Source organism: Juglans regia, chromosome 15 (assembly GCF_001411555.2).
Source record: "Juglans regia cultivar Chandler chromosome 15, Walnut 2.0, whole genome shotgun sequence".
Classification (NCBI taxonomy): Eukaryota; Viridiplantae; Streptophyta; class Magnoliopsida; order Fagales; family Juglandaceae; genus Juglans; species Juglans regia.
In genome coordinates, this window is record NC_049915.1 from 5,615,932 (window position 1) to 5,679,220 (window position 63,289).

Consider the following 63,289-nt stretch of genomic DNA (forward strand, 5'->3'; position numbering starts at 1 on the left):
ACTTTTATCATTTTCCAGCAAAATCTCTCATTTCAATGATATGCATATTAATATATATATATATATATCTATGTGTGTGTATGTAGAATTAAAACAACAGTCAATGTGAAGGATTGCTGCACTATTTAGGTCGATTAATTATATCTTACAATTCTATTTACATATATTATATATAAGTGTAACTGTATATAATGCAGCAACCCCTCACATATATATAACACATATGTTATATATATGTGAGGGGTTGCTGCACTATTTAGGTGAACTATACCTAAATATGAAGTATAGCGTGGGTATATTTCATCTATGTTCTTGTGCATTTTTTTTTCATTTTTGAAAAACCATTTCCAGCGAGTAAAAGTCTCCGAAAATATTTTCGTTCGTCGATTTAACTTATTTCCGGCGAATTTTACTCACCAGAAATAATCTATTTCGGCGATAATAACCGTTGGGTACTTAATAGCGATGATAATTTATAATCGCTGGGAAAAATAACGAGTCATTTGCAGTGATTTCTTAAGCTTTTGCGACGATATTTATCACTGTAATTGACTTTTCTCAACGATTTTATGGTAAACAGAAATATCATTTTCGTCGATTTTTGGGACAGTTGCGACGGTCAAATATCGCTAAAAATAGAAGTCTTTTGCGACGATTTTTGCCTATCGCTAAAAATGCTCAAATGCAGCGATTAATATGGATATTTTGACGATTAATAGGGGCATCTTCGACTTTTTATGCATGCAAAAGTTTTGAAATTGTTAATAATAAAGACATGTATTTTTTTTATCATTTTTTTAAGTAATTTAAAATATTACATTATTCATAAAGAAATATTATAAATATCAAAATATATGATGTATAGAGAAATATTTGAAATATATGATGTGTAGAGAATATAATATTTGAAATAAATAAAAAAGATTAAAAATATAATATTTAAATAATATAAAGAAAAAATAGATAAACTGATATATAACATATTGTAAAAGTCAGTATGTAAAATAAAATAAAAAAATTTAATTATTTATTTTAAACGATAGAATAAATAAGCCATTAACGAGAGTACTCTTCTATCGTTGAGTAAAGGGTAATATAATTATTTTTATTGTCAAAGCTATATAATTTCCTGATCAGACTCATATATAAATCAAGTTTATAATTAATAACAAGTTTGATTAACCAGTGAGTTTTCATGAGTTTGGAGATTGATTTGAGATTAGATGGCAGTTTAAAGAGATTTGTTTTTCCAGATTAACCGGTTGTAAGTATATTACTTTCTTTTTTTTTTAATTTTATTAAAAAAATAGAATTTAAAATCGAAAAACTTTTTACACACGTACTGTACGTGTCTGGCCAGGCTGACGTGCCGGTGTCACTTGGCACTACTACGTCGGCTTGGTCAATGTCGTACTGTGCATGGTCAACAATGATCGTTCATCAGTCAAGGATGAACATATCGAACATGAGAACATGGGGAAGATAAGAAAGAACCTATACTAGAGTTGTTTTCAGTATCTGCCAACAGCAAATGCATCCAAAAGCTACATAAAAGTGAGGTTTATTTCGAAAGTGGTGATTCCGAATTCCTTTGTTAGTGTTTGGACCACTAAAATCGAAAACTTTATACCATCTGATATTTTGATGTGAAATATTCTTTTATCTTTCTATGCTTATCTAACCAGATTTTATTTAAAAAAAAAAAAGAAGAAGAAGAAGATCACAATATTTCTTAAGATATTTGATTTATACGAGAGAAATACTCTAACCACAAAGTGATTACACAAACGTAATTTTAGAAACAGACGTGGCATTATGTGGTTTATCAGATTATAAAGTTACTTTTATTGTAAAGTAGATCTGACGGATTACATGAAATCATGTCAATTTATGGGATTACTTTTGTATAATCCCTTTGTGGTTGTAGCATTTATTCAGTTTTAGTACGTGTGATACTCTCATGGGCAGCTCAACTTTCTGGCAAAAGCTATGTGTAATTTATTCTCATGCCAATGGGTTCTACTAATATATAATCAGAAAATATATTTACAACCGTGAATGGTGTAACCGATGCGTAATCGCCTTGAAAAAATTGAATAAAACATAGGATCCACATAAAAAATTAATATTTTAATAGTGGATCCCACTCATTTTTAAAGTGATTTTGCAGTGGTTGCACAATTCATAATTGTATGTAGAATTACTCTTCTTACATGCGTGCATGTAACAACTACTTTTGTATATTGTGGTTGTTGTGTATGATCTCTTTTATATCTAATTCAATACACGTATAGGAAAGTTACTTCCAAAATAGTTTATCTGTAACGTCCCGGTCTCGTAGGGGTCAGAAAGTTACTTTCTATCACTTAAACTCAAATTTGAACAATATAATTATGGACTCCAAATTCATAATATCATATAGAAATTTTAATTTAAACTAATTTCCTCAATATAACTAATTTTTCAAAATACCAAGTCATCAGAACACAATAAAATTTCTTAATAAAAATCGTCAATACTCATAGACACTTTATATTCTTAATCCAATATACTTAAATCATCTCACCTAGTGCCTCATATTCTTGATCCTTAGCTAAACCATCAAAATCATCTGAAAAATATTGTGGAGATAAGGGAGTTAGTTATCAACAACTCAGTAAGCAGAGAACGTATACTAGTGTGTAAACATGAGTATTTACATAATTCGGAATGCAGAACAAAACGTTTACTTTTTTCAGAATGCAAAATCAAAATATTTGTTTTTAGAATGCAGAAACAAAACTTGCTACAAAACATCAGAGCGAAACTTTTAGAAAACAAACTTTTTCCCAAAAGAAATCATTTGGCATATCCAAACTGGAACATTATATTCATATCAACTCATAGCATCACATCAGAACAATACTATGTTTAACCCCCATAGTAGGGTTATAAATCACATTATACCCGTGGCAAGGCCATATGCCAATATTATACCCATGGTTGGGCCGTATGCCACTATTATACCCATGACGGGATCGTATACCACTATTATATCCATGGTGGGGGCTGTATGCCACTATTATATCCATGCCGGGGTTGTGTGCCACTATTATGTCTATGGTGGGGCTGTATCAGAAATATAACAGAACATCAGAATCAGACTTTTATCAGAATACAACTTTAGAATCTCATGCCAAAGTTTTCAAATGTCACATCATATCAAAACCAAGTACTGAACAACTTCAGATCATTTCACATGTTCGAAATAAACATAATCAAAACATCTTTATTTAATCACAACAAAATTTTTAGATCTCATGAATCATAACACCTTTATTGAATCAAACCAACATTTTTCAAAAATCTCGTATTCGCTCTTTTCTCAGTTCAAAAAACAAAATGAATAAAATTAGCTCATGTCTACACCAGTCATGACAGTAAAATAATTTCTCTTATATAGAATTCATGCATATATAGAACAAACATCTCAGTTCATTTTCAGATTTCTTTTAAAAAACAAACATGCATATTTTCAAAGTCAACCTCATTTCATTTCTTTTGTATAAAGCTAATTATGAACCTCACTTACCTAAACTTTTTAACTTTTCATAAACTTCCTCGCAACAGTGCCAACGGTATACCGATCATAACCTATAAAATAGTCAAGCGCAATTTTCTTAAATTTCCAATCAAAATATATTTCGATACTTAAACCCGAAATGCCAATATTAACCTATTTTAATTCCTCAACACCTAAAACTCTCATAACCTTCTCATAACCTTAAAATGTCATCACTTCCCAAATCCTTCATTGTCCACTTAATTTCTCTGACTATCAAACTCTAAATTATTTCTAAAAATGCATACTGATATTTTTCCTAATTATAACTATGCCACATAAAATACATGTATTTCTGAGATTAAACTTCCTCGCAACAGTGCCAACAGGATACCGATCATAACCTATAAAATAGTCAAGCACAATTTTCTTAAATTTCCAGTCAAAATATATTTCGATACTTAAACCCGAAATGCCAACATTAACCTATTTTAATTCTTCAACACCTAAAACTCTCATAACCTTAAAATGTCATCGCTTCCCAAATCCATCATTATCCACTTAATTTCTCTTACTATCAAACTCTAAATTATTTCTAAAAATGCATACTAATATTTTTACTAATTACAACTATGCCACATAAAATACATATATTTCTGAGATTAAAATCTATGTATTTCTATGTATTAACATCTATGTATTAAATCGGAGATTAAAATCTATGTATTAACATAATTAAAACAAATCTATGTATTTCTAAAATTCATATTTTAAAAAATATATTATTACTAATAATATACTTCAAATCTTTATTTATTTTCTTTATAAGTTATAAATTTTAAAAAAACTAAGACGCTTGCGAATAACAAAATTTAGACATGATATATAAAAAGCCACCTAAAGCCTGGGCATTTTAAGAAATAAGCATAAAATGCATGGCCAAGTTGAACTTGCAAAAACTGTTTTTGAGATTAAAAACATAATACCGTGCGACGGAACCAAGCTTACCGTGAGGGAACCTTGCGACAGCGGATCAGAACGGCACTTGGTGGATGTAGACAGCAGCGCAGCTTAGAGTGGCGGCAGGGCACTATAAAAAGCGAGGGATATAGTGATGAGAGAGAGAGAGAGAGAGAGAGAGAACAGAGAGGAGACTAGGGGAGAGTCGGCGTGGGCTTACCGAATCGGCACTGGGTGGCTAGAGGTGGCACAAACGGCAGCTTCCGCGGCTCTCTTAGGATCTGTCGTGGATGGTTTAACTCCCGATGTGGATGAGGGATGGGCGTCCAAGATGGAGGTTTGTTGCTCTATTTTGGGTTGTCTAAAACAGAGGTTTGTGCATGAGTTGGGCTGTGCACCTAGACCGTTCCCATGGTGCTCAAAGGTGGAGAAGAGGCTGTTGGCATGGAGGAGCATGCAGTGGGGGTGAGAGTGAAATGTGCTAACAACGTGGTTGGTTGGGCAGTGGTGCACTTGCCGTAGCTGACGACGATGGTGGGTTGCCACGCGTGTACTACAGCCCTTACGTTTGACTTGCTATACACGGGACTAGGTATAATTGATTTGCTGTATTTTATGGCAGGGTAGGGGGAAAGAGGAGGCTGTGTCTGGAGGGCGGTCTGCCATATAGTGAACCGACCTTGAGAGAAAATCAAAGCTTGTAACGGCTTGTGGTGGCAAAACTGTAACGCCCCAAACCCGGTTGGCCTGGAGAATTACTACATGTCACTTAAGAACATGTTTTCCCACACAACTAAAATAAAACTCCAAAACTTTATTAGCAAAACTCAATCTCATGTATTCTCAATAACCACATTGAAAACTCCACAAAGTCATTACTGCAGCAGAATAAACTAAGGAGTCCACAATCTCCCGGTAGTCATAACAAACCAAACTAATAATTTCATAAGTCTTACTAAAACTAAAGGACATTAGAATTCCTTCTTCTAACATCCTCTCCTCAGCTTAATCATGCTCACCAATCTAATCTAGGTCCTCAGTTAGACTCTCCACTCCATCTGAAAAATATTATAAAGATAGGGGGTGAGTTATCAACAACTCAGTAAGCAAAGGACATATGCTAGCCTGTAAACATGAGCATTTACAAAGTATAGCATGCAGAACAAAATATTTTCCAGAGTTTTCAGGCAGAACAGAACATATTTTCAAAAGTAACAGAGCGATGGTTTTAAGACATGTAAAAACCCATAGTACTTTGGCATAACATAAACTGAGCATCATCATCAAATCCAAAACAGAGCATCTTACAGACCAGAGACCAAGTTTCACCCCCGTGGTAGGGTTGTGTTATCCCCGGTGGCTAAACTGGGCAGAGACAGAGGTGAAATCTTTCCCTTATTCTTCTTGAAGCCCCAAGTGTGCACACAGGAAAGACCACAATAAAACCACTTTGTTTCTAAAGTGGGTGCACTCAGAGACAGAGAAGTTGGTACCAACCCAAACAAAGCAGAGCAGAGTAGAGACAGAGTCAGACACAAAATCAGTACACCATGCCAAAGGTTTTCAGATGCCATATCAAAATAAAACAGAGTACCAAAACATAATCAGATCACTCTCACATACTGAAAATAAAAGTCGAAACATCTTTCTAAATAAACGCACAATTTTTCAGATTCTCCATATTGCTCTTTTTCAGATCTCAGAGACATCATGAGAAAATTTAGCTCACGTCTACACAATGCATGTCAGATCTCAGACGTCACTTCTTGCAGCTTCGTGATCTTTCAGAAATTACTATATTGCACTGTAAGTATTTCTCCAAAGAACTTTCATAATTTAAATGTATTTTTGCACTAACTCATTTTACTGTATTTGGTTGAACATGCCGAACTGAGTCCGAGGAGTACGGGGGTCGGATGGATTGGTGATTGGAGTGGTGTGTATGATTGATTGGGTTGGTAATTGTTTGTTTGGATATTGTGTTGTTCATGTACATTGCATTTTGCACGCATGATCATGTTTGTAAAGGAAACTGGGTTTTCGTGTATTGCATTCATGTTCATGTGTTTATGAAAACTGGGTTTTTATGTGAGAATGGATTTTGGGTGCGTGTGTATCACGACCCCAAGTCGAGATGGGGCATTATCTCGGTGGAGCTCCTCTGGCTACTCGGGAGCGGAATATACTGAGTAACGTCCCCTGGATTGTCGCTGGGCGACAATGGGATCGGACGAGATGGTCTCGTGCCGACTCCGTGGTCCTTTTACTGGAGGGGACTAGAGGATGTCTGGCCATGAACGCGCTGGGCGCGGAACTAGGCATCACTTGTTGCGTAGTGGGTGCTTGGCCATGAACGCACTGGGCGCGGAACTGGGCATCGCTACGAAGCCAGGACGTGCGGATGATCCCTAGGGGAGACCATGGTGCATATGGTAATAATGGATTAATAAACTATTTTCTAGAAAAATAGTGTGTTGGATTTTGTGTAAATCATTTTCTGGGAAAATGTTTTACGGATATTTTGGGCCAAATGAGATTTTGGCATGTGTTGGAAAATTATTATTTTTGGAAAAAATGATGTTTTGAGGAAAATGTATATTTCTTCATATGCATGCATGTTGGTTGCATTTGTAATGCCCCAAACCTGGTTGGCCTGGAGAATTATTACCTGTCACTTAAGAACATGTTTCTCAACGCAACTAAAATAAAACTCCAAAACTTTATTAGCAAAACTCAATCTCAAGTACTCTAAATAACCACATGGAAACTCTACAAAGTCATTACTGCAGCAAAATAAACTAAGGAGTCCAAAATCTCCCGGTAGCCATAACAAACCAAACTAATAACTTCAAAAGTCTTACTAAACCCAAGCCCAAGATAAAATTAAATCTAAAAGACATTAAAACTAAAGGACATAAGAATTCCTTCTTCTAACATCCTCTCACAGCTTAAACATGCTCACCAATCTAATCCAAGTCCTCAGTTGGACTCTGCACATCATCTGAAATATATTATGAAGATAAGGGGTGAGTTATCAACAACTCAGTAAGCAGAGGACATATGCTAGCATGCAAATATGAGCATTTACAAAGTATAGCATGCAGAACAAAATATTTTCCAGAGTTATTATGCAGAACGGAACATATTTTCAAAAGTAACAGAGCGATGATTTTAAGACAGTAAAAACCCATAGTACTTTGGCATAACATAACTTGAGTATCATCATCAAATCAAAACAGAGCATCAAACAAAGCAGAGACCATGTTTCACCCCCGTGGTAGGGTTGTGCTAACCCCGGTGGCCAAACCAGGCAGAAATAGATGTGAAATCTTTCCTTTATTCTTCTCAGAGCCCCGAGTGTGCACACAAGAAAGACCGCAATAAAACCACTTTGTTTCCAAAGTGGACGCACTCTGAGACAGAGAAGTTGGTACCAACCCAAACAGAGCAGAGCATAACAGAGTAGAGCAGAGCAAAGCAGAGACAGAGTCAGATACGAAAACCAATACACCATGCCAAAGGTTTTCAGATGTTATATCAAAATAATACAGAGTACCAAAATAGAATCAGACAGTTTACCCACACTGAACATAAAAGCCAGAACATCTTTATAAATAAATGCACAACTTTTCATATTCTCAATATCGCTCCTTTTTCAGATTTCAGAAACTGCATGACAGAATTTAGCTCATGTCTACATAATGCATGTCTGAACATATTTTTCTCTTTTTCGTACAGATTTCATGAGTATGCAAATAAACGATCGAGGTTGGTTTTGTTTTTTCCAAGTTCTCATTTCACCACAAAAATAAGCAAAGTTTTCAGAAAATCAACCTCAGTCTCAATAATTCGTGTAAGGCCTAGCATAGGAACCCCGCTTACCTGGACAACTTAGCTTTTCAGAATTTTCCTCAAAAAATGTCGAGTCGAATATAAATCGTCACCTATAAAAATAATCACATAATTTCCGTAAGTTTTCAATCAATCATGGACTTTGAAATTTAATCCTAAACTTCTAAAATAACCTATTTTAATATCTCAAACTTAAAACCTCATAATCCCAAAACATAACATCACTTCCTAAAAATCACCAATACTCACCATGACCAACGTCCAACTCAAAACACCAAATATTTAAACCCGAAACAGCCAACAAATTTCATAGCATAAACCAATCTCACACTAACAACTCCATCATCCAATCTAACCGACCCCCTTACTCCTCGGACTCAGTCCGGCACAACCAACCAATTGACAGTAAATATGACTTAGTGCAGAAATACATTTAAATCTCAAATGTTTTTTAGGAAAAATACTTACAATGCTATAATATAATTTTTAAAAGATCACGGAGGTGCTAGAAGCGGTAACGCAACAACAAAACAGTGCCAAATGCATTGTGGCCGTGGGTCTCAAAAACTCACTTTTAAACGGGTGTAAACGAAGACCCGAGATTGATAGGGTAGGCTTAGGGATGTCGGTGAAGCTAGTGGTGGTGGTGGTTGGCCGTGGGTGGCGGCGTAGAGGGCGGTTGAAGTGCAAAAACACCCAAAACGGAAATATTGATGGTGGGGCTTCACCGGTGACAGATCGGAGATGGGGTTGGGTCCATTGGGTTGCTAGGAGGTCGAGGATAATGTGGTGAGAAGATGGTGGCCGAAGGTGGCACGACGGCGGCGCAAGGAGTGCAGCGACTTGGTGTGGTGCGTGGGGGCTATCGTCGGCGAGTTAAGGGCTGAAATCACAGGGTGGTGGTCGCCGGTGGCTGTAGAGGACAGAGGGCCGGGCAGTGTCGATCACCACCGGCACACGGCAGCGGGCTAGGTGGATGAAGGAACGGACGGAGAGAGGAGAGGGAGAGACGTGCTGCGCGAGAAGAGGCCAGGAAAAAGAAAAGAAAAGAAAGAAAGGAAGGAAGAAAAAAAAGAAAAAGGAAGAAAAAGAAAAGAGGAAAGAGAAAATGTAGGAAAAGAAATGAGGTCCAATCTCCACATCTTGGGTCACAAAAATGATCCAACGGAAACGATTTTAAAACAGTAAGAAAAATAAAATAATTCAAACGTAATGATTAAAATGAAAAAAATAAATAATTAAACCCAACAATAAGTTAATCTAATATGAAAAACAATTTAAATGTATTACAATAATCAATTATAAGAAAGCACTTCAGAATTATTTTCACAAAATTAAAATCATAAAAATAAACCCATTAAAAATCCAACCAATTTTAAAATAAGAGACTAAAATTTTAAATTAATAACAAATAAACTTTCAATTAAAAATACACTAAGATACGGGGTGTTACAGCATTAATGCATTTTCATTATGTGGTTATTTGGGTTATACTTACCTGCTGTACCATTTTGTGGTAACACAGATTTTGATGCAGATGAGGAGGATGAGGGCAAGCCTGAGGAGACGGCTCCGCCCGAGGAGTGATCTGGGATCACTTGCTTGGTTATTTTATTTTACTGTAATGTAGTTTAATTTTGGATGACTGTATAACTACTTTTTAAACCTTTACTGATGTTTAGATTGTATTTAAATTCTGGTACTTAGTTGACTAATCCGCTGCGTTATTTTTTGTACACTGTTACATGTACACACACACTTAGCACTTTTGTTGGGATGCGTGACCGTATTGTTATCATCCCGGCATCTCGATTCCTGGGTATCCTTACATGGGGTCGGGGCGCCACATAATGTCTTTTAGATTTAATTATATCTTGGGCTTGGGTTTAGTAAGACTTATGAAATTATTAGTTTGGTTTGTTATGACTACCGGGAGATTGTGGACTCCTTAGTTTATTCTGCTGCAGTAATGACTTTGTGAAGTTTTCAATGTGGTTATTTAGATTACATGAGATTGAGTTTTGCTAATAAAGTTTTGGAGTTTTATTTTAGTTGTGTTGGGAAATAGGTTCTTAAGTAACAGGTAGTAATTCTCCAGGCCAACGGGATTTGGGGCGTTACAAAACTCACAAAAAACTAAAGAGACAAAATTTTTGCGAGAGTGGGGCACGACTGTGGTGGTTTGTTTGTTGCTTGGGGTTGCTGAAAGTGGAGAGAAGCAATTGTGGAGACTTGTTGGCAGTGGTGGATGCTACCGTAAAATGGGGAGATGATAGGTGAGATCCTTACCAGTGTGTATAGAGAATGGCATCAGACCGAATGTCGATGAGAGAAGAGGAAGTACCTATGGGGAGAAGATAACTCCACTTCCTCTACTATGTAATAGTTCCAAGATAGAGACTGAAGTGGTTTTCCTGACATGAATATGGGTTCTTTATTAAGACTACCTGAGATTAGAATTAGACTCTACGTACTTCACTAGTTGAACTAAATCATTTGTGGTTAACTTTCACTTCTTCATTTCATTTTTCTTGTGAATATGCACTTGCAATATATATATATATATAATTTTCCTTGCTAAGTAACATGCTTTTGTGATTTTAGGAGATTGAAAAAATTGCTAGTCTACCATTGATGCCTTACCACATGTCTGCAGATCTTCATCTACATCAATATCATGCAAATTAACCACAACAACAATACCGTAAAGATATTTGAAGTAGAGGGGACAGAGATCCATCAATCTTCATTAGATGATGTGTTTCCGCTCACACCTATCTAATAATCTACTTCCAAAGTTGTGTTTTGTAATTCATGTATTGTAATTTTGTGTTTTGTAATGTAATGTATAAATACCAAATAATGTAATATGTAGTGAATTGCATTGTGTTGCATGCATTTTACATGATGAATATTGTATATATTTTCTTTTACATGTCTTTAGTTATAAAGGTAATTAGTTTCTAACTTTACTTATTTTTTACATAAAATTTAATTTTCTGTTTTTACATATTTTTATTATTATGGACAATGTTCAATGCTATTCTGCTTTCCAACATGCTATCTGTCTGTGTATCGTTTCTGCAGCTACCATGAACCCATCTTAATAATTTTCCAGCGTTTGTAGTATCCATGGACTGTGCTTGGATATATATATATATATATGTATGAAGTTGCAGAATGTTTCCAACATGCATGCAAGCACAGATCAACGGCCTCAGTTTGTCTGATGAATGAAATTTCTTATATTTCTCTTCCGGGTTTTACAACTTTGGGGTAGTTCTTAGAGAAATACTTTTCAAAGCTGAATGAAAGATCAGACAGAGAAAGAAAAAGGAAAACCCGGAAGAGAAATATAAATACTTAATAAATGCCCTCTTGATCGATCGTACGTAGGAGCACCAGCATCCATTTCTTTTACTCAGCGCCAATACCATTTACTGCATGCAATAAAAAATCTTCATTTATGTAGAAAAAGAAACACGAAGAATGAGTCTCAAAGATCTTCGAGTTGTTATTGTTGCTCGTGGAGAGTAGTACTTGAATCTATGATCTCTCATTCATCAAATGTCAAAGCAACTAGCTTTATCATTAAACTATGTGACACCTCCTATAGCAAAGAAACAAATTTAGACATTCTATTTAGCATGTTAGGGAGGCATTTGCAAACTTATTCCTTTAGCACGCATGCAGGAAACTTTCAACATGCATGATTCATCTATAGTGTGATGTAAGACAGTGTCTACAGTAGCGCCAATAATAAAGATAGAGCGATACATATATGGAATAATTGCTTTTGGCCTAGATGAAAAGATTCCACCCAATTTTTTGTATAAAATAAATGAAACATCTTGAATGGAATCTCATTCAAGCCAATCTTCTTAGGCTGTGTTTGGTTGCAAGACTCAACTGAGTTCAGTCTAATTTTAAGCTAAGTCTAATATCTAAACACCTAACTCTCAAATTACTAAACATATATATCTCATTTCAAAACATCCTTACACGTGAGACCCACGACTTTTTTCAACTTAACGCATCTTTATACTTGGAACTCACAACCTTTTTCTATTTTCTATAAAAAGTATTAAACTCATCTTAACATCCAAATATACTTTAAACTCAATTTAGATAGGCTCCACATAACTCTCTCCACTACTCAACTCACTATTATTCATAAAGAACTGAGTTCAACTCAACATCCAAACGCAGCCTTAAACTTAACTTAGATTCTTTCCTTACACAAAATGCCATCACATTTTTAAGATAATATAAATAATTAAACTCAGTTTAATTATTTATATTATCTTAACACACATCAGGTCTGCCTAGTGTGTCTGAATTCATCCGGGGTCTAAACCGAATGTCAGTTCACTAATCGTGGGGTTGAGTCACCGTTTGGTTATCTCTATTCTTTTGTTTAAGGTTTGGGCTTGGCCGAAACCAAGGCCTATTGTGCTGGTCCGCTAAAATTTCCTTTTTCTTGTTTAATTGTTACCGGGCTAGGCCAAAATTTGGGCTCAATGTGCCTGTGGCAGCTGTGACACCTATCGTATGGAAAGTTTAAGCCAAGTTTGCTTCAGATCCAAGTATCAATACACATACTTCAAGCCAACCGCAATAAAGATTAGAGCCTAACTTTGGTACTATACTTATGTGACATGTGGATTTACAAGTTGTATAAGTTCTGATACCACCTGTGGTGCCCTTGACCCTTGCCTGTGGTTTAGTGGGAACCACGATACCTGGATGTTGGCTGCTTGGGTCATACACCCCTTGCACATTATGATAACAAGTGTGTGCTCACAAGCTCAACAAATAAGTGTACAAGTAATTCGTAAGAAAAATAAAGGGTCATAAATGATTCTAAATATCAGTACCAATAATTTAAAATACATTACCACAATATCCAAAAGTCATTTATATTGTGGTATAATTTATTTGTGGTGTACTCATAAATGACTTATGGATATTGTGGTGTAATGTATTTTACATTCTCTGGTGTTGATAATTAGAATAATTTATGACCCTTTTATTTTTCTACTGCGAATTAATTGTACACATATTTGTTGAGTTTGTGAGCACAAACTAACTATCACCATGTGAGAGGAGTGTATGACCCAAGTAGCCAACATCCCGGCGTCACAGTTCCCACCAAACCACAAGCAGGGGCTGTGGGTGGAACATTTCTTGTATTAGGCCTCATTCGCAACCTGTTGACTGTACTTCGTCAACCCAGAGAATTTCACACCTATCTAGACACTCCAGCGTGAACAAAGGAGTTCCACTAGGACATTACCCCATCCTAGCGCTTAGAGTCGTGATTGACATGAATAACTTAACATGCATACATGACAGCTTGTAACGTGACGTGACATAAACGACATAAATCCTGACGTAGCGTAACGTGACATGAATATAAGATGACAGACATGACATAAAACGTAACAGACAATATTTCATAACATTGCATAACATGTGACAGTGAATATTACGTATCATGACATACATATAACATATAGCATACGTAACGTGACATACTTGCAATAGATAGTAATATGAGACAAAATATATTGTGTAACAGATAAAATATTTCATGACTGAATAATTCGTATAATAGATAAATAAATGATGACATGGCATATATAACAACATAAGAACAAAAATTGTAGTTCCCTTACTCATCACACATACACAGTAAACTGATAGTAAGTTAAGAGCAAACTTACCTCGATCGTCGCGTCCTATGAGTGCAAAGCGCGAAATATGAAGAACTATAAGAGAGTATTCTAAAAGTTGGAAATTAATTACTAACAATTAGAAATGTGAAAAGAGACAACTTAGAGTAAAATTACCATTTTACCCCCTATATGTGAAAAAATGACTATTTTACCCCTAACTTAAGGATTTCACATCCTAACTCCAAAAATTACCAAAATGTAAATTTTGTCCTAGACTCAAATAACTACACAGAAAATTTAAAACCAATCACAACTATAGAAAACTCACAATGGCCGAAACATACATAGGCCATTTCTCTTGATTTTTTGTTGCAATTTCTTCCATCTTCAAAACCCATGATTAAACCAAAATTTTGTAACAAAGATCTTTATATCTTAAGTTTAAAAACACACCTAAAATATCCATTAAGAAAAATCTAATAATCAACACCAGACATTTTGTAACAAGACCCAAACTTTTTAACAAAACTAAACCCTTAAATCACAAGTTTTAACCTTAATAAAACATCTCCAAGAATTCCAAAAAATCAAATCTTATTTCTAACATATTCATAACATCATCCTAAGATTAACCATGCTTTAAATCATCAAACAAAAGCCACCAAAAATCACAAAACAACACTTGGAGTTTTTGGTTTAAAACTTAGTGCAAAACAGAAACTTTTCTCTCCATTAACTTTGATCAATCTCTTGATCCATGGCTTATACACATGTGATCTTCAAACTAAAACATCTCATAGTTTAAAAAAATGTGTCCTAAAGAAGATCCAGCCATCAAACTTAAAAATCACATGGCTAAAACTCAATAAAACATGGATCTAACCCAAAAACATCAAATCTTAGGCAAAACCAAAATCCTCTTGCATAGAAAAATCATACCTTCAAAACTAATACTAAATATCTTCAAAATAACATCCTAACATGTATATAAGAGGCTTAGGATCATCATATAAAAATATCAAAGCCTTGGAATAAGATCTAACCACGAAATATTCCAACTTTCACAAAATAAAAACTGTTTTTCCACTTCCAGTTTTCAAGTTTTAAAATCTAAAGAAATCTATCATCAAAACCTTTATCCATGCAACGAAACCCCAGTTAACATTCATAAACACATGCTAAAAACACTCCATTAAGGTTTCAGACTAGGATATGTCCATTAGCTTGGTTAGAAATTTCAAAACATATCATACTCTCCAGTTTCACGCCCATAATGACCTTTTTATGGTTAAAAATACTTTCGACCGAACAATTAAGCATGGAATGAGACTAATAAGATATCCATGGAAACTACACTCAAAGACGAACAATTTATGTGAAGGAATCATCATGCAAAAATACTTACAAAGGTTAAAAAATGGCCACACAAAAATATCCAGAAATCTGCCCAAGAGAGCTCTTTTGGGTTTTCTGTCTAAGAACGGGGTGAAGAAGTGATCAAATGGAATGAAATATGCCTTGCACGACTTTAGACTCCTGGAGGGGGAAGTTGAGGGCTTGAATGACCCTTGATTGGAGGTGGCTATGTGACATAAAGTGGAGAATAGTGAGAGGAATGGACTGGCTGCAGCAGCTGTGAGTGATGGAGGTGGATGGAGTGGATTTCTCCTTCACATCAAGGCACTATTGGCTGCAGCCAATGGCAGTGGATGGTCTGCCATGTGGGGGAGGAAGCTTCTTCAAAAAGTTTTGTCAAGGTGGCCAATTTCGTGGGCCTTGGTGGGCCCCAACCAAGTGGGCTTCAATTTGGGGTTTAAAGGGGGTTTGGTTAGGGTTTCAGATGCTATCAAGCCCAAAACCATTTTTTCTTGGCCCAATCAAATTTCCAAGGTTTAAAAGGTTGGATAATGATGTCATAACAAGGATTTTATTAATTAATAGCATGTGGAAGTGATTTAATCAAGTGATTAAACACAATGCTAGGAATCGGGTTAAAAAGGGTTTGGAGACCAACTTTAGGGTTTGGGGAAACCGTTTAGGATTTCGGTTTCAACCAAGATTTTGGGGTTTCAATTGGATTCCAACCATTTAGGGTTTTGCTAGGGTTGAAACCCTCTTTGGTTTGGCACAATTTGGTTGATCAAATGAAACAAAGCTTAGCTTAGGTGGCATGATCTCACACATTGACTTCCTTCACAAATCCATCTAATGGTTTCTCTTTGTGCCAAGTCTCTAATATTATCTACTATGTGTGGCTAAGAACTTGCCAAGCGTCCAAATAAAACTTCTCTAACCTAATTTGGACATTCCACACTATGATTTTGAAAACATTGCACTGGGTGTGCTTATCGAGGTTACTATTCACTCCAAAACAATGCATAATAAACTTAGCACTGAAAAATTCTAAATATTCATATTAACCTATAGTGAAAATCGTTTACTGAAATTCAACCTCGAAGTGCGCCTAAAAATAATTTCACAATTTCTAACAGACGTTTCGTCCGGAATTACGAAAATAGACTACTACACCATAAAATCCTAAATAATCAACTCAGTCTAATGGCGTAGGTCAAAATACATTCCAACACTTCTAACTACCTCAAATAATTAAACTCATAAATCTAGCACCATAGTGAGTGATAACACTGATTATGATGACAAACTAAAACCTAAGCGATTGGTCGATTCGTAAAAACTTATAGGGTTTTCACGAGATTCCTACAGTCAATAGAAATTCCACTAATGAATTTCTAGCGGGCTGTTACGCATGTACTATTTTAACACATAATTAGCACCCAAAGAAATTCCACTAGCACCCAATACGTGTATTAACCTTTACTAAGAACCTGTACATGTATTAGCACCCAGTACATGTATTAATACAATTTCATGTATCCAAATTTAGCAATTCCATATATAATAAAATACATCAAATTTATATATACCAAAACTCAGCTTCTACTACATAGCATAAAGAGGAAAGTAGAATTGTGGACACCTTATTGGATAGGGAGGCTAGGTGGTGGAATATAGAGAAGGTGAGAACTCTCTTCAATCCAAATGTGGCTGATAAGATTTTGAGGATCCCAGTTTGCCCAGGGGAACAACCTGATAAATTAATTTGGGGTGAGTATAGAAGTGGAGATTTTAGTATGAAATCTTCGTATAGATGGTTGAGAGCAAATAAGAGACACGCTGGAGGGGAGTCCTCTAGTGCGCAATTACAAGGGGATTTATGGAAGGCACTATGGTGGATGAAAACCCAACATAAAATAAGGATCTTCTCTTGGTGAGCCTGTCTAGACTGTCTACCAACAGAGACAAACCTGCAGAAAAAGAAGATGGAGGTCAGGGATAGTTGTTGTTTCTATGATGCTACTACAGAAAATCTGCCACATATATTGTTGAGTTGTTCAAGTATTGCTGGTTTATGGTCTTGTTACCTACCTATTATGGCTCAAGTGGGTAGAAATCAGAGTCTGCTTGATGCAATTATGCAGGTGAGGTTAATGGGAGGCCTGGATGACTTGGCAATTTTCTTTACTATAGCTTCGACCTTATGGTTTAGGAGGAACATAAAATGTAATGAGGATGACCTACTCAATGCAAGGGTTGTGATTGAACATGTAGTGACAACACAGAGAATGTTTGGAGAAGTGAAATTACAACCAACTTCATGTTTGAAGAACTTTTGTGGTTGGCAGCCACTTCCTGTGGGATTATTGAAGCTTAACATAGATGGAGCTGTGTTCCATCATATCCATAGTGCAGGGGTTGGAGTCATATTGAGAGATGCACAAGGGAAGGTTATCATGTCAGCTAGTAAGGGTGAATGGGAGGTGGAACATCTAGAGGTGATAGAGTTTATGCTTGTCTTACATGGTCTTCAACTTATTGCACACATGGGTATCATACACTTGATCTTGGAATCAGATTGCTTATTGGTGGTGAAGGGTTTGGTGGTAGCTTCTGCAGACCAGTCACCATGGGGGTCTATCATCCATGAGATTAGGCTTCTATTAGCTACTTTTATTGATGTAAAGATTTGTCATGTGAATAGACTAGGAAATGGGGCAGCCCATGGCCTAGCTAGACACGGTTGGGTTGTAGATTCTATCGAAATGTGGTGGGATGGGTTTCCGGACTTCATCTCTCAAGCCATTTGGCTTGATAGTCGTCTGTAACACTTGATTTGATTTGAATGAAATTGTTGTTTTCATAACCAAAAAAAAAAAAAAGAATCCCATGTGCTCATAAACAACACATATTAACATGTACTTAGAACGTGCATGTGACTAATATCAACTTCATAATTATGTGCTCAAAAATAGTTTGTAATGTCAACTTAATACAAACTCCATATATCAAAATTAACTTGATATAAGTTCCAAAAAGTTGATTTTGATACAAATTCATTACAATAAAAATTTCTCCAAGATCAATACAATACAAATTTTCAGCAACATTATAGAATGAAAACAGTCTAGAATACACCAAAGCAACAACTAGGGACCTCTAGCTTAAAGATGAGGCCACCAAGGAGTAAAGCAGCAACAATATCTAGCAACCACCAACAAGTCCTCCAGCAGCTCCACCACCAGCAAGCAGCAAGAAAAACCAGCAACCACCAACAACTACTCCAGCGGCTCCACCACCATCATGCAACAAGAAAAACCAAACGCCACCAACAACAAAATTCACCCAATCGATTGGTACCCCCACCACCAACCACCACCAACCACCACCAACCACCAACAAAATACAGTTCCATATAGGGGTACAAAAAATGATTTCCATTTCATAGCACCCAACAGTAACAATACCCAAAACATGTCTCCATAGTAAAACAAATTATCAAAAACTACACAAAACAAAGCATACAACTATGTATGAGATATGGCCTTATTTCTTTGTTCCTCAATTATTTCCATTTGAAAATTATGGAAATACTCTTGCTGCACAGAATTCATTGAACCAATATCCAATTTCATAATTTTCATATAAGTTTTCCTCTTCTTTTGAGCTAATATTATAGATCTTTCTTCTTGAGCCTTAATTTCGATTTCAACCTTTCTCTTCTTAACAACCAATAACTCATAATTGTGATTGTCTAACCTCATTATTGATTCTTTTCTCTCTAACATATGAATCTTCATATCATCTGCCATTTCACTTAAGTCGTCACCAACTTCATTATCGTCTATTTCCTTACCCTTTCTTTTTCTTTTTTACCTCTCTTTCTTTTTTAGCTTTTTTGCCCAGAGGTATCTCACACTCCATGGGCACATTTTCCATCTCTTTCCCTAATCCTATTAAGTTTGGACTACTACCTGAACATGAGACATTGTCTCTTGTTCTTATGCTCTCCATGTGTGTTTACCATTTCGATTGGTGTCTCAAAAGATTCCAACAATGATCGATAGTGAAGTTGGTCTTTTGGGTCTCTCAGTACAAAAGTTTTTCCTTGTCAGTCTATAAAATAGTGGAATGATCAGCGGGACAAATCATTAATAATTAGAACAATAACAATTTTTAAACGTAACAATTTTTTTAAACAATTATACCTTGTCTAGCGCGATTGCACTACTTAGATGCATTCCTTCAACTTGGGTCATGGAACAACAAAATTTAGTGACACATTTTTTAATGGTTGACCACCGATTGGTCAAAAAGAGGTCACAGATTATTCTTGACCGTTAGGATTTTTATAGGTGGAGTAATAATCATATATTCTACACCACAATTGTGTGGAGGTTTGGTCAGTCCCCCGTATGGAATCTATACTAACGTTAAGCCAAGCTAAAATGAGGAGAATATCTTCCCCAACAGTAGATGACAGACCTCGTTGGGATTTTTGTTTAGGTGTCCTTTTTTTCCATTGGGGTTGTGTTGCTTGGACATCAATGAAAGCAACATCCATAGTAGGGTTGTTAATACCACCCTCACCACTTTCCAACATTGTGGTGAAGAATGGATCCTCATCAATTAAAGTATTCATTCTTCAACAAAATATTGAAGGACAAAATGATACTAAAACATCACATATTAAGCAAAACAGGGCCAACATGTTTACAAAAATCATTAAACTCATATATATACATGTTTTGAGGTAAAGCAAGGCCAACATGTAATTAAAATCTTGGGACTCATATACATGTTTTGAATCAAAACAGGGCCATATACTCGATATTATGCAAAACATGGCCAATGCAAAAGAGGGCCATAAAATCTTGCTTACAAGATTTAGATTAAGCAAGGGAATTGCTCATGGATCAAGGACACTTACCCGCAAATTTCTTGCTACGCCAAGTTTTACAGAAACCATGGCAAGTACTCTAAAAAAATCAACTACATCACAAAAGAACTATCCAAAAAAACATTCAAAATAGTAATATTATGAGATCATACGACCAAAAATCAAACACATGCCTCCTTGATTCAAAACCCTAACTCTTAAGGAATTCAAAAGAGAACGACGATGAGACAACCCAGAAGTTTAGAAAAAACATGAAAGAGTACCAAATCAAAATGTAAATTGAAACGAAAACAAAAATTTCAAACAAAAAAATGAAACGTACCTCTCCTCTCTCGTTTCTTCTCTCAACTCAATGAGCAGTGTCTGCAAGAACCAAAGATTTGGATTTAAAAGACGTTGGGGGTTATATACTACCTGTGACTATAGGATCAAATAGATAGAATTTAGTATCCGTGTGTTTTCTCTGTACAAAATCAAATGGTGGATGGGGGCATAACTTGTGTTTTCTTGACTGGAAAGGATGGTAATGTGAGAAACAGAGGGAGAAAATCATACTTGAAATAGAGAGAGCTAACAGAAAACCAAGCAACCATGATGAGTCCAGAGCCCTTCATTTCGTTGTGAGAGACAGGTACACGAGTTTGATTCCGATGGGGTTGTTCGAGTCGAGAGAGGGATGGAGAAGAGGAATCCGTGTGGGGGAGAAGTGGATACGTTCAGGATGAAAATAATCCCATTGAGCGGTTGTCGAGAGAGAGAGACTGGGAGGAGAGAGAAAGAATTAGTAAAATATGTTTTGTGGAGTGAACAATAGATCTCCAAATTTTTATAGACATTGTTCATAGCTATGCAAATATTTGGAGATGCATAATCCAATGCAGAGAAATTTTGACTCATATTATGCAAATATAGCATTGCATATGGAGATGCATAAACCAATGTGAATGCTCTTAATAGAAAAGATGGGTTTTGTTGTTTTATTTGATGCATTTTCACATTGGTAGGAATACCTCATTTGTAATGGATTTGGGCATCGCATTCCCATGACAGCTAGGACACTAAAGATTAATCCCATTTGTGCATGCAGTCCGTTTAAAAGAAATGTGGAGCACACTTCGGATTCACATGAAAGAACTTATTTTTTTATGATGGCCCCACTCTTTTAGAAAAACTGCCGGGAGCTTGCATACCCTAATTTTACAAGTCAAATAAGTCTTAGAGATCCTCTAATTGTTTTTCTTGCTTGCCCGAGAGTTGAATCTATGATCTCTCATTCTTCAAATGTCAAAGCAACTAGCTATATTCTTCAGCTAATGCTATATATCTTAATAGAATCTTTGAAGCTTTATTGCAATTAACAGTTAAAGGAACAGAAAAATATTTGATTTCAAGGTTTTGATGATGGTCACATGTTGGCCCACTAATTTCAGTAAGGATCCTCTCTACTTCACTTGAGGTAAATAGTATTCATTTGATGCAAATTATTAACCATTTTGCTCATTTCGGTTACCTATATAATCCTTCTTAAAAATACTATAACAAATCATGCCTTATGTTTTGTACAAATTAACTTGATGTTATCTATTACATTTTTATGTGCAATGAAAATGATATTCTTTATATTCCAACCTGTGGGTTTTCTTGCCACTTGGTAGCTAGATTGCAGAAAACTTCATCCGGTCTGTTATTTTGGTGGTCAATTTTTTTTGTTCAATGTTCTTGACAAATATGTTTCCTGAATTAGATGTTTGATCATGCCGCTCATTAGATTATTAAAATTGATGGCCACATGACATAAAAACACTCGAAGTAATCTTGATGAGAATCCCAATTGTGGCAAATCATTTTCAAAGATGTAATTAGCATGTCTTGGAGTTTTTATAAGAACTCATGTATCAGGTCAACTAGGTAACATTACAACATTCAATGCTTTTTTCGAATCAAAATCATCTGGGAATTAAAATCACAATAGTCTTGTCTCAAATGCTATTTGCTAATGAAAATATAAAATTGTTGCAAAATAAGACATTATTTTCGAGGAAATTTTTTTCTGCAAATAATACAAATTTTAGCCAGAACTAAGGAATTTGCATGAGGTGAAAGTTGTCGTAAAGTCGTACGTACCCCTCTTCCGACCAATGTTTATCGCCGAAATTGCCTTTGATATTACCTGCGAGATTTTTATGCCAGAATTATGTTCTTGTGGAAAGTAGTCCAATAATCCATTTTACCGTATGCACCATGATCTCCCCTAGGGACCATCCGCACACCCTGGCTCACTTCACCACGTGAAGGAACGAGCGATGCCCAGTTTCGCACCCAGCGCGTACATGGCCAAGCATCCTCTAGCCCCCACCAGTAGAGAGGCCACAAAGTCAGCACCAAACCATCTCGTCCGATCCCATTGTCGCCCAGCGACAATTCAGGGGACGTCACTTAGTATGTTCCGCTCTCGACTAACCAGAGGAGCTCCACCGAGATAATGCCCCATCTCGGCTTGGGGTCGTGATACACACGCACCCAGAAATCCTTTCACATGAAAACCCAATTTTTAATAAAGATATGAACATGAATGCAATTACACGAAAACCTAGTTTCCTTTACAAACATGATCATGCGTGCAAATATGCCATGTACATGAAACATCTCAATAACCAACTTCCAACAACACTCAACACAGCCCAAACACACAAACAACTTCATCCACCAATCCATCCGGCCCCCTTACTCCTTAGACTCAGTCCGGCAAAACCAACCAGATCACAGTGAAATGTGTTAGTACAAAAATATATTTAAGTCACGAAAGTTCTTTGGAAAAATACTTACAGTGCTATTTTATAATTTCCAAAGGATCACGAAGCTGCAAGAAGTGGCAACACAGCAACAGAACAGTGCCAAATGCACTGTGGCCGTGGGTCTCAAAAACTCACTTTTGAACGGGTACAAACGAAGACCCGAGATTACAAAGGAAGGGTTTAGGGATGTCGGTGAAGCTAGTGGTGGTGGTGGTTGGCCGTGGGTGGCGGCGTAGAGGGCGGTCGAAGACCACAAAATCCCAAAACAGAAATGTTCATGGATGTACTTAACAGGTGACAGATCGGAGCTAAGAATGGGTGCATTGGATTGCTGAGAGGTCGAGAATGAAGTGGTGAAGAAATGGTGGTCGGAGGTGGCGCGACGGTGGCGCAACGGCATAAGGAATGCCGCGGCTTTAAGCTGTTTGATGGCGAGTGAGGAGCTGAAAACTGAAGGGGGAGGTCACCGGAGGGTGGGGAAGCTCGTGGGCTGGGCGGTGTTTGATGGTTATAGGTAAGAATAATGTTGACTACGAGAGGAAGACGTTACCTCAAGAAGAATTTCACCTACCCCATGAGCGTGATGAGGCATTCAGTGTTGGACAGTAGGTTGGTAAACAACCTATTCTTTTGAGCGAGTTTTCTGTTTCTACTTGCATCGATTTCGAGGACGAAATCTTTTTTTTAGGAAGGGAGGATGTAACACCCCTCTAGAAATTCATTGGTGGAATTTCTATTGATTTTAGGAATCTCGTGAAAACCCCATAAGTTTTTACGAATTGATCAATCGCACAGGTTTTAGTCTGTCAACATAGTCAGTGTTATCACTCACTATGGTGCTAGAAATATAAGTTTAATTATTTGAGGTAGTTAGAAGTGTCAAAATGAGTTATGGTCTACGCCATTAGACTCAGTGGATTATTTAGGATTTTATGGCGCAATAGCCTATTTTCATAATTCCAGACGAAACGTCTGTTAAAAATTGTGAAATTATTTTTTAGGGGCACTTCGGGGTTGAATTTCGTTAAACGATTTTCACTATAGGTTAATATGAATATTTAGAGTTTTTTTAGTACTAAGTTTATTATGCATTTTTTTTTAGTGAATAGTAACTTCGATAAGCGCACCCAGTGCAGTGTTTTCAAAATCACAGTGTGAAATGCCCAAATTAGGTTGGAGTAGTTTTATTTGGATACTTGGCAATATCTTAGCCACACATAGTGAATAATATTAGAGATTTGGTACAAAGAGGAACCATTAGATGGATTTGTGAAGTAAGTCAAGGTGTGAGATCATGTCACCTAAGTAAAGCTTTGTTTCATCTGATCAACCAAATTGTGCCAAACCAAAGAGGGTTTCAACCCTAGAAAAATCCTAAATGGTTGGAATCCAATTGAAACCCCAAAATCTTGGTTGGAACCGAAATCCTAAACGGTTTCCCCAAACCCTAAAGTTGGTCTCCAAACCCTTTTTAATCCGATTTCTAGCATTGTATTTAATCACTTGATTAAATTACTTCCACATGCTATTAATTAATCAAATCCTTCTTATGACATCATTATCCAACCTTTTAAATCTTGGAAATTTGATTGGGCCAAGAAAAATTGGTTTTGGGCTTAATAGCATCTCAAACCCTAACCAAACCCCCTTTAAACCTCAAATTGAAGCCCACTTGGTGGGGCCCCCCAAGGCCCACGAAATTGGCCACCTTGGCAAAGCTTCTTGGAGAAGTTTCCTCCCCCACATGGAAGACCATCCACTGCCATTGGCTTCACTCAATACTGCCTTGATGTGAAGGAGAAATCAACTCCATCAACCTCCATCTTTCACAGCTGCAGGCAGTTTTTGCCCCTCACTATTCTCCACTTTATGTCACATAGCCACTCCAATCAAGGGTCATTCCAGCCCACAACTTCCCCCTCCAGGAGTCTATAGTCGTGCAAGGCACTTTTGATTCCATTTTATCACTTCTTTTCCCCCATTCTTAGAGAGAAACCCAAAACAGCACTCTCGGGCAGATTTCTGGGTCTTTTTGCGTGGCCATTTTCGATTCTTTTTATGTATTTTTCCAAGATGATTCATTCACATGAGTTGTTCTTCTTTGAGTCTAGTTTCTGTGGATATCTTATTAGTCTCATTCCATGCACATATGATCGGTCAAAAGTATTTTTAACCAAGGAAAGTTCATTCTAGGAGTGAAACTGGAGAGTATGTTATGTTTTGGAAGTTTTGACCAAGCTAATGGATATATCTTGGTCCGAAAATTTTATGGAGTGTTGTTAACATGTGTTTATGAATGTTCATTGAGGTTTTGTTGCATGAATAAAGCTTTTAATGATAGATTTTCTTAGAGTTAGAAACTTGAAAACTGGAAGTGGAAAAACAGTTTATGTTTTGTGAAAATTTAAATATTTTGTAGTTTAATCTTATTCCAAAGGCTTTGATATTTTTATATGATGATCCTAAGCCTCTTATATACATGTTAGGATGTTATTTCGAAGATATTTAGTATTAGTTTTAATGATATGATTTTCTATGCAAGAGGATTTCGGTTAGGCCTAATATTTGATGTTTTTGAGTTACATCCATGTTTTATTAAATTTTAGCCATGTGATTTTAAGTTTGATGGTTGGATCTTCTTTAGGACACATTTTTAAACCATGTGATGTGTTAGTTTGAAGATCACATGTCTTTAAGCCATGGATCAAGAGATTGATCAGAGTTAGTTGGGAAAAACAGTTTCTGTTTTGTGAAAGTTTAAATATTTTGTAGTTTAATCTTATTCCAAAGGCTTTGATATTTTTATATTATCATCCTAAGCCCCTTATATACATGTTAGGATGTTATTTCGAAGATATTTTGTATTAGTTTTAAAGATATGATTTTCTATGCAAGAGGATTTCAGTTAGGCCTAAAATTTGATGTTTTTGAGTTAGATCCATGTTTTATTAAATTTTAGCCATGTGATTTTAAGTTTGATGGTTGGATCTTCTTTAGAACACATTTTTAAACCATGTGATGTGTTAGTTTGAAGATCACATGTCTATAAGCCATGGATCAAGAGATTGATCAAAGTTAGTTGGGAAAAACAGTTTCTGTTTTGGACTAAGTTTAAAAGCAAAAACTCCAAGTGTTGTTTTGTGATTTTTGGTGAGTGTTGTTTAATGATTTAAAGCATGTATGATCTTAGAATGATGTTATGAATATGTTAGAAGTAAGATTTGATATTTTTGGAATTCCTGGAGATGTTTTTATTAAGGTCAAAACTTGTGATTTAAGATTTAATTTTTGTTAAAAAGTTTGGGTCTTTTTACAAAAAGTTTGGTGTTGATAATTAGCTTTTTCTTAATGGATATTTTTTAAGTGTGCTTTTAAACTTAGGATAGGAAGATCTTTGTTACAAGATTTTGGTTTAATCATGTGTTTTGAAACTTGGAAGAAATTGCAACCAAAATCAAGAGAAATGGCCTATGAATGTTTCAGCCATTGTGTTTCCATAGTTGTGATTGGTTTTAAATTTCTTTGAGTTGTTATTTGAGTCTAGGACAAAATTTACATGATGAATGTAAATTTTGGTAATTTTTGGAGTTAGGATGTGAAATCCTTAAGTTAGGGGTGAAATGGTCATTTGCCCACATATAGAGGGTAAAATGGTAATTTTACTCTAAGTTGTCTCTTTTCACATTTTTAATTGTTAATAATTAATTTCTAACTTTTAGAATACCCTCTTACAGTTCCTCGTGTTTCGCACTTTATTTTAGTAGAACGCGGCGATCGAGGTAAGTTAGCTTTTAACTTACTATCAGTTTAATGTGTATGAGTGATAAGTAAGGGAACTAAATTATATGTACGCATGTTATCATATGTGTCATGCCAGGTCATTACATATTTATTTGTTACACAGAATTTATTCTGTTATGAATTATTCATCTGTTACAAAAGATATTATGTCACGTATTCCTATACATTACAAGTATGTCATGTTAAGTTAAGTATGCCATCTGTTACATGTATTTCATGTCATGTAATATTCAGTGTCACATGTTATACCATGTTAAGAAATGCTGTCTGTTATATGGTATGCCATGTTACGAAATGTTGCATGTTACATGTATGCTATGTTATGAAATGTACTCTGTTACATTTATGTCTTGAAGTATGTCATGTCTGTCATCTTACGTTCATGTCACGTTACACTACGTCAGGACTTTTGTCTTTTATGTCACGTTCATGTTACGCCACGTTACGAAATGTCGTGTATGCCAGTTAAGTTATTCATGTCAATCACGACCCTAAGCGCTAGGATGGGGTAATATCCTAGTGGAACTCATTTGTTCACGCTGGAGTGTCTAAATAGGTGTGAAATTCCCTAGGTTGACGAAGTACAGTCAACAGGTTGCGAATGAGACCTAATTAGCTGGTCACCGGAGCGCGCCAGGCACTAACGCTGATGGTGCCACATATTATGTTACGTGTGTCCACAGCAAGTGTGGCATAAACAAGTAAGTCATGGGGCCACAACAACTGTGGAGCATACACTACATGAGACACAGCAATTGTGACACGTAGAATACGTGGAGCCACAACAACTGTGGACTACGTATTAAAGCACTCACAGCTGGTATAGAAACCTGTGATGTGATGCGGTAATCGGCAGGGACACACAGCTTAAGGGGACCTGTGTAGCACCAATATGGTCACTTTAATGATTAAGTCTATTGAATAAGATTTTAAGTTCATGTATTTCACGTTCAAGTCATGTTTCAAGTTCACATTATGTTATGTTCAAGTTTACGTTTACGCAATCATGGTAATCCCATTAGACAAGAATATGTTTCAAGTTCATGTTATGTTATATTCACGTTTATATTATGTTCCAAATTCACATTTATGTTAAGTCATGCTCAAGTTCATGTTCAAATTATGCATGTTCACGTTCATGTTATGTTTCAAGTCCATGTTATGTTTCAAGTTCACGTTCATGCTATGTTTCAAGTCCATGTTATGTTTCAACTCACGTTCATGCTAAGCTTCAGTTTTAGTGTAAGTTATGCCTGTTATGTTATGTTGTATGTCAAGATATGCTATGATTACTTATGATTTGATTATGCATTCATGCTTTTACTGCCATGCATGCATCATTAACCTGTGTGGAAGATTTCTATTAACTTGCTGAGATTTGTAATCAAATCTCACTGTAGTAGTCCCAACTACTATTCCCCCCGAATGGTAGATTTTGTTATAGGATCTGAAGGAGAATTGGGAATCGACCAACTGGAAACGGTCGACTAAGCGACGGTGCGACGTAGATGGTAGTACAGTAGTTACCTCAAATTACTACTTGTATTTGTGGAGTTCAATCTCCAGCACTCTTTTGATCACAACCATATGGACTATTGTTGTGATCTTAGTTATTTAACATGTCATTAAGTATGAAGTATATTTTAAGTATTTGGGATATTTCAATTTGGTGCATAGTATTGCTAAAGAAATTTATTATCCGTTGCGAATATTGCATAATGCTAGATGCATGTTAGGAACATTACATATTATATGTCATGAACGGGGGCAAGTAACCTTGTGTTGCATGTCCCGACGCTTCAGATGTCCGTCCGATCCCAAGCGAAATCTGGGGGCGTCACATATTGTCTCACCATAATATATATTATATATATAGTAACATGACTTCCCATATATACAGTCTTCTTTAACAATAGATCAAGAATTAGCCTATAAAACCCCATGCTGGAGTCCTTGAAAAAACAAAAACCCAAAAGTCTATAGAAGCCAAATTTCCTTTGCCACTCAGCAGCTCCCCATCCCTCAGAGTCCCTTTAGTAATAACAATATGCAGCCAATATCAGGTGATCATGATAGCATTGAGAAAATTGTGAAGGCCATCGTGAACTTGTTCTTGAAACACATGGGATGTAACACCCAGTCAATCCTGTAACACCCTGTATTTTAGTGTATTTTTACTGAATGATTATTTTTATTTATTCAAAAAATTATTCTCTTGTTTTAAAATTATTGGATTTTTAATTGGGTTATTTTTATGATTTTTAGTTTACGAAAATTAGTTTTGAAGTGCTTTCTTTAAATTAATTATTGTTATGTGTTTAAATTTCTTCTCGAATTAAATTAACTTATTATTGGGTTTAATTATTTATTTTCATGTTAATCACTGCGTTTGAAATATTTTATTTCACTAGCTGTTTTAAAATCGTTTCCGTTGGATTATTTTTATTACCCAAGATGTGAGGATTGAACCTCATTTCTTTCCCTCCATTTTTCTTTCCTCTTTTCTTTTTTTTTTTCTTTTTCTTCTTTTCCTTTCTTTCTTTTTCTTTCTCCCATGGCTTCCCACGCGCGACCCAGCCCTTCCCTCTCTCTCCGTCCGATTCTCCTCCTCCCTAGCCCGCCGCCGTGCGCCGACGGTGGTCGACACCGCCCGATTCCCCAGCTTCCCCATCGGCCTGAGACCACCTCCCTCCGTTTCCAGCTCCTCCATCGCCGCCGTTAGCCACGACGAGCCCATTGAACGCGCTGGACAAGGAACTGGGCATCGCTGGCGGGGACTAGAGGATGTCTGGCCATGAACGCGCTGGACAAGGAACTGGGCATCGCTTGTTGCGTAGTGGGTGCTCGGCCATGAACGCGCTGGGCGCGGAACTTGGCATCGCTACGTAGCCAGGACGTGCGGATGGTCACTAGGGGAGGCCATGGTGCATAGGGTAATAACGGATTAATTGGCTATTTTCTGGAAAAATAATGTGTGTTGGATTTTGTGTAAATCATTTTCTGAGAAAATTTTTTACGGATATTTTGGGCCAAATGGGATTTTGGTGTGTGTTGGAAAATTATCATTTTCGGGGAAAATGATGTTTTAAGGAAAATGCATATTTCATCATATGCATGCATGTTGGTTGCATTAAATGCATTTTATTCCTGAGGATTATTCGGGTTATACTTACCTGCGGTACCATGTTTAGTAACGCAGACTTTGATGCAAATGAGATGAGGGTGAGCCTGAGAAGTCGGCTCCGCCCGAGGAGTGATTTGAGATCACTCATTTGTATTTTGGGACATGTGTTAAACTTTATTTTGGAATGACTGTATAACTATTTAAACCCTTTTACTGATATTTAAATTGTATTTAAATTCTGGTACTTAGTAGACTTAATTATCCGCTACGTTGTTATTGTACACTGTCGCATGTACACACACTTGGCACTTTCGTTGGGATGCGTGACCGTGTTGTCATCATCCCGGTGTCTCGATTCTCGCGTCCCTATACGTGGGGGTCGGGGGGGCCACAAAGCCACTTTAAAAGAAAAATTTTGAGTTATAGTTATGAAAAATCGTTTGGGATTGCGAGTAAAATTTTTAGAAGAGAGTTTGAGCCTAAGATACTTTTGGCGGTATATAATTTTTCTTTAGGTTTGATAATTAGGTTTCAAAGTCTTTAATGGATCAAGTGGATGTTCATCAGAAAATTTATGGGATAATTATATTTATTTTAGGTTGATTAGAAACCCAAAACTTTAGATAAAAGCCATGCAATAATTTAGTTAAGAGTCCAAGTCGTGGGCCTAAGTATATTTTGTTTTTCTTTACTTTATGTTATGTTATGTTATTTTTTTCTTTTCTTTTCTTTTTAGACGTAAGAACCCAGTCCATGGAATCGTTTTTCCAGACTCCATCGCACGATTTGCATCCAATTTCCTTTTTCATGCAGTCATTCCATCCTCTCCTCTAGGTTTTTATTCTCTTTCCTATATATATCTTATATACATATATATATATATATGTGTGTGTGTGTTAAGCATCCTCAACTTAGATTTAGCGCCGCTGCCCTCTCTTCACACTTTCAACCATCTAAACTCATCTGAGCCTCCACCCCCCCAACCTTAGTACATACCACAGCCAGCCATCACTTTCTTCGTAAAACACCAACTGAAGGCCTCGGTTTGCGTCCAATAAACCGCTGCAACCAAAGCCAATCCACCTCCGCCTCTCAAAGTCCACCTCTGTTGCACCTCCGAAAAACAGAGCACCAGCCCAGCCAACGAGTCGACACTCCCCCGGACCTAGTCCACGCGGAACCTCAGCCACAAAGCCGCCTCTTAAAGCCTCCGTAGCCTCCATTATCAGCCCGAAAATCCCCTGTTTTAACGGTCCAAAACAGAGCAACCTTCAGCCGCAACAATCACCCCCCACCAAGAGCTTCACCGCACTGTGCCTCCACAGAAATTGCCAGCGAGGACTTCCCATCACCCCGGTCCACTGCATGCTGCCTCAGTTTTCCCACGGTAATCTCGCGCCACTTCCGATTGAGGGTCCTTTCCTTTCGGTCTCTCTCTCGTTCTCTCACCATCTCTCTCTCTCTCTCTCTCTCTCTCTCTCTCTCTCTCTCTCTCTGTTTTAGCTCTCTCTCCCTCTCTTCCCATGCGACGCCGTCGAGGAAAGTCATCACCACCTTTGTCCAACGTCTGTCGCACTCCCACAGTGCTGCTGCCTCGAGTTTCTTTCTCGTGAGTATGTCCCTACCGTCACTCGCGTTTTGCCTCTTCTGATTTTAGTTTTTGCTGTTAATAACAGTTACTTAAAAAGGGAATTGTGGTTGTCTTGGGTAACTGGTAGGAGAAGGGCATTTTTACCGTTTCGCCCTTTTTGTTTAAAACATCAACTAAGTTGATATTTTTTTTAACTGAAATGTGGGCTGCATGTGATTTTTATGATTACACTAAAGTGAGTTTATTTTGCTAAGCTGGTATTATTAAGAGACTGATATTTTTATCGAATTGGTTATTAAATAAATATTGATAATTTTTTTTTGAATGATCAGTAAGTACAAAATCTTATTATAAATCCCTGTCAAAGAATATTTTTTTAAACAAAAGTATGATTATCTACTTATAATGATTTTGATATAGTTATGTTATTTTAGTTTTATAAATTAGAGTAAGATCTCAATTGTAAATAAGTTAGAATTTATATAAGTTAGAATTTAATGTTTTAGTTGGAGTTATTAAGTTGGATATTGATGAGTTTAGAAAGTGATATTGCTATTTTAGGAACAATAGGAATTTTTGGATTTTGAGGAATTAAAACAAATGGATTATTTTAGAAGCTTAGGCTTGAATATCGAAATATGCGATTGATTAGAAATTTTCGTGATCATCTTATAGGTGACAATTAATTTTTGTACGGCATTGTTGATGAAATTTTCAAAAAGCTAAGAAGTTCAGGTAAGCGGGGTTCTTATGCTAGATTTGCATAAAAATAAAATGGACTGAGGTTGATTTTTGACAATAAGCATGTTTTGTTATGAAAAGAGATTTGAACTACCTCAATTATTTGTTCTGCATTACTCATGAGATTCTGTTTAAGAATAAAGTATTTTCTAGCATGACTGGTGTAGACATGAGTTATTTTGCATTTTGCTTCTGAACTGTGCAAAAGTGAGCGAATATGAAAGTTTGTGCATAAAATTATGTTTTGTGATTTCTGAAAACTCTGTTATGTTCTGAAGATGTTTTGTAATTTGATATGATGTGATTTCTGAAAACTCTGTTATGTTCTGAAGATGTTCTGTACTCTGATATGATATGATTTCTGAAAACTCTACTCTATTCTGAAGGTGTTTCGTACTCTGATATGATGTGATTTCTGAAAACTTTTGGCATGACATTCTGAATCGGGATGTGGTTTGTAGATGGTGACCTATTTGACCTACCACAGGTGCTAATAGTGGCTCCTGTTTGGGTTGGTACCAACTATTCTGTTTCTGGTGCACCCACTTTGGAAATAAAGTGGTTTTCTAATGGTCTTTCCTGTGTGCACACTCGAGGCTCCGAGAATAAATAAGGGGAAGATTCACATTCTGTTTCTGCTCGGTTAGCTACCGGGGTTTGCACAACCCTACCATGAGGGTTAAACATGGCCTCTGATGTGATATGATGCTCTGGTACGTTGGTGGTTAGTTATGCTATGCCAAAAGATTTTGAATAAGAATATTTTTCAACTTTCGCTCTAATATTTTTTATAACATGTTCTGACACTGCATTCAGAAAATAAAGTGTTTTGTTCTGCATTCCGAAATCTGTAAATGCTCATGTTTGCATACTAGTATATGTTCTTTGCTTACTGAGTTGTTAATAACTCACCCCCTCTTATCTCCAATATTTTCAGATGATTTTTGGATATTTCAAATGATGATCAGGAATACGAAGAATTGGGTGAGATGACTTAAGAATATTGGATTAAGAATAGAAAGCTTTCAATGAGTATTGGTGATTTTGATGATTATGTTGTTGAAATGTGAGTTTAAGTGACATATAGAGAAGTTGGTAATTTTTGGGGTTACTGTAATGAAGATTTTATATACGAGTATGTGTGGTTATTTAAATTTGAAGTGTTTATGTTTGATTTGGAGCTTTTAGAAGTATATTGCCAATGTTGGAGTTGATTATCAGGTAACATGAGTTAACTCTCCGGACCCTCAGGGACGAGACGTTACATGGGAAAGCCCTACCAGCCTAACGATTCTGACGGAGATAGCGATGACAAGGAGAAGAAACGACATCCTCCCAAAATGGATTCTTGAAATAAGTACTATTTAAGTTTCAACTTTTAGCGGAGATAGCCATTTATGCAGTGCATGCAGCTAGCTCCTTGCGTGCAAGGTGCAGTGCTTGTAAGTTGTATGTGTTTTGCATGGTTTTAATTATTTTCCCTGGCTCTATATAATATATATGTTTTAATTTCTATCCAATGTGAAATATTATTGCGTGGATCACCCATCTCTATCTAGTTCTTGACTGTAATGCTTTTGACGGATTCACTAAAAAATTAAATAGGTGGAGTGGGAATTAATTAGTTATTAGATGATTATTTAACAAATTAGCAGTGTTGGAGTATAGCATCGCATATACAGAACATGGAATTAAAGTTCAAAGAAGAAAAGGTCAAGGCTAAAGTAGATCATACACATTAGTTACTTATTTTCTGTTATCTTCATTTTCAGTATAAATAGATGTAAATACAATGATCAGAGCACTTGATTCATTCAATACAATTCATTTCTATACTTTCATTTCCAGTTTACAAAGTTCTTGACATGGTATTAGATTAATACATTCCGCACACTGATTTTCCTTTCTAGAAATTAGTTCTTTTTCGATCTTTCTTCAAGTTTCTTCAAGTTTTTCTACACTACACTGATTTTGTAGTGATTTTTCTGCTCAATTTATGAAGTTCTTCCAACCTCTGTGATTCTTGTTTTTTCTTGAAATGGCTTCTACAGCTCTACCAAATCTATCCCGAGAAATCCATCAGAAAATTCATCAAGTCCATATTATCAGCATCCAAGTGATAACCCTTGTGCTCTTCTTGTCTCAGAGATTTTCAATGACGATAATTATGTTGCTTGGAGCCGCTCGATCATGATTGCTTTATCAATCAAGAATAAAGTGGCATTCATTGATGGTAAACCTCTCTGAGTCTGTACTTTACACAACATGGATGAGGGCTAATAACTTAGTACTTTCTTGGTTGATAAACTCAATTTCCAAAGATATTCGTAACAACTCATTATATGTTAATTGAGCTCTTGATCTTTGGAGTGAATTGAAGACATGGTACTTAAGAAGTAATGAACCAAGAGTTTTCCATCTTGAGAAATCTTTGACTTGTATAAATCAGGGTTCTTCTTCTATTACTAAATATTTCAGTGCCTTCTAAGCATTATGGGATGAATATGTCAGTTTTCGTCCTTTCCCAACTTGAACTTGTGGAAAAATGTCAAGTTGCACATGTGATCTCTTCACTTTTCTGTTACAAAGGTAGCAGTCAGATTATGTTCAAAAATTTCTTTTTGGTTTAAATGAATCATATTCATCTATCAGAAGTCAACTACTTCTTTCCATACCATTACCAACTATGGCAAAGGTTTTTTCTTTACTACTTCAAGAAGAGAGCCAAAGGCAATTTACCAACTCAGTTTCAAATGAAACTCATGCATTGATGGCAAAACAGTTCACTACTCCAGCAACAAACCAATATAAGTTTTCAAAAGAAAAATCCAAGAAGTCTTCACTCCATTGTACACATTGTGGGTATAATGGACATACTGTTGACAAGTGCTTCCAACTCCATGGGTATCCTCCTGGCTGGATTGGACCAAACGGAAAGAGAATCAACCAATGAAGTCTGTGATCAAAATACGGACAAGTCTCACACGATTTCTTTAACCTCTGAATAATTTAATAAACTCTTAGCTCTTGCCAACTCCTCACAATCTTCTCAACCTTCCTCAAATACTCAGAATACTTTAGCTTGTAACCTTGTTACTTTTGCCCAGTTTTTTGGTAATTTCTTTTGCAATTCTATTTCTACTACACCAAATCATTCTTGGATATTAGACACTGGTGCAACAGATCACATGATTTGTTCACCACATTTCTATTGTTTTCCTCCTAAGCCAATCACTACATCTATAAATCTACCCAATGGACAGATTATACCAGCTACACACATTGGCACAATTTGCATTTCCAATAATCTTTTCCTGCAAAATGTCTTGTGTATACCCTCATTTTCCTTTAATCTTTTATCTGTTTCTAAACTAACCCAACAATCTAACCTTTCTTTGTCTTTCTTTGGAACTCATTGTCTTTTATAGGACCAATCAAAGAGGAGGATGATTGGGATTGCATTTGAGAAACAAGGGCTATATCATTTTGTATCTTCCTGCACAACCTCTAAGTCTAATTCAGTTCATTTTTCTTCTACTTCTAAAAAATCCTTAGATTTATGGCATTACAAATTAGGCCATGTATCTTTTTCTAGACTTTCTTCTCTCAAACACCTAGATTCTTCTATCTCTATGGATTGCCAAAATATATGTGATATATGTCCTTTGGAAAAGTAAAGAAGATTACCTTTCCCTATATCACATACAAAATCTAATAAAATTTTTGATTTGGTTCATTGTGACATATGGGGTCCATTTGCCAATATTTCTTATTCGGGTTGTAGATATTTCTTAATAATTGTTGATAACTTCACACATTGCACTTGGGTTTACATGCTTAAGGCTAAATCTGAAGTTCCATTTTTGTTCAAATCATTTTGTATAATGATAAAAACTCAATTTAATATTGCTGTCAAAACCATAAGGTCAGATAATGGACCTGAATTTTCTCTCACAGATTTTTATAGTGAACATGGAATCTTACATAAAAAAAAGTTGTGTAGAAACCCCAATGCAAAATGGAACAGTTGAAAGAAAGCATCAACATTTACTTAGTACTGCTCGAGCACTAATGTTTCAATCAAACATCTTATTATCTTTTTGGAGTGGCTGTGTTCTCACAACAGCTCATATCATCAATAGAATACCTACCCCTCTTCTTGACAATAAAACCCCTTATGAAATGCTTTTTAATAAAACACCAAAACTATCTCATTTAAAGGTGTTTGGTTGTCTTTGCTTTACTTCTACACTTCAAAATCACAGACATAAATTCAATCCTAGAGCTATCAAATGTATATTCCTTGGGTACCCCTCTGATGTAAAGGGTAACAAAGTAATGAATCTCAACACTAATAAAGTGTTCATTTATAGAAATGTTATATTCTATGAAAACATTCTTCCCTTCACAGATTCACCTTCTAATCCACAAAGTCATACATTTCTATTCCCACCATCAGAAAACAACAATTATTTTCCCACCAATTCTACTGTTGTTCCTAATCAGTCAATATCATCAACTTCTCATGATGATAGTCTCCCTTCAAACACTGACCAAGATGTGTCTATATCTCAAAATAATTCTATTTCCAATGATCTACCACAAACTAGAAAATCAACTTGAATTAGAAAATCACCTATTTTCTGCAGGATTACTATTGCAATCAAGTTATCTCAAATGCAACCCCTTCAACTTCTTCTAATGATGGTTCTATTAAAGGTAGTTTCTATCCTATTTCTCCTTTTCTTTCTGCTAGCAGATTATCATTTTCTCATAAAGCTTTCCTTGCTTCAATAACAACCTCATCTGAACCCAAAACATATAAACAAGCTTCCCAATTTCCAGAATGGCAACGAGCTATGAAAAATGAACTAGATGCCTTAGAGTTAAACCAAACATGGGAGCTTGTCGCTTTACCTAAAAATAAACAGACAATTGGTTGTAAATGGGTATTCAGAATCAAATAAAAATTTGATGGAACCATAGAAAGACACAGAGCAAGACTGGTGGCAAAAGACTACACTCAACAAGAACGGTTAAACTTCTTTGACACCTTCTCAGCTGTTGCAAAGATTACTTCTATTCGACTTCTACTTCTTGTTGTTGTAATTAAAAATTGGCACATTCGCCGACTAAATGTGAATAATGCCTTTTTACATGTTGAATTACATGAAAAGGTTTACATGGACTTACCTCCTGGATTGCCTAATCAGAACAATCAAGTTTGTAGACTTTTAAGAAGTCTTTATGGCCTTAAACAGGCATCTAGATAGTGGTTTGAAAAATTGTCTAAATCTCTCATCACTTATGGTTTCACTCAAGGGAAATCTGATTGCTCATTGTTTATCAAAAAGTCAACAACATCTTTTATGGCACTACTTGCTCATGTTGATGATGTGTTGCTAGCAAGTGATGATTTGGAACAGATTCAGCTGTTAAAGAAATTCTTACATGATCAGTTTACAATTAAAGAATTGGGACCATTGAAATATTTTCTTGGTCTAGAAATAGCAAGGTCTAAAACTGGCATTTCAGTCTACCAACGAAAATATACCTTGGACATATTACAAGACACTGGTAACATTGGATCAAAACCTGTTGCATTTCCAATGGAATCAAATCTCAAGCTAACTGCTGATGATCCAGAGCTTTATGAAGATCCATCAGAGTATAGGAGACTGGTTGGTAGATTGTTTTACTTGACAATTACCAGACCAAATTTTGTCTATTCTGTCCAAGTGTTAAGCCAATTTCTAGCAAAACCAACTATCAGCCATCACCAGGTAGCAATGAGGGTACTAAGGTATCTGAAAGCTACACCAGGGCAGGGTTTGTTTTTCTCATCATCATCAAAATTTCAACTAAAAGCTTTCTCAGATAGTGATTGGGTAGGCTATATTGACACCAGGAGAAGCGATTTTGAAATATTTTTGGGTAATTCCCTAATCTCATGGAAGTCCAAAAAGCAGGCCACAATTAGTCAATCCTCTGCTGAAGCGATGAAGCATGAGTATCGAGCTCTTGTGGCTACAACATATGAGGTGCAATGGTTAGTCTATGCATTGCAGGACTTGCAGATTGATCATCAACAGCCCACAACTTTATACACAAATAGCAAATCAGCAATGCCTATTGCCACCAACCCAGTTCAGCATGAAAGAACTAAGCATATTCAAATTGACTGTCACTTGGTTCGAGAGAAATTGCAAGAAAAGCTTATCAAGCTATTTTACATTCCCTCTCGGTTATAATTGGCAGATATGCTCACCAAGCCACTGGGTTCACTGCCTTTTCATCATACTCTCCGCAATATGAACATTCTCAATATTCATGTTCATCTTGAGGGGGGATGTCGGAGTATAGCATCGGATATAGAGAACATGGAATTAAAGTCCAAAGAAGAAAAGGTCAAGGCTAACGCAGAAACAAACATGCATGGTAATTATGCTATTGAGCTGAGCACTGAAGCTTTATGAAGAAAAAATAAATAAAGAAGAAGATCGAAAGAAGGAGCAGAAGAAGAAGGAAAAGAGGAGTACTATATGAAGAGGAAAATTGAAAATAAAGAAGAAACGGTGTAGATCAATCTGCATGGGAATTAGGTCGGACTCATATATATATTAGGAGTGGCCTTTTCTTGTTTTCCATTTATATTTTTTATTTTTCAAATAGGAAAATTAGTTTTTATTAATCAAAATATTTATAATTATGATGTTTTTTAAGTGAAAATTACTGGAAGATCCTCTTTTTAAATTTAAGGGAGTGCATACGATCATTAGAAATTAGAATTCTCAATTGATCATATTCATACGAATTTGACAGAGTTCTATACAATTTCAAGGGTAAATCAGAATATATAATAGTACTAATAATAATAATAATAATTCCTCAAATTATGATCACCTTATTCTCATAGATATTCAAAACTGCAATTAATTAATAGCAACTTACACCTGGGTCAAGGTGGGGCGTTAATTAATTTGAAACATGCAGTGAATAATTATAGTAATGAAATAATTATAAATTATAGTAATGAAATAGTCTCACTTCACTTACCAGACACAACTTAAGTGGCTATGATTTATCACCAATTTGGAGATGGGTTTGAGAATAGATTGCAGTTTAAAGACGTTTTTTTTTTTAATAATGCTATGTATGTGTAGTCCCCATTTACTCACATTGAAAAAAAGTGAGGGTCACTATTAAAAAATAATTTTTCATATAAATCCTAAATTTATCTACTTTTTCAAAATTAGTATGCGAAGACTACACACTCCAAAATTACAAATATTACCACTTTTTTTTTAATATACTCAAGTTTTAATATAACATTCTTGAGCTCTTCTTTAATTTTATAAAAACATTTAGAATTTAAGAATGAGAAATACTTTACGTACCTACTATATTATATTTGCACAAGCTGAAGTGCCAGTGCCACTAGGCCTGTGCATAAAAGGCTTGGCCCGACCAAACCGAAAGGCTCGACATGGTTCCACCCGACTAAAGTCAAGTTCAATGGATCAAAACCCATAATGGGTTTATTTCATCATCTATCTATCGAAACCGATCACTTGAAAAGAACCTAATCTGCTAGCGATGGTGAGAAGAAAAGAATGGGATTGGGACTTCGAAGTCGGAGAAGAAATCCTGCTAAGGATTCTCACGGTCAAGAAAAAATGAAGGTAGACTCTGAAGGTAGACTCCAAAGGGATCTTTCAGATTTGGGTTTGGAACCGGGATTTTTTTTCTCTAACAATTTTCTTCGAAGGAATAACGAGAGAGATGGGTGGGTATGCGACTAAGCCGAAGGTCTTGAAGGAGGCCTTGAACCGTGAAAAACCTTTGATTGAGAAGTATAATCGACAACCTTGAACCGTTCTTTTGAGTAGGCTTTGATAGTTGTTCAAGCTTACTAATACCCAGAAGTGGAAGTGGGCTTTGCTTCTGTTTCTCCTCGTCATTCTCTTCAGGCACAATCTCGAAATCAATATCCAGTTCGCCTTTGTTGAGGTCAAGATCACGAAAGGGGCTACTAGTTTTACTTATTGACCTGCTAATGAGAGATGAGAACATTTTGGAAGAGCTTAGCCAAAATATTGAGTTGTTGGGGGCCTCTTCTACAGAGAGCAATTTGATGGCAAAGGGATCTTCATGACGTTTGATATCGATGAAGAAGAATTGGGTAAAGGTCCCTCTGCTGATGAAGAAGAAAGAGGGGAGTATTTTCTTTTTTTTTTTTAAGATCACTCGGGTCATATGGGTTCAACCTGCTTTTGTTTTGAAGGGCTAGGTCGTGTCAGGTCGAATTGGCGCTGCCTTAAATGGAGATGATCTGGTAGGGTCGAGCACAAACCTTGTATTTTGACCTTGGGTTGCAGGCCTAAGTGCCACATAGTACTACCACTCGTTGACTGTTGACTAATCAAATGGTTGACAACTATGTAAGAAATTACGATTGTTTATCCGGGTTTCAGACCAGGTACCACATATACCTAGCCAGAACCCGAATGAATTCTGAATTTTTGAAACCCAAAAATCTAGGTTCCAGCTGTACCTGAATATTTTTTTGTTTTTTAAAATAGTCTACATGTTATTAATTTTTTTAAAAAAAATAAAATTGAAAAGCATTTTTTTCTAAAAGCATTTATTTTATTACAATTGATTCAAGAAATAATATTGTTAAAAATACTATATTTTTATCATTATCCAGAATGATAAAAATATATCAAAATGAAAAAACTAAATTTATTTCAAAATTAGCTAAAGCTATAAATAACTAATTAACTTTTTAACTAAATGCATGTAAATCAAAAACAAAAAAAATCCAAAATTCATCATGTAAAATGCATACGACATAAAAGATGCAATCTACTACATATTACATTGCTTCAACTCATTTGCTAAGAACATTACAAAACACATACATTACTTTAATCAAACTCCAATACACAACAACAAACAAGAACTAATTTGCTAAGACCCAAATCAATGGAGAGAACAAAGGAAATAAAAGATAAAGAACTAGTAACAAAGGCAAAGATGAAATAAAAGATAAAGAACAGGGAAACAACAAGCATCTGTTTATATCATAACTCACAAGGATAATTTTCAATAAAATTTAAATAAGAAACCAAATATGATCAGATCCAAAGCTTTTGGGAAGAAAAATGCTACCACCGAAAACCCTCAAATACTTAAAAAAAAAAGCGCACACACACACACACAAGTGCCCATGTTTAAAAAAATTCATGCTAAACCAATAATCTATTTCTATCATATAAAAAGAGCAGATTGAGAGTGCATACTAGAAACGACGGCAGATCATGAGAAATAGAAGGACCAAAACATAGACCCTCAAAAAAAAAAAAAAAAAAACCAATGTTTAAGATTTTTTCCCACAAAACATAGACCCTCAAAAGAACTACGTATTACTTATACCCACATAAGATTTGTTCAAAACCCATATCACGTGAGATATGAGAAGAACGAAAACATAGATCCAACTATAATATGAGAACAATATAAACATCCAACTAGAAATTAAAAAAAGAACACAAATTTGCAATGAACAGAATCTTACCCAAAAGTCATGTCTTAGCCAAAGAAGAGGAAGGCTGAGCTGTGGGAGTCTACGATTTCGATGCAATTGAGAGAGAGATAGAGAGAGCCAGATCGAGCTCTGTGACCCATGACACCTTTGGCCATGGTAGCTACTCGCTGCCGCTGCCCACCACTCATCACATGCCACACGCGCGACACTCGTGAAGCCCCACCATCCCCCACCACCAATCGCAGTCACAGCTGCAATCTCTAACTCGCAGCCATCAGCCTATAAATAGGCTGAGAATCTCCACCCACAAATCACCCCTCAAACACCTTCTTCTCCCTCCACTCATAGTCCCGTTGCATTACTCACCCACGAATCTCGCTTCCCGTAGATTTAGAAGGAGTTCTTCCCCAACACCGCTGTGCACCGCCGCGAGCCACCACCTTCAGCAATGTTCCTATGGTCATTCGACCACCCCTCTGGCCTACCCCTTCCCATTCCTGACCTCCCCCTCCCTCAAAACCACCCTACCCTTGAGCTAAGGCTCACTTTTGCCACTGTTCCGCCGTACTCCACTGCGAAATTCCCTTCCTCCACCCTTTACTACATTGGATATGTCACCCATTAGCCTCCTAGCAGTAGGTTTCCATTATTTCCTCCATATCTGGCCTTGTCTCTGTCATGCCGCCACTACCACAATCGAGCTCCGCCCCTCCAGACACCAACACAGTAAGCCGCATGGCACTCGCCATGTTTATTTATCTTTAGGCAACAACAGTTTTTGCATAATTGTTTTCTTATATCTATGCAGCGTCTCTCATTCTTGCACACTGTGGAACACTTAAATTCAATGCACTTGATCATCTAGAAACATACCTTTCCACTATTGTAAGTAAAACCCCAGGCTGACCTTGAATTTCTAACGATGGGAAAAATGTGTTTTATATGCATTCTGGTTATGTTCGGTTAGTGTGGGTCCTATGAAGTGTTGGGATTTTATATTGTAGTTTGGTGTTGGATTGTTGGCCAAGGGCTGGACAGAGCGTTGGGCATCACGTGTAGTTGGAAATTTGTGAAATTGTTAGAAATGTGACAAAGGTGATATTTGTATGATGAACTGTATGTTATTTGTATGTGCTATACCATGTCATCCAATAACTGTTTGTCATGCATCTACATTTTTAAATTATTATGGTTGGCCATACTTTTATTAATTGTGCTCTGTTCTATGGTTGTACTGTCAAACCGGTAAAACTATTTTGGGGAGAAATGATTAAATGCATTTTTGTGGGTGAGTGCATATCACGACCCCAAGTCGAGATGGAGTATTATCTCGGTGGAACTCCTCTGGTTACTCGGGAGAGTATAAAACTTAGTGACGTCCCCTAGGCATTCACTAGGGGATAGCAGGCTCGTCCAAGATGGTAACGCTCTTGGTACAACTCTATGGCTCATCTTCTAGTAGAGCTTAGAGGATGCCTGGTTACATAAGTGCCGAGTGCAGAGCTGGGCCTCGCTCGTTAGTAAGTCAGGCACACAGTCATTACCCATAGTATGACGAAGGGAGCTAGAGTGTGCGGATGGTCCCTAGGCAGACCATGGTGCACACCATAATTAAACGAACGTTTTCTAAATTGAAATGCAATTTTGGCATGAGTGGCTTCAAAGATTAAGCTTTTGAGTAAAAATTACAAAGCAGGGGTAATTTGGTCTTTTCTTATTATTGTTGTCCCGATGTGTTGTAGGCATTGTGTTTGAAATTCTTTGTTGTTAATCTATGGTTTTCCTTGCTAAGATTGTGAGATCTCATTGTGCTGTTTCCAACCATAGACTTTGATGCAGAGGATGTGTTTGAGAATGATGACTTGGTGTTTCCACTATAGTTGAGGGATTTAATTTTATTCTTATTTTGATCAGCTGGACGATTGTAATAACTTTGTAGAGGGTATCTTGTTGGGTGGTAGACTTTAAATTTGATGGTACTTTGCTTTTAGATGGCCATATTTTTTTCGCTGCGTATATTAAACTGTACATATATTGCATGTTCACATACACTTGCACTTGAAGATGGGGTGAGTAACCCAAGTGGCCATCACCCAGGTGTCGTGACTCCTACCGAATCACATGTGGGAGTCGAGGGCGCCACAACCGTTTTCTGACACTCCATTTTATTTTCGTTTCCTCCATTGTACGCTACCTCCCCATTTCGAAAATCAAATTCAATTATTGTTGCTAGATCACAGGGTATTGAATTCACCCCTTGGCAGCACCCCTCATTCTCAAGTTTGACAGACCACCAGAACAAAATTTGGGTAAGTTACAGTCTTTTAATCATATTGTCATTGTGGGACTTGTATCTTGGTGTCTACTAGAAGGTTGTACTATCTCTGTTTGTGTGTTTGAAATTGTAGATATTGCGAATACATAGTGGGTTGGTTTGTGGAGGGTCTCTTGAATGTAATATTAAGATTGAGGAAGGAATTGACTTGTAAGTGTTCGTTGTTTGATTGTTAGATACGTTGGTTTGTGTGCTATTTGACTGTTCAATATGTCGATTTATGGGCTATTTGATTGCTTGATATGTCAACTTGTGGGATGTTTGGTTGTTTGACACAAAGGAAGTCTCGCGTTTATGTGCAGGCTATTTGTTTGTTTGACAAGTCAAGAGTAAATTTGTTTTTTTGAACTTTTGAACTGTTTGGTTGAAATGCATAATGGTGTATGGTTAAAAGAATCCGAGGAGGTTGGGCTAAATATTGGTGTACTGAGTTTCGGAGGTTGTATTTGTGCCATGATTAGAAACCAAGGCATTGTGATGGATTTATGTGTGTTGAACTATAGTCTGGATTTAAGGGATTTTGTCAGTTAGATTGAAATGTACTTGTGTGGGTCATCAATACGTTAGTTAATATTTTTCTATATCGGTTGTTGTGATACTGCTAGAGAATGGGCTTGAAGCATAGCTAATACATTACAAGAGTCAGGTAAGTAGTGCTCCTATCCTTGACTTTGCCTAAATGGACTGGGGCTGAGTTTTTGAAAAACATGTATATTTTGTTATGAAACATTTGAAAATAAACTCAATCATTTTTCTACATAACTCACTGTATCTGAATAAGAAAAGAAAATGATTTTTCTGTCGCGACTGGTGTAAACATGAGCATTTTGGCACTCTATTTCTCAATTGAACAACAAGAATGAATATGAAATCTAAAAGTTTCTGTTTTTATCGTTCTCCGACCTTAGCACAATTGTAGAATTGTGGCCTTTGTTATTGTGTTGGTACCAACATCTACGTTTTTTAATGCACCCACTTTCAAAAGAAAATGGTTTCTGCATAGTCCTTCATGTGTGCACACTCGGGGTTTTGAGAATGACAAGGGCAATATTCACTTCTTTTTCTGCCTAGTTTGGCCACCAGTGATAGCACAACTCTACCACGAGGGTAAACATAGAATATGTTTTGATATGATGATGCTCAGTTATGCTATGCCAAAAGACTTTGTATGTAAATATTTCAGAATTGTCCTGATATTTTGTAAATATTTGGTTTTTGGCTAATGCCTGTACACTGGTATATGTTCACTACTTACTAAGTTATAGATAATATACCCAATTATTGCCACTAAAGTTTTAGATGATTTGGATGTTTCAACTCAGGATCAAGAATAGGAAGCATGGGCAAGATTAATTGAACGTAGTGGAATAAGTGCTCAAGGTTACAAAAGTCTATAAGAGAATTTTATTCAAGAAACTATTCATTTAGTTTGAGTGTCATTAGGGGATATTGATGATGTTATTGAGACATTTTAGGAGTTGATTATTAATTATGTTGAGAATTATGTTGAGGTCCTTGTAGGGGAACATCTATATTTAGTTTGAGCATAAGAGGTTCTGTTTAAAATGCCTTTGGAGTATATATATTGTATGGTTAGGAGATGATATTTAGATAATAGGAACTAACTTCCTGAACCTTCGGGTACGGGTCGTTACTATTTCTATTAGAGCCAGGTTTGAGATTTTATAGGCTTTAAAAATGACTTGGATGAGTTTTAAGGATTTAGATTCTATAGACTTTATGGAATTTTTTTTTCGAAAATTGTGGATTTAGGCCTGTGACATTTGATGTTTTAGATGTTGTAGACTTTAGTTGCAACAATCTATGGTTTTAGATTTTGTAGAATTTAATATATGAGGTTTTGGATTTCTTTGGACTTTAGGAAATTATTTTTAGATTTGATGTTTAGCATTTTGCCGACTTCAATAAATAATTTTTTTCATATTTATTAAGATGGTTTGTGAATAATAGTGAGATTTGTGAGTCAAAATTTGTGAATATTAGTGAATAGTAGTGAGATGAGTTTCTTACCTCTGAATCAAAACGGGGCCTTAAGGGTTTAGAATTTGTAGACTTTAAGGAATGTGTCCGACGAAATTTGAGGATTTAGATTTTGCACATTTTAATAACTAATTTCATGACATTTGAGGTTTTAGATTCCGTCGACTTATCCTATAGACTTTATGAAATGATTTTGATAGGATTTAAGATTTAGATTTTGGAGATGTACATAAGCTTGCTCGAATGCTAGGCTTTAGATTCTGTAGACTTTAAAATATGAGCTGATAAAATGTGAAGTTTTGGGCTTCTAAGTTTTTTACGAAAAAAAATTTCAGATTCTGAAGACACACATAGATTTGATCAAATCCCAAGTGTTAAAGTCTGCAGACTGTATGAAGTGATTCCAATCAGAGTTGAGGTTTGGATTCTAGAGACGTATGTAAGTTTAACTCGATGTCAAGTTTATGATTACAGATCGTAGGAAAGGATTTGGATATGATTTGAGGTTTCAAATTCTGTCACTTACAGTATGTACTTTTGCAAACTTTATTGCATGATTTTGATGAGACTTAAGGTCTTCTATTGTGTTTTCAAGTTGGTGTAGGATATGGGTAGGAAAGGGTAAGACAAAGAACTTGAATTGTTCTATTTATATTCATTTATTTAGTAGTTACATTTACGTCTATACTTTTACATGAGTACTCTTTTTTATTTGGAATGCTTAACTAAATATAAGTTTTTAAGATGCCAACTCCTTGCCATTTATGAAACCTTTCAAATTTGAACACATCTAATGATGATGGAGAAGCCAATATGAGCACTTTTGAGGTACTCTGAGCGGTTGCACAACAATTAATGGAAGAGATTGCTCAGAAGCCCTAGGTCCAATTGCAATAGTAATGCGGAGGGTTGTCGTTGAACAGTTTAATCGGCTGCCCCCCCCCCCCCCCCATTTAATGGAAGAGTCGACCTAACCCTGGTAGAGGATTAGATTCAGGACATAAAGGAAATTCTTTGAAACCTGAATTGCATGGACGAGTAGAAAGTATTGTACGCCACCTTCAAGCTAACGTATGAAGCTAAGCAATGGTGGATTTTAGAGAGAACCGTCAAGGAAGCTAATAGGAGAGGAGTTGTTACGTGGTCCAATTTTAAACAGATCTTCGACTGCTTCTTCCCAAGATCGGTCAAAGATGCAAGGGCCAAAGAGTTTGCCAACTTTGTTCAAGGGACTATGATGGTTCACCAATAAGCTACCAAGTTTGTAGAGTGGTCACGCTTTGCCTCTTATTTGATGCCCAATGAAGAGAAGAAACCCCAAAAATTTGAGGAGGGCCTAAGACATGGAATACATGAACGAATGGTGGCCTTTTAGATCCAGAACTTCTCAGAGCTAATGGATAAGTCAACAATACTTGAGTGGAGCTTCAAAAGAAGAGTAAAACTTCTAGATTAGAGGAAGAGAGTTACACCACAAGGGTCCCACTCTGGCATGAACCAAGGACCTTGGAAGAAAATAAATGAAGGAAGTAGCTCTGGCAATATCCCGAGAAACCAACAAAATTATCAATGCAAGACATGCAACCGAGTACATTATGGAGATTACACAAAAAAGGTTGGAATGTGTTTTCGATATGGCAAGTCTAGTCACTACATCAGAGATTACCCGTTGCAGTTGGATAGTAGCAGAATCGGCAACCCACAACCTCAGAGGACTAATTCGACGACATGAGGTAGCAATCAACATAATACAATATGTAACGCCCCATGCCCGGAGGTTCGAAAAGTTAGCTCTTGTAACCTAAAAGCATCTCTTATAAAATTTATATACTCTAAATTCTCTATCACAATACAAATCCATTTATTCAAACCAAATTTATATGTTCCTCAACTAGTACACCAAATAAAAAATTCAATGAAATAATTTTAAAAAAACTCGATACAGATTCAGAAATATCCATAACTCCTAATAACATAAAATCATCAACCTACTAAATAAGACTCAAATAAAGACTTGTACCCTTTGGCATTTATTCCTCTATGATCATCAAATTATGCTAATACTTCCTACTCTTGACTTCCAGCTGATGCATCAAAATTATTTGAAAAATATTATGGAGATAAGGGTGAGTTATCAATAACTCAGTAAGCAGAGAACATATATTAGTATGTAAACATGAGCATTTTCAAAATTCAGAATGCAAAAGAATAAATTTACTTTTAGAATGTAGAATTAGAAATATTTACTTTCAAAATGCAAAATAAAAAATATTTACTTTCAGAATGCAAAATCAAAATATGTTACCAAAAATATCGGAGCGAAACTTTCAGAAAACATTCTTATTCAAAAATCCTTGGGCATATCAAAATCTGAGACCTCATCTTTATCATAGCATCAAATTGGGACATATATCATATTTAACCCTCGTGGTAGGGTGGTAAATCACAATTATAACCCGTGGAAGGGTAGTATCCACTATTATCACTCATGGTTGGATCGTGTACCATGTTTAACCCCCATGGTAGGGTAATAAACCACAATTATAACCCGTGGAAGGGTCGTATCCACTATTATTACCCACGGTTGGGTCGTGTACCATGTTTAACCCACGTGGTAGGGTTATAAACCACCATTATAACTCGTGGAAGGGTCGTATCCACTATTATAACCCGTGGTTGGGTCGTATCCACTATTATCACATGTGGTTGGGCTGTATCCACTATTATAACCTGTGGTTGGGCCATATGCCACTATTATCACCCGTAGCTGGGCCGTAAAGGAAAACTGAATAGAACATCATAATTAGACTTAATTAGAATACTGAATCAAAATCTCATGCCAATGTTTTCAAATGCCACTTCATATCAAAAGCCAAAAACTGAATAGATTCAGATAATTTCATATGTTTGAAATAAACATAATCAAAATATCTTCATTTATTCAAAGCAAAACAAATATATCATGGACATTTTTTTTCTTTCTTCATTCTCTCCCCTAATCCCCCCTCCGTCTTCAGTTTCTCTACTCCGATACTTCCTCTCCCATTCATGCCCCCACTCTCTCTCAAATTCTCTCATTCCCCACAATTGCTCTCTGTACCTAGCTCCCTGACAATTATTTCCCCTCTCTCCCCTTCAATTTTTTTCCTTTCCCCTTGCACCCCTCCACCATAGATTCTCCCATCATGAATCACCCCGTCAAGACATCGTCACCAAAATCCACCCTCTCATGCCGATGCCAGACCACCACGAGCCACCATTGTCCATCCCACCAAGCATCTTGGTTTTCTTGCTTCCACCTAATATGCCTGTCCTCTTTCCCATGAGTTCTCTACCTTCAGCCACTAAGCACCGTCACAAGTCACCACACTGCCTTTAGAACCCAGACTAGCCACCCCTCTACTGTACACTAATCTGCCACCACCGCCATTGCTCCATGGGGGTATTGGCTACAAAATAATTTCAATTTCTCAATTTCACATAGAAATTGGAGTTTATGCCTAGTTTATACTAGTTGATCGCTTAGGTGCCATGGTATTTTGTAGTCCTAGTTAATAGTTTTGGTTTAATAAGCGTAGTTAATACATTACAAGTGTCAGGTAAGCGATGCTCCTATACTAGACTTTGTCTATATGGATTAGGGTTGATTTTTTGAAAAACGTTGTTTTTTTTTAAACATTTGAAAACAACCTCGTCATTTTTCTACATAATGCATTGTTTCTAAATAAGAAAAGAAAGATATTTGTCATGGCTGGTATAGACATGAGCATTTTTGGCACTATTTCTCAACTGAACAAGAAGAGTGAATATGTAGGACATTTGAAAGCGTTACACATGATGATATGAATGTGGTCTCAATCTGTCAGTACTCTAGTATGGTATGAAATGTTGCATCTGAAAACCTCTTGCATAATATTCTGTTTCTGTTTCTGTTCCACTCCGACCTTACTACAAGTTTAAAACTGTGGTCCTTGTAATTGTGTTGGTACCAACATATCTTTTTTCTGAGTGCACCCATTTTGAAAATAAAGTGACTTTTTGCGTGGTATTTCCAGTGTGCACACTCGTGGATTGGAGAAGGATAAGAGGAAGATTTACTTATGTTTCTGCTTGATTTGGTCACCGAAAATAGCACAACCCTATCACGAGAGGTAAACATGGAATATATTCTAATACGATGATGCTCAGTTATGCTATGCAAAATGATTCTGTATATAAATATTTTGGAACTATTGCTCTAATATTTTGATAGCATGTTTTATTCTGCATTCTATTACCGGCTCATGTTTACACACTGGAATATGTTCACTGCTTACAAAGTTGTTGATAACTCACCCAATTAGCTCCACTAGATTTTTAGATGATAGATGTTTCAAATAAGGATCAAGAATATGGAGCATGGGCGAGTTATTCATGAAACTACTAATGTTTAGATCTCTCAATAATGATGTTATTGAGACTTTGTGGAGTTGATTATTAATTATGTTTAGATCCTTATAGAGAAACATCTATATTTAGTTTGAACATGTGAGTTTATGTTTATAAAGCCTTTGGAGAATATATATTGTATGGTTGAGAGATGATTTTTAGGTAACAACAAAGAAACAATTTAGATGAATTTAGCATGTGAGGGAGGCATTTGCAAGCTTTTTCAGATATTTAGCACGTAAGATACTTTAAACATTCATGCATGGTCTGATGTAAGACTGTGTTTGTTGTAGCGACATTAATAAAGATAGAGGAATAATTGATATTGGCCAAGATGAAAAATTCCACTTTATCTTTAAGTAAAATAAATGGAACATCTTGAATGGAATCTTACTCAAACTGATCCTTTTAGACTTGACATGGATTTATTCCTTACACAAAACACCATCACATTGTTAAGATAATATAAAATATAATAAAATATGTATATATATTCTCCTCAATTTAACCTTTTGGAAAGAAATAGATCTAATTATTATTTTAACACATATTCGGATATTCTCATCGTACAACAATATGTATAAATGTCATTAGAATTACATATAAAATTACAATAACACGGCATCCCATGTAAGATGAGTAATATGCATTTCATTCCCATTGGCTTTTATGCATGCAGGTCCTTGCAGAAAAGAACAAAACCACGTACAATTTGGAAAGCTTCCATGAAACAAGATCATGGGAGCATACTTTCAATCTCTAGGAAGTTAAAGGAATCGATTTTCTATGGTAAGAGTGAATAAAATAGCATTACGATCTTTTAGGGAATAAAGATGGTGCCTAACCTATTAATTACGCATATATACGTTCAGCATATTCGGTTCACCACTAACTCTAATTATTCGAATATATTGTCTAATCACCACTATACATAGTAATACTTACCCTTCAATGTTCTTTAATTAGCAATAGAACATATAATATCCCAAGGACGGAAACACAAAATATACCAAAATAATTAATTGTTCATATGGTATTGGCATTGTAAGTCATGAACGCTTTTAACTTTGTCTTGGACGATAGAGTTGTGCTGTCTCTCAAGTGTCTGAGAGAGGTTTGCAGCATGGACTAGACCATGTCAGTCACAATTGTGTACTGAGGAGCTATTAATGTTGTAGTTGGCTTGTAATATATGTTTCAGATCAAAGTTATAATGATCGTTATTAATAAATGCAGTATGTTTTATCAAAAAAATATTTCGAGTCTCTATCCATGTACGTAGTACTTAGCACCGCTCAAATTTATTCTCCTATATATTGGTGAGATCTACTAATAATATAAAATGCATAATTCACTGCAAAGAGATTTATACAAGTTGTATACTCACAAACTGATGTAACTTGATGTTGTATATTTGATTGTAAATTTATCTCGACTATAAAGTAGATTTGACATATCACATCAAACCACATCAGTCTGTAAATTTATTATTATGAAATCACTTCTCACTAATAATAGGACAGCCAACATTGTTTTTGTGAGCGTCAAGCTTAACGTACAATTTTCGGTGCCCCTCCTATTCTTTGTCCTCTTTCACATTGCTTTTATTTTTTTAAATGATTCTTTCATGGGTGCATGCAACGACTTGTTATATGGCGGTAGTTGTATCTCAATTATATCTCTATTCCAGTCCTTGCACGCAAGCATTTTCTACATATAAAATTGGAGTACCTACTTTTCATTATTTTTTGAAAAATAATGAAAAGTAAGTCCAACTTGTTATATGGTGTAATTTATTCTCATGCCAGTGGGTTCTACTAATATTAGGACAGTCAACTTGGTTTTGAAATGGTCAAGGCAAACAACTTGGCCCGGCCATCTCTTTTTCATGATTCTTTCATGTGTGCATGCAACAACTACTTTTGTATATTGTGGTTGTTGTATCTCTCTTATATATATATATATCTAATCCAATACACGCACTGGAAACGTCTTGCTTGTCAAGATGATTTCGAATATACTGTCTCACCATAGTATATAGTAACAATTACACTTCAATATCATATATGTTCTTTAACCATAGATCAATAGAGCCTATAAAAACCCCCATGCATGAGGGAGTACTTCGAAAACCAAACCAGAAAAGTCTATAAACCAGCATATAAACCAAACCATATGGCATATATGTCCGTTCACATGACGAGCATGACTCGTCCTTATGGTGTGGTTAATCAAGGTCGACCCCTAACTACAGATCAGTTATGGGCTTCACTTAAAAAATACGATGCTGACAACGACTATGGTCTAAACAAGAAAGAGCTAAACGATGCCCTCCAATCCCTCGTTGACAAGCCTGGTCGTTTGCCCGACAAGGGTGGTCGTCCGCCCAGCAGACCGCCCAACAGGGGTGGTCGTCCGCTCGGCAGGGGTGGTCGTCAGCCTGACGAGAGACCTCATGCACTCCACCCTGCTAATGCTGACGGAGATGGATTAATCCGCGGGGAGGAGGAGCGTCCTCGTCATGCACTCCACCATGCTGATGCTGACGGAGATGGATTAATCAGGGAGGAGGTGCTCAGCGCCCTTCTGCACTAGGCTTAACATATAGTGAACTTCCCCTATATATATGTATATAGTGTGTCTGGTAACAAGTTAGTATATAAATGTAGTAGCTAGCTAAGTTTCAACTTCACATGATGTAAGAACCAAGAGGCGGCCAGCTCCTTGTGTACTGTTTCGGTTCAGTACTGCTTGTATGTGTTTCGGTTCAGTACTGCTTGTATGCATTTTATATGATGAAGTACTAGTGCTTGTTTGTGTTATAATTAGCTTGTTATTTTCAATATTTCTTCTATATATATAGTTTTAGTATTTACCGAATGGGAAGATTACTATAAGTTTAACAGATTCCAAGAAATTTTCCGTATTAATTTTAAACTTGCTACAATTGGATCCTTTTGGGGATCGACTCGTCTCTAATTAATACTTCTTGTCTATAATGCTTTTGGTGGATTTGCTAAAAAATAGGTGGAGTCGGAAAGTGAGATGATTATTTAACAAAGTAGAAACGTGGTAAGCAGGGCTAGCTATTGAGTCGAGCACTGAAACTTTAAATTTTCACAGAAATTATGTAGGATTGTTGCGCTTGAGAAACCAAACTAAACTACAAATATATATGAGAATTATGATCTTTAGATTGCTACGTGACATGAATTGGGATATCACTACAACAAATAGTGGTTTTTGGGACAATTTTTTTCCACGAATACTATTTGTTAGCAAATAATTACGTTTTGTCACCAAAATCACGTTGTCAAAAAATTCTTATCGCAACCAATTATATTGAACCATTTTATTTGTCACGATTTACAATTTGTGAAAATTAAAGACTTTTTCCTACAAAATTAAGCTTATCAAAAAAAGTTTAGTGATAATATTTTTTTACGGTGATATATGCATTCATTAGTGACGGAATTGGTTGGTAACAAAAAATTTGACAGTTCTCACGAATATTATTTGGTAGCAAGTAATTACGTTTTGCCGACAAATTCTCATCGTCAGAAAAGTATCGCCGTAAATAATTATATTGGACCATTTTCCATTTGTCACGAGTTAAAATTTGTGAAAATTAAATACTTTTTCCCACAAATTAAGATCATCAGAGAAAGTTTCCACAATATAATTTATTACGATGACATATGCATTCATTAGTGACGGAATTGGTTGGTAACAAAAAACTTACAGTTCTCATGAATACTATTTGGTAGCAAATAATTACGTTTTGCCTCCAAATTCACGTCATTAGAAAAGTCTCACCGCAAATTATTATATTGGACCATTTTCCATTTGTCACAAGTTAAAATCTGTGAAAATTAAAGATTTTTTCCCACAAATTAAGATCATCAGAAAAAGTTTCCACAATATATTTTATTACGATGACATATGCATTCATTAGTGACAAATTGGTTGGTAACAAAAAAATTTACAATTCCCACGAATACTATTTGTAGCAAATAATTACATTTTGCCATCAAATTCACATCGTCACAAAATGTCCGAAAATATTTTAAATAGGGTATTTTTAGGGTTGTTGAACCAAGCCTGATTTTTAAGTAAGGGTGAGTTTGGTTACCAAACTCATCTCAACTCATCATTACAACTTTTTCAAATCCCAATACAAAATATAATAAACAATTCAATTTTTTCAAATTACAAAATAATAATAATATTAAAAAATAATATTCTAACAATATTTTATCATCTTAACTCAACTCAACTCAACTCACTTCAACATCCAAACACAACCTAAATCTCTTTGTATTTTTGTAACAACCAAAAATAATATATAGTTATAAAAAATCATTTTATTTAAATGATTTCATCTATTAAGAATATTATGTGATATGCATTATTTTAATTTATGTTAAAAATGCTATTTAATTAAATGGTTTAATTCTTTTAAAAATATTTTGTAACACTCAAATCCTACTACGTAGGTCTTTACGTCATTTATTATTATTTTAAGTCAATATTTTGGGATAAGGATTTTTATTATTTTATTATTTATTTTAAGAAGTGTGTGCTTTTATTTTTATGAAGGTCATTAAAAATAATTTAAGAGTATGTTTTAAGACCTTATAATATTCTTTTTTTAAGCCCTCTACTTTTTATCTAGGAAGTGACCAAACTTGCTCAACCATGGAATGGGTAGGTGAGAAAATGCTTAATCCCCACCTTCCATCCCTTAGATTGTTAGAGCATTGGCAATGGCCTAGCCATTGCCAAATCCAAATTTTAGCTAAAAGTACAAGTTTTGACTATAACTTTAACTTTTGGCTAGGTATGTTCACATTGGACTAGCCATCTTAAAGTCAAATTAATAATATTATATTATATATTTTAATAATATTTTATATATTTTTTTTATATTTTACAAATACACTTCATATATTAATTAATAATTTACATTTTACTTAAAATTATTGTTTCCCACCTATTTGTTTCCTCAACCTAATATTAATTAACATTTCATACTAATATTAACCAAATTTTTTTAACCACATCCATTATAATATCACTTCCAATAAAATTGCAAGAGTAATCAAATCTCACAATGAATCATGCGGACATCAAAATTGTGTGAGAGAGAGATAGAGACCTGATGAACAAAGGCATTCAAAATTTAGCAACACAATCCCATAAATAGTCCACCAACACAGTCTCATATCCATATCCATAAAAGTTACCAAAACTGTCCACAAATTACCAACAAAGATAATTTCCACAGTCCACGAATTTAGTTGCTACCCAGCCACATATTTATCCAGCCCACATGTGGCTGGGCAGCCACTAATTCTCAAAAAAATTAGTTCTATAAATATTACAAGTTAGATATCTACATAGTAAGGTGTCGAATGAGAGTTAGATCTACCTCCGGAATGGGACTTCGACTCCTCAAAAATTGCAACTTGAATATTACGAAAATATTCTTGTTGCATGGCATTCATGCCACGTAGATCTAGCATCATCATCTTGCCTTCAAATTTCTTCTTCTCTAGTTCAAACTTCTTCTTCTTTAGTTCAAATATTTTCTCACTTTTTTCGTCTGCCTTGAGTTGAGCATTTCTCCGCTCTTCCATGGTCGTGGCTCTATCCTCGGTCATTTTAGCTAAAGAAATGCTGATCTCAGACTCTTTGCCTTCCATCGACTTCCGCTTCCTCTCCCTTTCTTTCTCAATTTTTTTGCCTTGAGGTCTCTCAGCAAAGACCTCTATGTTCTCCTCCACCGTGTCAAGAGCAGCTTCACCTTGTGGCCTTCTCCTCGTCCCAAGGGTGGAGATGTGTTGTTGCCATTTTTGTTGGTGTCTTAGAAGACACCAATAGTGCTCCATTGTAAAGTTACTTTTCTCTATCTCTTTATACATAATTTTTTCCTTCTCAATCTACAAATACATAGGAATATTGTTAGTTCATAAATCAGTCCTACATGTTTGTGAAAATTAAAGGAAAATGTTACATACCTTATCTTGCTCCGTTGCACCACTCGGATGCAGTGACTCTACTTGTGCTAAAAATGCACAAAACTTATTTGTGCATTTCTGAATCGAGGACCACCGATTCATCAAAGAAACTACAGAACGGTTCACATTGTTCTGTTTTTTATATTCATGATAAAATTCTGAAATTCTTTCCCACATTTGAGTGGACTTTTGATCAGTACCCTTTATTGCATCGATACTAATGTTAAGCCAAGCTGATACGAGGAGGTTATCCTCCTCTGCAGTGAAAAATGCACCCCTTTGAACTTTTTTTGGAGGTTGCCTCTTTTCACCGTCATTGAATGTTGCTTGGAGCACAACATTAGAATGTTGCGTTGGGGTGCTATTACAACCCTCTCCTCCACTTTGTAATAGAGTGGTGAAGAAGGGATCATCATCAATTTGTGTGCCCATCCTTGAAAAATATTACATTTTCAAGGAGTTAGAAATATGTAGAAAAATATTACATCATCAATTTGTTTGGATAAGCTGGTTTGCAAAGAAAAACAGAAACACAAATCAACTTCTTGTTCTGTTTTGTAAAGAAAAACAGCAACTTTGCATTGAAAGAAAACTTTGTTTTTGGTTGTGGAGTCAGAAAAGTGGCTTAACGATAATAATCAATAATATATGTGGTGTTTTCTGGGATCAAATGGCATTGAAAGAAACCATCAATCGGGATAGCCACAAACGTTATATGTAGCGTCCAAGCCATTACCCACAAACATATACTACTACATAGACACATAAATACACCCTAAAGCATGCTTACATGAAAGGAGAGAGCAAACAATTACAGCAAAGTGATAGAAAACAATAACAGAAAAATATATTTACTACATGTAGGCATTGGGATCATTTGAAAACAGTTCTCCTACTTTTATGTGGATGACATTTATGTACTAAAACTCTCAATTTGTACCACTTGAAAAGTCATGAAAATTTCCCAAAACACTCTCCTTTTATAGACAGATGCAGAAATCCAAATCATCCCAGTTGCTATACATGACCTCACATTGTCAGAGCATTGGACATGGAAGGGGGCGTGCTTGGTGTGAGCCTGGGCACCAGATCTTGTTCCTCTGACCTAGTCTAGGGTCGGTGTTGCTCCCCATAGTGGGAGTACTAGTCAGCAACCGATGGGTACATCTATATGAGATGTGCACCCTACTTGGCTCTATGTAATGGTCTCAGATATTACTGCACACATTAACTGACAGATCACGTCACTATAGTAAAGTGTCATCAAGGTTTGCCATCGTTTAGATATCCTAACCGAAAAGGTCAACACATTGACTAAGAAATTTCATATATTTGTAAACAACTTGTTTTGAGTGTTTTGCACGTTTATCATATTTTGTATTTATATTTTAATATATTTCTTTTTCTATACTTTATGTAATGAACAATATCATTTAATATATCTAGTGTTTTTGTATTTCAATTCTCAATCTTTTTTAATTTTAAAATTGTTCACATTTGAATGTTAACTAAATCGTTCGAACGAATAACTTACACATTCGCACGTAAGTGGGCATAATGTTCAAACGTATAGGAACCGTTCGAATTTAACATTTTATACGTTCGCATGTACTCATTCCAAAACGACATCATTTGAATTACGTTCGAATGAAACATTATTATAGTGCAAATGTATAATCATTTATTGTCCACTTTTAGTGACGGTTTCCTTCAAGCGTCACCGAAAATGATTTTTGGTGACGGTATAGAACTTTCACAAATTCAAAACCGTCACAAAAACTCAATTGTGTTGTAGTGTATGGAGTCAAACTCACGTCACAAATTCGTAAAGGTAGTAATTCAATTGTAAATGGAATAATTTACGAGATTTACAAGTAGAAAAATTCAAGAAGATTTTTAGTAAATGCACACGAATAGACAAATATAGAAGTCTCAATTGATCATATTTAAATGAATTAGCAAAGTTCTATCAGATTTTGAGGGCAAAATTATTGAAGAAACAAAACTTAATTCTTAAATTATGATCATCTTATTCTCATACATATTCAAAACTGTTGTTATGACTGAACCCATGCTCAAACCAAGCCCGGACAGCCGGTCGCCAATGACCCCATCACGCCACCACCACCTCACCTAGATGGCCAGCCCTTCCTTCTCCCTCAGGTCTCTGCCGATCTCTTTCCTTTTTCCCTTTGAATCTGACCTCGAGCTCTCTCTCTCTCTTAGATTTCTCTATATCGCCGCCACCGCTAGGGACGCCTTTCGCCACCACTCACACCTTGACACTATCACCAGTCCTCCATCAGATCCCCCTTCTCCTCCAAGCCTAGCCCAACAGCCCGAGACCCTCCCTCTCTCCCTTGCTCTATTCACAACCCACGACTCCCACGCGGTTTGCTACTCTGCCACTCCCTTGTGAGTTTTGATCTTCTTTTCTTTTGTTTTTTCTTTATTTTTTGCTAGAATATATATGTATATATATCTGTAATTTTCCCCCTTGCTCTCATGATTTCCCATTTGTTACATTTCTAAGGCTCAAATCTATGTTCATTGATTTTGGATTGCTATCTTGTAAAGGAAATCCTAACTTATTAGACACTTGATCTGCTTATGCACTGTTGGTGTTTCCTTGTGTATGTAGAACACTTTTTTTGAAATTTCCTATGTAATCTACTAATAAGAACACTATAATTTGGTCATCTTACCCCCTGCCTTCTGATAAAAAATGTGGCTATTCTAATGTTATGGTAAGGCTTATATATTATATGGATTCATTCATGCCAATCTTGCCTTGAAACGATTTCTCTGTAATTCACATCCCCTAATTATTAGCTATCAATTTCCTCAATAGTCTTGAGGTTATAATTTTTTTAAATTCTTGTTTATAAAAAATTGGTTGATAGATTGACTGATGCACCACATGTTTTCTCAAGGCATGGCCAAGTTCTCGTTTATTGTTCATAGTATTATTGTTTCTACCAATAAAAAAATAGTATGTTTTTTTCTTCATCGGTACTTTTTTTATTTGGAGTAATCATCTCCTTTGTTTATATTTGAGTATTCTTGAAACTTTGGAAGAAAGATGTATGGCTACTTGGAACTTTGGAAGAAATAGAACTTGTTTCTTGCATTTAATGCTAATGTTCTATTTAGAACATGTATCCTAGGGCAGTTGTGACTATTTTGATATGCAACACTAACTGCAGACATATGAGCTTCATACTCATTGGAATCACACTATATATAATGATTATTTAAGGGAAAAAATTGCTTTGAAAATTGGTTGTGAGGACTTATAAATAATAAATAGGCAATGAACTTTTATCATTTTCCAGCAAAATCTCTCATTTCAATGATATGCATATTAATATATATATATATATATATCTATGTGTGTGTATGTAGAATTAAAACAACAGTCAATGTGAAGGATTGCTGCACTATTTAGGTCGATTAATTATATCTTACAATTCTATTTACATATATTATATATAAGTGTAACTGTATATAATGCAGCAACCCCTCACATATATATAACACATATGTTATATATATGTGAGGGGTTGCTGCACTATTTAGGTGAACTATACCTAAATATGAAGTATAGCGTGGGTATATTTCATCTATGTTCTTGTGCATTTTTTTTTCATTTTTGAAAAACCATTTCCAGTGAGTAAAAGTCTCCGAAAATATTTTCGTTCGTCGATTTAACTTATTTCCGGCGAATTTTACTCACCAGAAATAATCTATTTCGGCGATAATAACCGTTGGGTACTTAATAGCGATGATAATTTATAATCGCTGGGAAAAATAACGAGTCATTTGCAGTGATTTCTTAAGCTTTTGCGACGATATTTATCACTGTAATTGACTTTTCTCAACGATTTTATGGTAAACAGAAATATCATTTTCGTCGATTTTTGGGATAGTTGCGACGGTCAAATATCGCTAAAAATAGAAGTCTTTTGCGACGATTTTTGCCTATCGCTAAAAATGCTCAAATGCAGCGATTAATATGGATATTTTGACGATTAATAGGGGCATCTTCGACTTTTTATGCATGCAAAAGTTTTGAAATTGTTAATAATAAAGACATGTATTTTTTTTATCATTTTTTTAAGTAATTTAAAATATTACATTATTCATAAAGAAATATTATAAATATCAAAATATATGATGTATAGAGAAATATTTGAAATATATGATGTGTAGAGAATATAATATTTGAAATAAATAAAAAAGATTAAAAATATAATATTTAAATAATATAAAGAAAAAATAGATAAACTGATATATAACATATTGTAAAAGTCAGTATGTAAAATAAAATAAAAAAATTTAATTATTTATTTTAAACGATAGAATAAATAAGCCATTAACGAGAGTACTCTTCTATCGTTGAGTAAAGGGTAATATAATTATTTTTATTGTCAAAGCTATATAATTTCCTGATCAGACTCATATATAAATCAAGTTTATAATTAATAACAAGTTTGATTAACCAGTGAGTTTTCATGAGTTTGGAGATTGATTTGAGATTAGATGGCAGTTTAAAGAGATTTGTTTTTCCAGATTAACCGGTTGTAAGTATATTACTTTCTTTTTTTTTTTAATTTTATTAAAAAAATAGAATTTAAAATCGAAAAACTTTTTACACACGTACTGTACGTGTCTGGCCAAGCTGACGTGCCGGTGTCACTTGGCACTACTACGTCGGCTTGGTCAATGTCGTACTGTGCATGGTCAACAATGATCGTTCATCAGTCAAGGATGAACATATCGAACATGAGAACATGGGGAAGATAAGAAAGAACCTATACTAGAGTTGTTTTCAGTATCTGCCAACAGCAAATGCATCCAAAAGCTACATAAAAGTGAGGTTTATTTCGAAAGTGGTGATTCCGAATTCCTTTGTTAGTGTTTGGACCACTAAAATCGAAAACTTTATACCATCTGATATTTTGATGTGAAATATTCTTTTATCTTTCTATGCTTATCTAACCAGATTTTATTTAAAAAAAAAAGAAGAAGAAGAAGAAGATCACAATATTTCTTAAGATATTTGATTTATACGAGAGAAATACTCTAACCACAAAGTGATTACACAAACGTAATTTTAGAAACAGACGTGGCATTATGTGGTTTATCAGATTATAAAGTTACTTTTATTGTAAAGTAGATCTGACGGATTACATGAAATCATGTCAATTTATGGGATTACTTTTGTATAATCCCTTTGTGGTTGTAGCATTTATTCAGTTTTAGTACGTGTGATACTCTCATGGGCAGCTCAACTTTCTGGCAAAAGCTATGTGTAATTTATTCTCATGCCAATGGGTTCTACTAATATATAATCAGAAAATATATTTACAACCGTGAATGGTGTAACCGACGCGTAATCGCCTTGAAAAAAGTGAATAAAACATAGGACCCACATAAAAAATTAATATTTTAATAGTGGATCCCACTCATTTTCAAAGCGATTTTGCAGCGGTTGCACAATTCATAATTGTATGTAGAATTACTCCTTCATGCGTGCATGTAACAACTACTTTTGTATATTGTGGTTGTTGTATATGATCTCTTATATATCTAATTCAATACACGTATAGGAAAGTTACTTCCAAAATAGTTTATCTGTAACGTCCCGGTCTCGTAGGGGTCAGAAAGTTACTTTCTATCACTTAAACTCAAATTTAAACAATATAATTATGGACTCCAAATTCATAATATCATATAGAAATTTTAATTTAAACTAATTTCCTCAATATAACTAATTTTTCAAAATATCAAGTCATCAGAACACAATAAAATTTCTTAATAAAAATCGTCAATACTCATAGACACTTTATATTCTTAATCCAATATACTTAAATCATCTCACCTAATGCCTCATATTCTTGATCCTTAGCTAAACCATCAAAATCATCTGAAAAATATTGTGGAGATAAGGGAGTTAGTTATCAACAACTCAGTAAGCAGAGAACGTATACTAGTATGTAAACATGAGTATTTACATAATTCGGAATGCAGAACAAAACATTTACTTTTTTCAGAAAGCAAAATCAAAATATTTGTTTTTAGAATGCATAAACAAAACTTGCTACAAAACATCAGAGCGAAACTTTCAGAAAACAAACTTTTTTCCAAAAGAAATCATTCGGCATATCCAAACTGGAACATTATATTCATATCAACTCATAGCATCACATCAGAACAATACTATGTTTAACCCTCATAGTAGGGTTATAAATCACATTATACACGTGGCAAGGCCATATGCCAATATTATACCCATGGTTGGGCCGTATGCCACTATTATACCCATGACGGGACCGTATACCACTATTATATCCATGGTGGGGGCCGTATGCCACTATTATATCCATGCCGGGCTGTGTGCCACTATTATGTCTATGGTGGGGCTGTATCAAAAATAGAACAGAACATCAGAATCAGACTTTTATCAGAATACAACTTTAGAATCTCATGCCAAAGTTTTCAAATGTCACATCATATCAAAACCAAGTACTGAACAACTTCAGATCATTTCACATGTTCGAAATAAACATAATCAAAACATCTTTATTTAATCACAACAAAATTTTTAGATCTC

General features: G+C 35.6%; 1 protein-coding gene and 1 pseudogene across 1 annotated transcript; one reads left to right on the top strand and one right to left on the bottom strand.

The window, feature by feature from the left end:
• The first annotated feature begins 37,708 nt into the window (after positions 1-37,708).
• Positions 37,709-38,590, top strand: LOC109014736 (uncharacterized mitochondrial protein AtMg00810-like). The gene has a single exon (XM_018997242.1). It carries the CDS (start codon positions 37,709-37,711, stop codon positions 38,588-38,590), a length of 882 nt encoding a protein of 293 aa, XP_018852787.1.
• Positions 38,591-57,315: 18,725 nt separating this feature from the next.
• On the bottom strand, positions 57,316-57,434 carry LOC118344769 (annotated as a pseudogene).
• Between the last annotated feature and the right edge of the window lie 5,855 nt (positions 57,435-63,289).

Coding starts and splice junctions, on each gene's coding strand:
- LOC109014736 (XM_018997242.1), top strand. CDS start 37,709: ATGGCACTACTTGCTCATGTTGATGATGTGTTGCTAGCAAGTGATGAT.